The 72089-nt window shown below is 38.7% G+C and overlaps 1 protein-coding gene across 2 annotated transcripts; it reads left to right on the top strand.

Annotated features, from left to right (window-relative positions):
- Positions 1-25060: 25060 nt before the first annotated feature.
- LOC149153479 (fanconi anemia group D2 protein) lies at positions 25061-61323 on the top strand. Of its 2 annotated transcripts, XM_089439228.1 has the most exons (4): positions 25061-25275; positions 25404-25468; positions 25575-25623; positions 60992-61323. In XM_089439228.1, exons 1-3 carry the CDS (start codon positions 25162-25164, stop codon positions 25621-25623), a joined length of 228 nt encoding a protein of 75 aa, XP_089295354.1. In that variant the 5' UTR covers positions 25061-25161; the 3' UTR covers positions 60992-61323. The 2 variants fall into 2 exon arrangements, with proteins under 2 accessions (XP_089295354.1, XP_089295355.1); XM_089439229.1 differs by lacking the exon at positions 25575-25623 and having other exon boundaries at positions 25069-25275.
- Positions 61324-72089: the final 10766 nt, after the last annotated feature.

Below are 72089 nucleotides of genomic sequence, written 5' to 3'. Positions count from 1 at the left end.
ATCAACAATTGAGTATGCCTTGTAAAATGTTCAGTTGCATATACTATCAAGGTCCTTATACCAAAAGGGAAGAGAAAAGTGGGCTCTTTAAAGACAAGTAATAGTACTAATCTAGAAAAGGCACACAAGCATATACATATGAATGAATCATTGATCAACTAGTGAAATAGTTCACAAGGAAGCAACAATTGTTAAAGAAAATACAACACACCTTCAACAAGATAAGTACCAAAGCCATCGAAATAATTCAATTTCCTTAGTATAGATGAAAAAAACATACATCATAAACATTCAAAGAATAGTCTTACAATATTCATGACATATGCATGAAAGCGTGTTGGCTCAATGAGCTTCTAAATAAAGAAAAAGTTCCAAGGTACATCAAGACAATGGACACCTCTAGCCCCAAGAGTGGAGCATTAGAGCAGTCACTTGCTTCTCCAAAACAAATATCTTCCTCTCCAATGCCTGGTAGGAGGAGCCAAGGTAAAAAGTCCTTTACATGAGCAATGAGGGTGTATATATAACAAATGGGGTGACCATTCACCTCCCTTGTGACTCTTGGACTACCCTTGTGACTGTTTGACTTCTTAACGACCCTTCAAATTCCTACATGACTTTTCGTATTACATGGATGACTCTTGGACTTCCACTTTACATTACATTTCTCTGATATTGAATTTACATAATCCACAAATGATGTGGCAAATAATGACTCGTGACAGGACATGACATGACACTGATGACATGGACTGCATGATGATGTGGTAGTGCCAAACTATCCTTCTTGTTGCTTTGTCTTCAATAAAGATGTATCCAATACTTTGTCTTCATGAAAGATATGCTTTATTCTTCGTATTCACCCTCCAAAGGGTCGGAATCAGTATGGAGTCTTCATGCGGTCCTGACCTTTGATCTTCTGTTGTACTATGGTGTTCCTTCATCTTCTCACCTGATGATCATCTTATCTCTTTAGCTCCATAGTTATCTTCTATCATGGTCTCCTTCTCTTTTTCATCCATCATCATCCTGTCATGATAAAATAGAGTACTTGCAACTGAAACCACTCATGACAAGCTGACATCGACCATAAAACTTCTAATCTAACATGCTTGACTTGATGAAATCACTTGTTAGTACTAGAATTGGGTGGCTAATTAAGTGCTCGACCCAGGGATTGCATAGCTCCAGAGGCCAAGGTCTGGGACTGAGGCTTGAGACTACACAATGGACATTTTAGGATGGCCAGGGTCAAAGGATTGCGTATGTTAGCGCTTGAAATTTCACCTCAGGCTGAGAAAGGCAAACTCCAAGGCAACATCAAACCACTTAGCCTCGTAGCTAGCCCTACGAGGACAGGAGAGGGCTCTCTCCGGTATATCTCAGCAAAGATCTTCAAAGGGCGGAGATAACCAATAAAGAACACTGATTTTAGGCTAGTAAACTGATAAAAGGTTTGATTTGAGATTTTTAGGATTTTGGTGGAAAATCGGGGAAAGACAATTTTGGGTGCGGGGAATGGACACAGTTTTTGCAGGGGGTTCTTTGGGGCAAGGTAGGAGACTGTATTGATGCCTTTGAAAGATTCAGATGGGCAAGAATGACTGGTGAGGAGCTAAGGAGAGCAAGTAAACACCTTGAGTTCTCCTTAAACAGATGAAAACATTGATATTAAGCAAACTTAAAAGCAGAGCATGGCAATCATGAATTCTACTTTAACACTTCATTTGCCTAATTTGCAGAAGGAAAAGTAAGAAGATGAATCACATAACAAACTTACAAGTACAAAGAGAAACACACCATCAATACATGTAACCATAGGAATCCCAAAAAGGACTGCAAAACCCTGGTCTTCCTTTGCCAAAAATTGCAAAGATACAATGAGTAATACAATAGAAGCTTCTCCCTCAAGAGTCCAACCATGAAAATGACCAAGAAAGTACATAAAATAGACAATCTAACATCTTTCCTTGCCTCTAGGGGTCGAGCTCACTATCCTAGGAGCTGTTTCAACCAATTATAAACTGAGCACTGAAAACTAGGCAGTCAAAACAACTTGCCTCTATAAGCTAGGAAACCAATTCATTCATTAAATTTTTGCCTATTTCATGAATGAATCTTCTAGAAGAGATAAATGAGTGTCAAAATATCATAAAATTACATCATTTACAACAAGGAGGATCAAAATCCACTCCAAAAAGTCAAATCCAGTCAAAACTGCGTTTTGCTGAGCTGTAGGTGCATTTCTGTGAAAATTGCCCAACGCGTAGCGCCCTGATTCTGAACGCGTAGCGCGCCTTTGGAGCAACTTTTGAGGCACTTCCAGGTGTCCAAATGAGGCAAAAGTGGGCTTGTTGGAAATTTCTGGATGTCTACTTTCCAACCCAAGTGGAATTTCTGAATTTGGTGTCCATTTGCCCCTCCAAAATTGCAATCTCCCAAGACTGCTTCCTGTGTGTCAAAAAGGTGGCAGAAAGTCATTTTTTGCTTGTTTTTTGACCTTCTGGAGGCTCAAAACTCGGTGAAATTTCTTGGCAATTGCTGAGAAAGTGTATTTTTGCATGAAAAATCCCAAAATGCTGAGTTTTCATGAAATGGAGTTGCCCATCTCAAGGGTCGCGCGCGGCGCGCTACGCGTTGGTGAAGAAAACCTGTTTTTAGCCCAAAAAATTCACAAGTGACAAAATTTTCTCCAAATTTCTTGAAATTTGGGCTGGGAGTCCCCAATCAAGTACCATGCTCAGTCAAAGAGGCTTTGGCCAAAATTTGGAGTGGATCGGGTCTTTTCCGTCGTTTTAGTGCCTTGGCCAACCTCCTTGGATCTAGCGATTGTATTTTTAACATTTATTTAAAACCATGACACCTGTGCAAAAAGTGAAGGAGGTTTTTCTTCCTTGGCCTGTTGTGGACAAAAACCTCTCTCAGTTTTCCCAAATTCATCTTTTATTGCTCTGAAACATCTTTTGAGTGAAACTAATCCCGATGTGTGAAACAAGGAATTTCGTGGAAATGAAGCGAAATGAAGGGGATAGGGGGTTTCTAGATTCTTGGGGAAATTTTTGGGAGTGGGGAGGGATGTTAGGAAGCAGGGGAAAGTGGAATCTCAGAGATTGAGTGAGGGGAAGGGGTCCAAAAGGGCAAAACACAGGCCAAACCTAGAAAATTGCCAGGTTGTAGCTAGAAACTAGGGTTTGTGCAAAAATGAGGAATTTGGGGGATCTCAATGATGGAAAGTGTTTAATAAGGTACATGAAGGATGGGGGAAGGTGTATGAACATCTGAATACAAGTTTTGCTAATGATTTGACCATTTAAGAGAAATTAGCTTTCAAAACCCTAGGAGAGGGAAATGACCTTGCCTAGGTGCAACTGAAGCATGAACAAGGTGTAAAATGACTCATTAGCCACTGACATGATAATGAAAACCCTATGAATGATGATAAACTCAGCTGAATGGTGACATGGACCAACATTTGGACAACTTTAGAAGGAGCGAAAGCAAACCCTAGACCTAATGCCTAGTGACCAAATTTTGCTTGAAGACTCTTTGAAATGACAAAATTTGACCTTGACACTCTGAGACCACTTTGTAAGAGCATATTTGATCACTGGAGAAAGACTGAAAATACTGACACTAACAGCGTAATTGAGGGAATTAAGAGCTCAGGCTAGAGATCTGAGCCTTGAGACTACGCAATGCGCAGTTTTGGAGGCCTGGGCAGAGGGACTGCGTAGTTGAGGGACTCAAGGGCTCAAGTTCGAGGCTTGAGGGTTGAGACTGTGCAGTGCACAATTGTAAGGCTTGGGCTGAGTGATTACGTAGTTGAGGAACTCAAGAGGTCAAGCTTGAGGCTTGAAGTTCCCCAATGCGTAGTTCAGACACGAGAAAACCTAGGAGATTGCGCAGATGGGGGGTTCAAGGCCTTAAGATTGAGGCTTGAAGATTGAAGTTTCCCAATGCACAGTTGTGGATGAGAGAGGCCAATTGACTACACAATTGCGTAGTTCAAGAGCTCAACATTGAGGCTTGATGCTTGAGACTGCACAATGCACAAAGAAGGATGGTTGAAAGTAAGGATTGCATAGTTTTGGAGCTCAAGGATTGGGATTGAGCACTGAGACAGTGCATTGCACAATTCCAAGAAGCAATGTAAGGGATTGAGGGTTGAGACTGCATAATGTGTAGTTCAGGAACCCTGAGTGAAGTCAAGTTTCCTGGGAACATAATTTTTTGGATAAGGCTAAGTGTAGGATCAGTGAGGCTCAAGTGAGTAGAGACATAACTAGATCATGATCACAAACTCAAAATTTTTGATGACACAATGTTGATCACTCAAAAAATAATAACAACATGATGCCCTCATTGTGACATTAATGTAACATACGTCTCAAAGTGCGACACAAAAGATACACTTTGCGACGAAAGTGATGACACTTGTGCGACATTGCATGAAACTTGGGGAATGAGTGTAAAATATGTCTACATGACTAATAGGACTCATCAACACCAAAGTTACCCCTTGAAACAAACCAAAACACTACTTTATATGATAAGCAACACTTCCCATGCCAAAAGACGACATTTTCTATATAAAGATAGAAGTGCGAATGACACTTGCGATATGCGAACTACAATGAAAGCAACACATGTCAAAGCCAAGATAACATGAAAATGATGCTAATTAAGATGAAATCAAGCAATGGTGACAGTCGAAAACATGAAAGTGACACTCAGGAAATTGAAGGCGCACAAAAACGACAATTTGGGGAACTCACCGAAACAAAAGTACAATCACATCCAAAAGTGAGGGATTGTCAATGAAAGCACACATTGACTATCAACATGGGTTGATCATTGCACAGGCACAGTCTTGATGGACTGTGTTATGCCTATACAAATTTGAATAAAAGAATGCGCTCATGAACTTGTTGCGGACTGAGCATGTACAAGCAGGTGACTTCGACACTTATAATCCAAGACTTAACAAGGCATCAATCAACCAAGAAGTGACTACGAAATATCTTGAAAAATATCCAATTATGAAATTAGAGAGATGATAATATCAATTTTAAAATATTCAAATAAATCATTAATTTCAGCTCCTGCAACTCTTATTCTTGCAACAAATTAAAAAAATTGAGAAGAAGGCTCTCTAGAAATCTTACTAGCCTTGTAGATTCCTCTTGAATACCTTATGCATAATTCACAAATATCATCATATGATAGCTAAAAAACATCACCTTTTCCCATAAGATTTAAGAGTTTTGAAAATTCATCTTTGATTCCATCATGTAGGAATGTTTTCAATATCTCTTTTGTCAAATGCTTATGCTTTGATTTTTGAAGGTTGTATCGAAATCGCTCCAGATAGTCCTCCAAGCTTTCATCTTCCCCTTGTAACATACTGAAAATAACTTCACTATCCTTGCAATAGTCTTGGTACTTATTCAAGAATTCATTCCTCATGTCTATCCACATTTGGATGAAGTTCCCACCAAGGCTCATAAACCATTGAAGAGTTGCTCCTTTTAGAGTAAGAGGAAACATTTTCAACCTTTGATCATTAGTACAATCGTATCCTCTACAAAGAACTTCAAACTTCAATAAAAATATATCTGGGTCATTGTTTTCCAAACCATGAAAATTTGGTAGAGCAGATCGGTGAAAGATGTGCATTTGTGTCACTCCTCCTAGATCTCTAATAGGGAATTTAAAAGAAGCAGTTCATGCCATTTCTTCCAAAAATAGAATATGTTATTCATGTGCTACTTTGAGGCTCCTCCTTCAAATGTTCATGTTAATTTGTTAGTGGAATGGGTGGTGCTTACATCACCACATAAGTGAAATGAAAACAAATAAATCAATTTCCTACCTCTACCGTTCCTACTTTCAATCATGCATGCTATATGACCTAAGCCTGACTACTAAGGGTAGATCCGTCACTGGTTTCCTACGATGTGTGCATATGTTCTTACCTTCCGTCTTCAATATCCAATCCTCACGAAATCATGTACGCATCTACAACCAGTCATTAGTATGGTAGGACTCTTTTGACAACCTCCCCGACAACAACGCCAAAATGTTGGGGAAATTAATTGCTTAATAAAAACAACTAATCACCTAGACATTGATTATCAACCCAATGAGCATCTCTTTATTTCAAGGCAATCAACAAGATATATGCAAGCAACTACCAACATCTAATATTGGTTCTACATGATTGTGTTCTACACTATATAGCTCCTTCGACAAGAAATAAAATGTAAGACTTGAATAACAATAATACTAAATTTAAAAAGCAAAAAGTAAATGACATGAAAAAGAATCATGCTAATCACACGACTTAAATCATTACTAAATTAAACCACACCTTGCTAAATTGGAAATTTAACCTATTGTACCCAACATAATTCAAATACTAATCGATAGCAATTAATTAATAGAAATATAGAAATTACAGGAAACAACAAATCAGGAAAATGCAGCAACCAAAAAATTACTTGAAAAAAAAAGGAAATTTGCTAAGGGACAACACTTTAAATTCAAAGAAACAAGCACACAACTAAACTACTTTAGATGTTCAAGGAAACACCTCATCCAAGGGCAGAGTCAGTCAGTCAGGCAGAGGGATAGACTATACACTTGCAGGGTGTGTTAAAGTTTGAGCAAGCATATGTATTTCATCTCTATTCTCTGATTAATGCAATATAGATAGTTAGGGGTTTTGAACAGTTGCTTTCCCCTAGATAAATCTACGTGCATGTGTGAAGTTTCACTTTTCATGTTTATGATTTGTGCTCTAGATGATGAATTAACTTCCTTAGATCAATAGAGTAGCTTCATGTATTGTGATTTAGTAAATTTAATGAGCGATTTTGAATCTACACATTAATTTCTACATGGTATCAGAGCTAGAATCATTGTAGAGCAGAGATTTCGATGTTGTCATTGCAGGAGGCTCGAATTTGAATACCAGTGTTGCAGGTTTTCTTCAAGACTAAGAAGATGGCTTTTAGTGGAATCAAGCTAGAGTATGCCTTGGAAGGCGCATCAAACTTTGTTGCATGGAAGGACCACATGGAGGCAGTATTGGCCAGAGTCAGTTAGTTAGGTATAGGGATAGACTATACACTTGCAGGGTGTGCTCAAGCTTGAACAAGCATATGTATTTCATCTCTATTCTCTAATTAATGCAATATAGATCGTAAGGGGTTTTGAGCAATTGCTTTCCTCTAGATAAATCTATGTGCATGTGTGAAGCTTAGCTTTGCACGTCTATGATTTGTGCTCTAGATGGTGAATTAACTTCCTTAGATCAGTAGAGTAGCTTCGAGTCTTGTGATTTAGTAAATATCATGAGCGGTTTTGAATCTACACATTAATTTCTACATGGTATTAGTGCTAGAATCATTGTAGAGTAGAGATTTCGATGTTTTCAATGTAGGAGGCTCGAATTTGAATATCAGTGTTGCAGGTTTTCTTCATGACTAAGAAGATGGATTTAAGTGGACTCAAGCTAGAGTATGCCTTGGAAGGCACATCAAACTTTGTTGCATGAAAGGACTGCATGGAGGCAGTATTGGATGACAATGGGTTGCTAGAATACATCAAGACAGATGTAGCAAAACCCCAAGCATTTGATGCCCAAAATCTTGCTCAGTGGAAGAAAGATGTGGCCAAGGCGAGGAGAATAATATTGAAGGGAGTATGGGATCATATTATCTCGAACATCTATAGAAAGGAGACTCCGTTCATGATGTGGAGAGTACTGATAGAATTGTTTGAGAATAGTAGCGACCACAGGAAGCTGGCACTCAAGGACAAACTTTGAAGTATCAAGATGCAGAAGAATGACACAATTTCGTAATATCTGAGAAAGTTTACATAGTGCTGTGATGAACTTGGCAGGGTTGGTGTTAATTTCCTTGAAGAAGATTTGGTATCTCTAGCCCATATGGGCCTTCCCAAGAGTTGACACATCTATAGAGATTTGGTAAATGGTAGGAAGAAAATAGCAAGTTGGGAGCACTTATGGTCCGACCTGGTACAAGAGGAAATAAAGCAAAATCCCAGAGACGAGACTTCATCCAAGGGTGAGGATTAGGAGAAATGTGCCTTGGATGGAAAGGAAAAGAAAGGGAAAGGGGAGAAATCCCAATCCAAAGCAGAATCTAGTCAAGGGGGTAAGAAGAAAGGCTTGTCCAGAATAAAGTGATTTCATTGTCACTAATTCGGACACTATGCCACAAAGTTTCCACATAAGAATATAAGCAAGAATACATCAGGAGGAGCAGCAGGTGAAACCTTAGCTTCACATTTTGAGCTTGACTTCACTCTCAACGCATGCATGGCCATCACAGTGTTGGGAAGCGTGTGTTACTTAGACAATGGTGCCTCGTTCCATATGAGGGGGAATAGAGATTTTTTTAGTGATTTTGAGGAGAAGGATCTCTAGATGCACATCGAGATGGGAGATGATGGAAGGTGCAATGTGACCGGGATTTGTACAATCACCTTTTATAGGGAGTCAAGCTCCCCTCTCAAACTCAAGGATGTGATGTTTGTTACAGGTCTAAAGAAAAATCTTGTCTCCATTGCAGTTTTGGAAGACCATGGTTATGATGTGATATTCAGCAAAGGAAAGGAATTCTTGAGACACATAGCCATGGGACAGGTGAAGAAGATCAAGGTTCATGTGAAGAACCTCTACAAGCTAGATGTGAAGGATTGTGTTGCATTGAGCACAAAGGTGGAGAAGGTGCAAAACCGTGATGCCGGTGAAATTTGGCATAAAATACTTGACCATTCGCATCATGGCGCTTTGAAGGTCATGCAACATATTACCACAAGCCTCCCCAAAGGAGCAGTGCAACAACATGATACATGCAAAGGGTGTACCTTGGGGAAGTACACAAAAGCCACTTTCCATGATTGGGACACCATAGCACATGTAGTCCTTGAAATGATCCACTCTGATTTTTGTGGACCTTTCTCGACAGCCTCCATTGCCAGTAACAAATATTTTGTCATATTTATTTATGACTTCTCAAGGAAGTGCTGGAACTTCTTCATGCAAAAGAAGGATGAGACTTTCTCCAAGTTCTTAGAGTTAAAGGCACTGGTGGAGAAATAAATTGGCAAGAAGGTGAAGGATCACAAGAGTTATAATGGAGGTGAGTATGTATCAAATGAGTTTAAAAAATTATGTGCAAAAAAAAGTATTCGACGAGAGTTGACAACACCCCACAACCCATAGAAAAATGGGGTGGCTGAGAGTAAGAACCATAGCATTGTGGGAGCTGCACAGGTGATGTTGCATGACCAAAGCCTACCTCAACATTTGTGGGCTGAAGCATGCAACACATTGGTCTTTTTGTAGAATAGGAGTCCTTATTAGATTCTTGGTATGATCACATGGGGAGGAGGCTTTCTCAGAGAAGAAGTAAGATGTGTCGCACTTCAGGGTTTTTGGAGCCTTTGTTTACGGCCATGTCTCCAAAGAATCAAGGAAGAAGCTGGAGACGACAACATAATTGGGTGTATTTGTGGGTTACATAGAAACTCTCCACAGCTACCATGTGTACTTTCCTTCCCTCAGAATGACAGTTGTGTGAAGGGATGTAAAATTTGATGAAGATAAAGCCACAGAGTGCTCTCTTGAGAGGGAACTTCAAATCCCACCAGAGGAGGAGATTGTAGCTCCAAAGGAGGAGCCTCGGGATGTTGTGGAGAAGCCACAAGATGAGGAGTGAAGAGTGTAGACAACACTCAAGCAGAACCATCCAGAGAAGGCAGGAAAAGGACTAGAGAAGTTGGTATAATTGTGTAGGATGTGAGGGATAATGTGGGTGCTCCTTCAAATCAATGCAGGCGAAGAAGGTCACCAGATTGGTACACTAGATACAGCGCTCTGATGATTGAGCTAATAGAGACTGAGCCATCCTCTTTCGAGGAAGTAGTAGAGCAACTAGTATGGGTTGATGCAATGGTGGAGGAGTATGAATTCATTGTAAAGAATAATGTTTGGGAAGTTGTCACAAGACCACCAAACAAATCAATTGTGGGTTTGAGATGGATCTTCAAGGTGAAGCAGACAACAAATGGTAGCATAGAAAAGCACAAGGCTAGATTTGTGGCCAAGGGATACTCTCAGGTTGAGGGATTGACTATGAGGATACCTTTGCTCCTATAACAAGGTACTCATCCATCAGATCAATGCTTGCTTTGGCTACACAGATGGGGTGGAAGATCCACCAACTAGATGTGAAAATAACTTTCTTTAATGGAGTTATTGAGGAGGTGGTGTATATCGAGCAACTAGAAGGCTTTGAGACTTTTTATCAAGAGTCTCATGTGTGCAGACTTAAGCGAGCATTGTGTGGTCTCAAGCAAGCACCCTGTGCTTCGTACACCAATATCGATAGCTATCTCACCCGTTTGGGCTTCACCAAAAGTGAAGCGGATGCAAACCTCTATCATATTTTAGTAGAAGGTAAATTGTTGATTATCGTTTTATATGCTGATGACTTGATTTTTACTGGTGATGAGCAGTTGATCAAATCTCGCAAGAGAGTTTGAGATGAAGGACATGAGCGTCATGCAATACTTCCTCAGATTGGAAGTATGGCAAGGTGATGGAAAATTGTTTGTCTCTCAGGGAAAGTATGCCAACGAGATAATTCATAGTTTCCACAAGGACAGGTGCAAACCCATGGAGACTCATCTAGCTACAAAATGGAGGAAAGAAGATGCCCCTTCAGGTGAGGAAGTGGATGCAACTATTTACTGACAATTCGTGGGTTCACTCACATATCTTGTGAACACACGACCAAATATATTCTTTGCAATAAACCAACTAAGCCAAGCTATGGTTAGGCCAACCAAATTGTTTTAGACGGAAGCTAAGCATGTTCTATGGTACCTCAATGGGATTACCCAGTTTGGACTTTGGTACAAATGGACAGAGGGAGTGGACCTGTGTGGCTTTACTGATGCATATTAGGTAGGGATTCCATCAGACCGAAATAATACATCACGTGGAATTTTCTATGTTGGATCTGCAGTGGTTTCTTGGTACAACAAGAAGCAAAGATCTACAACACTCAGCTCGGTAGAAGTAGAATACATGGCTGCAAGTCAAGCAACATGTGAGGCGATTTGGATGAGAAAGATACTTGTTGGCTTGTTTGGTAAGATGATGAATCAAACTATAATTTATTGTGATAATAAGAGTTACATCAAATTCTCTGAAAATATTGTTTTTCGTGATCGATCCAAGCATATTGATATCCAGTATCACCATCTATGGGATTGTGTGAAGAGGTGGTTTATGTTGTTGCAGTACATTCTGATAGAGGAACAAGATGTTGATATTTTGACAAAAGCCTTGTCAAGAGGGAAGTTTGAGTTCCACAGGTGTAGGACAGGGGTGGTTGATAATCCCTTTCTTGTTAAGAGGGAGTGTTGAAAATGTAGCAAGAAAATCTCAGTTTGACTTTGCCTTGGTCAAACTAGAGAAAATTTGAATTTCTATTTCAACAAAAATCTTGGAGGTAGTTAACTGAGGTGACATGGCACTTGTCCACGCACTTGTCACTTAGGTAAATAAGTTAATTCGAGTTGGGGAAGCTTGAGTTCAATTTATTATGTTTAATTTCTAATTTGTAACAATCTATTCCAGCTAATTTGAGTTGTTGTCAGCTAAACTAGTTCTAATTGCTAGAAGAACTAGTGGAGGTCAAGTTGTGGAAGTGGAACTTCAACCACACTCAGTGGTAAACTATTTAACTGATCCATAACCCTTAAATATTTGTTACGTGCAGAGAATCTGAGTTACCCAGTTGAGATGGAGATTCCAAGGCAGTGTACTATCAACTGTAGCATATTCCCATGTGTACAGTTGGTGCATGTAGTCAGAGGAAGGACCTAGAAGAATTGCACAATTCAATAGTGGGAAATTCCTAAATAACAAGGGCCAATTTACCAGAGGAACAACGCAAGGAAATAGGAGCTTGGAGGGCTTGAAAATTGGCTAAATGTTGGCTAGAGTCAGTTAGTTAGGCAGAGGGATAAACTATACAGTTGTAGGGACCTATGCTCAAACTTTAGAAAGCATATGTATTTCATCTATATTCTCTAATTAATGCAATATAGATAATAAGGGGTTTTGAGCATTTGCTTTCCCCTAGATTAATCTCTGTGCATGTGTGATTTTTCCTTTTGCATGTTTATGATTAGTGCTGTAGATGGTGAATTAACTTCCGCAGATCAATATAATATCTTCAAGTCTTTTGATTTAGTAAATTTCACGAACAGTTTTGAACCTACACATTAATTTCTACACTATTGCTGGAGGAAGCACTTACACGACAAAGGAGTGAGATGATGGAAGCTTTTACAACATCTCGTTGGATGGTGATAATTTACAAAGATAAGTCCATTTTCTAGATCGCACACTGTTAGCATTACAGTTGGCCCACAAGCATTACAGGATATCTCTGTCCTTGGATATTCGTTCATCACGGTTATGGGCCAACCATACAAAATCCTTGTCATTGAAGTCCATTTGCTAGATCGCACACTATAGCATCACATTTGGCCCACAAGCATTATAGGGTATCCCTATCCTCAGATCTTCATTCATCATGGTGAAGGGTCATCCACAAACCCACAATTATGCGTCAACCATGCAAAACCCTTGTCTTCAATAACACTTGGTTTTGGGTCATCCACAAACCCAAGATTATGCTCCTATTCAACAAAGGCTTACCCAGAGGGAACTTTACGCAATGGGGACCATTACTTCTTAAGGAGGGAGGAATGATCCGAATGGAAAGTGGCATCCACCCATGGTATTCATCCACCCATGGCATTGTCAATGGCATCCACCCATGGTATTCATTCACCCATGGCATTTACCCACCCATCGAATTTACCCATTGTATTGTAAGTGGCATCCACCCATGGAATTTACCCATGGTATTGTAAGTGGTATCCACCGATGGTATTCATGCACCCGTGGTATTTATCCACCCATGGAATTTACCTATGGTGTTGTAACTAAAAAAGGTTATAAGTAACAAGTCACATTTTGTAAAAGGACAAATTGTCCACCACAATGCAACTTTACAATTAATCTCTATTTTAATAAAAAGTTTCTTGGTGGTTTTGTTTATTGTATTCTCATCTTTTTCTAGCATTTCAATTTTCCAGATCTTGGGGGTCTCCCCCCAAGATCTAGATCAATATGTTAAGGGAAAGAATTAGTTACAAGTTTGTTTAACAAGTAATAACTATAAGCAAGTTGGGTCCTACGAGAATCCTCTAATACTTATCAAGCATTCATATTTTCGTCTTGTAACTTCCATTGATATGCAACAAATGATTATAAGGCAACAATATAAATATATCATATGAAAGATCATAAAAATATCATCATATCAACATATATCCCTTGTACCTCCCAAATATTATGATGTATAATATCCACAAAATCATCAAGAATATATCACATATGTCCCAACATGTCAAAGTATAATGTGCCAAGTGTAAAATATAAGACAGTAAACAATATCTACATAATATTTGGATGCATATCACATAAATAAATCTCTCTTTTGCTCTCTTCCTCAACCTTGATTGAACTTAACTTGGATGGAGTAGAAGTAGAGTTAGAGGAGTCATAACTAGGATTATATAGGGGTCTTTTCCCATTTATCTTCCTCGAAGTCAGGAATGGTATGCTTGGGAAGAGATTGAGCAAATGACGTAGGAGATCAAATGGACGAGAACATATACACCCATAATGTTCACACGCATGATAGACCAATGCACAACACCAGAGGGAGGTTGTACATTTTATGGTTCCATCCATCATCGGTAGGTCATCCAAGAGACTCATGAATATCAATAATGTTAGGGTGAGGCTGTAGTAATTTCTTGGGTTGGGCTGGTGAAGGAGGCATGACAACTTGGCCACCAAGGTTAATATACCATGTTAGTAAAATTTGATTAAATTCATTGGAATTCACATCCAAGTGTATAAAAAATTGAATTCATTTGTTCCAATCTTCTTGCCAAACAACATTGGGCTTTCTGCCCCTTCCCCTTCTATTTCCTCTGTCATTCTTGCTTAAGAAGCTCATATAGAATCCAAATCAAAACATCAATAGCATATTTAAGTAACATATTAAAGCAATAAACACATTTTAAATCTTGTTAAATACATTAAACATGACCTAGATCAACATATAATTATTCAAGTATAAACATGGATATGATACAAGAATGAAATCATATTGGATCATCCAGTCAACATCATCAAATAATAGCATGTGTCTCTTTTCTAAGGTCATTACAAACAATTTTCAACTACTCCAAATATATTTTGTACTATGTCTTTGATCATCAATTTTAATTTTCATCATGTAAAATGAAAATACGGAAAGGAAATTGTGATTATTTAGGGAGGAACTATCAAATACATACTTAGGACAAGAATTATACATGGAAAACGATAGAGTGAGACTGAAATGAGTGCATATTAGCAACAATAATCCCCTTGAAGAATAGGCAAATGGAATGACGAAGGGAAAATTATGTACAAAAGCAATATGTTTAACAACCTGCAATATTGTAAGATCTTTTAACTTCATTTTATACAAGGATACCATAATATACTTCCTTGAAGCTATAATATGAGCTTATACTTGGGTACATTATAGTTTACAACCTTCTTTATAGTTATTTATTTTTATGGGTGATTTCTTAAATGTCGTGAATCTACCAATATATGCATATAATCCATTTAAGGCATGAGTCATAATCCCATTATTGTATGGAAATATTTAATGAGGAATTGGGGCTCCTAATTTTCTTTGCCAAGATCGAATAATAACCCAATATTATAACTAACAACATTGTTTTGTTTGCAATTGGGATTTCATCAATCTTTATCCCATATTAATAACACTAATCATTGAGGGTTAATGCATTCTCATGCATGCAAAACCAAGTCAAGTTTTAGTCCCATTTACATGATAACCCAAAATTACTATAGTTAACTTGTAATTTATCAAATAAATATATTGATCCATGATTTGGAGTGGCTACAACACTCATAATATTTCATTTTACCATTCATCAAAACATTAAACAAACAACACTTCAAAACATGACAACTTCAATGCTTCACATGGCATATAGGTATAATGCTTCTATTCTTGCTTCATATTGTAGCCATTTTAAACTAAGACTTTATCTATGCATTCAATGAGTTTGCATCTAGAACATTCTGTTGAGAAATCTAGGGCATTCAAAGATAACAATTTCTCTGCTTCATAATTACTTGTGATGCACTTTTACTTCTTAATCTTATAGTGTTTTCTTTGTTAGCTTATTAATGTGTTGAAATACTTCTCCTCGGCTCCTTCTAGAGAAACTCGGTCTCTATCTTTTCCACTGCTCCTTCACACCTTCCCTATAAAATCTCAGTCTCTACTTCGATTACCCATAAGAGTCCTCTTTTGCTGCCCTAGAAGATACCTTCCTTTACTATCCCAGAATAAACCCTACTTCACAAGTCCCAGAAGAGTTCTTCTTCATATACCCAAAAGAATCCTAATTACTACCCCGGAAGAATGCCTCTTTCGCTAATCCAGGAGATCCCTTCTTCACTATCCCAGAAGAATGACTTTCATGGCCCTAGAAGAAACCCTTTCACTATCCTTACTTCACACTTTATTCTGCACCTTTTCTTCACACTTCTCTTAAAATGAATTTAGATTGAATTACTTGCTTTGAATGGAGGCCGAGTTATTATATTTGTACACCTATTCACTGGGTCTTTAGGCCGACTTGATAGCTGGAGTTAGGCCGACTTTATCTAGCAGTTTCTTCATCGTTTGTAAGCTGACTTTAAGAGGTTAGGTGACAAGTTCTTGGAGGATACTTTACACAGACAAGATTGATCTTTTATAAAGTGTTACATGACTTCATTTACATCATAATGACTCTAACATTTTATGACTAGATGATAAATAAATCCTAAAGACTCTCAATGGGATTCTTGACTCAAAAACAAAACCCCTTGCTCATGAAACCCATAAAGCAAGTCAATAAAATAATTTTATTTTTCTTATTTACATCTCATTATATAAAATCATAATTGCATGTCAACATGAAGACCGAACCTAGTTACACTTTTCAACACTCCCTCTTAACTAGGGAGGTATTCATAATGGTACTTGGACTTTCCCGATCTGAAGAATCTCTCATAAGAAGAATTCACATGTGTAACTCATTTGTATAGCATCATATTAACCAACATTGTTATATAGCAAGGCCTTGACTAACAACTCTATCGCTCCACAAGATCAAAGAAAAATGCCGACGAGACCAATGATTTATAGACACACTCATCATTGTCTCTCTTGGAACATACCCCACCCGGGTTCTCTCAGGATATGCTCCATGAGGACTATTCTTTTCTTAGACTCCCCCATTCCCACAAAGAATATCGGTCCTCCATGACTACTATTTCATGGGTTGCCCTGTCTCATCCCCTAAGAGTATCTGATGCCAAATGATTACACAATCCTCCATTCTGTCTTCCCAGGTGAAGAACAGAATGACATGTCTATCTCTCCTTTTCAAACTAGGAGGACATATTCCATTAAAGGAATGTACTCATTCCTATCACAAATGAATATACCTAAGTTCCTTGCTTACGAATTTTCCAAGTTTCTTCCAAGTAAGAAACTTCTTTTCAAGCTCCCTCTTAACCAGGGACCCATCGCAAATCCTCGTGTGGAGATCCTGAAACAACTAGCTACTTGAAGAGCTCCTTCCTTCAATGTTATGAATTTCTTCTTTGTCAAGGAGTCTTCAACTTTTGGGAACTTCTACATAGGGCAGATATCATCCATCATTTTTGTCCATGAGTCAGTCATGTTCTCAACTCATCAGAAAGTGATCCATAAGATTTTCCATCTGGCTTTGCTTCATGTCATTCTGCTTTCATGCCATACTTTTTGGAGGGACATTACATCCTTATATGTAGTTCATTTGGAAGTCATCCATAGATTTCCCTTTGGTAATCCCACATAAGCCCATCCATATATTAGTTCAAAAATAATGAACACTTTTAAGTCAAGGTTACCTTTGTGATGATCTTTCACCATGACATCTTCCTGTAAGTATCAATATCCTGCATGCAGATTGACATATCTCCCACATATATCTATTATCAAGGGTCTCTATCTTTTTCCTACTTCTATCAGAGTCTTCACATCCTTATGAGAGATATTCTAGTCAAATTTTCTTGAACTTCAGATGTTGAATGTCTTCTATCTTTGTTGCATATTATCATGATATTTTCCTATCTTTTCACACTTCATTCCCAGGAGCTTCCAATCATAGTTCCTTGATTGTAGTCAGCTTCCTCATGATTCATATGAGAACATATTATGTTGATTTCATCTAGTGTGACTTATACTTTGCTGCAATTCTTCAGAGGAGGAGATCCTTTCTTCCCTTGATCATATTTCCCAGGATGGAAATAATGATCCATATTATATGAAACCATATGACATGACTTTCATAATTATCTATGTAAGCATACATACCTCATTTTTCTTTAGGTCATCCAGACTTCCTGTAGAAGCTTCATTCGAAAGGATTTTATCCTTCTTTCCTGTTATGTCATCATGCCATCACCCCTTGAATCCCACAAGTTGGAATTCCTGATGAAAACCTTGCTTTTCTTTCTACATCGGTGAGTCCTTTGATTAGGATTCCATCAGAGAAACTCGAGGATGTTTCATATCTTCACCCGATAAATGTTTTCTTTTTTTAATATGATGGTCCCATGCGATGATGACCTCTTCTACTTTCTATGAGGTTTCCTAAGAGCTTCCTATTCTTTGTAATCAGTAAGATTTGTACCAGACATACTTTCTACTTCCCATGTCACAAGCTCTTACTTCTAATGATTCTATAATGCTATTTTCTAATCTGATGCATCATATTTTATTTATAATGCACCCTATCTATAATTTACAAGTGAAAAGTACCTTTTAGAAGAAGATCATCTTAGTCATTTTAGAGATCTTTTACTTCTTCTTAAGCTTCTTTGACTCAGGTTCTTTCACTTCTTTAGTAATGTGGGCTTCTTCCCTATTCCTCTTGTCCTTACTACGATTAGGAAAATCTCTTCTATAGTGCCCAAGTTCATGACATCCATATCATCTTATCTTAACCATGTTATTCCTTTTCTTTGGAGGACCGAACTTTCCAAAATTTCCTTTTCTTCTTATGATCGCAACATTTGCTTGATTCTGCTCACTTGGTCCAACATCAATATTTGCCTTCAGTCTAGTTTCTTCGATCTTACAAAGTGACCATAGATCTTGAAATGGATTAGTCTCTTTATTCCCATAGAAAAATGAAGTGGAGTTACCCCATTCTTCCAGTAGTGCATTTAGTACCACTGTGGTCATCTCTCTATCAGGCATAACTTTTCCTAGTTCTTGTAGTTGATCTCGAATTTCTGATATCCTCATGAAGTATGAGGCTATTCCATCTTCCTTAGATGTCTTCAGTTTATAGAGTTCTTGCCTTAGAGAGATTACTTCTCCTACAATATTTATGGAAAACAACTCTACCAATTTGTCATATATAGCTTTTATAGTCTCCAATTTTGATACATATGGGATTAGAGAGTCGTTTATAGATTCTATAAGAATCCTTTGGGCTCTCACTTCTCCTTTCATGTATCTAGCATGTGCTTGAGTATTGTCTTTTGGAGGTTGGGTTATCGATCCCTTAATGTGATCCATGACCTCATTCTCAATAAGATTTAAGTCTGTCCTTTTCTTCCATGCAAGAAAATTTACAGCCCCAACCAATTTATTGCTTTCCTTGCAAAAAGACATTTTTATATTATCAGATATAGTCATAAACTTACTTGAGTGATTGTTGTTTTCTTCCTCCTTAATCTCAATGTTGATAGAGGATCTTCTTCTTGAGTGATTGATGAGAGAGAGCTTGATTCATGACCCTTCTTGAATGTTTTAGCCTTCATCCTTTCTTGAAGAGATTTCACTCCTTTGATGATGTCATGATATCTAAATTTCCCTTACAGTTTATGTCTTTCTTCCTGCTTCCTTCTTCGATCTAGGGTTTCTTTGATGTAGATCTTGATCTTTTTGCATTGATAACCTTTGACTTGCTTTGATGCCTTTCTTTTGAAGATCGATTCTCTTGTGTCTACTTGTTCTTGGCTGCTCATTCTTGTCTTCAACACCTAAGCTCTAATCCCATGTTGAGAAATCTAAGTCATTCAAAGATAACAATTTCTCTTCTTGATAATTGCTTGTGATGCACTTTTACTTCTTAATCTTATAGTGTTTTCTTTATTAGCTTATTAACGTGTTCTTTCATCAAGACAATTACCAATATGCATAAAAGACAAGTGACACAATATGTAGGCTTCTTCAGTCAGGGCCAAAACCTATCACCTCTTGAAAGGAAAACCCGATAAAAATTTCTTCTTCTAGATCTTCAATTTATAAGTACCAAGACCATGACACAGACCCTTGACTCTAGTATCCTCTCAAGAACCCTGTCACTAACCTTAATTCTCTACCTCTTCCTTCCTTCGCCTCTCTTCTTGATATTGAACTGCTTCTCCTCGGCTCCTTCTAGAGAAACTCGGTCTCTATCTTTTCCATTACTTCTAGAGAAACTCGGTCTCTACTTCGATTACCCAGAAGAGTCTTCTTTTGCTGCCCCATAAGATACTTTCCTTTGCTATCCTAGAAGAAACCCTACTTCGCAGGTCTCAGAAGAATTCTTCTTTGTATGCCTAGAAGAATTCTTCTTCGTATGCCCAGAAGAATCCTATTTACTACCCCATAAGAATGCCTCATTCGCTGATCCAAAAGATCCCTTCTTCGCTATACGAGAAGAATGACTTTTGCAGCCCTAGAAGAAACCCTCTCACTATCCTTACTTTGCACTTTCTTCTGCACCTTTTCTTTGCACGTCTCTTAGATCCAATTCAGGTTGAATGGCTTGCTTTGAATGGAGGCTGAGTTCTTCTATTTATACACCTCTTCACTGGGCCTTTAGGCCAACTTGAAAACTGGAGTTAGGCTGACTTTATCTAGCAGTTTCTTCATCATTTGTAGGTCGACTTAAAGAGGTTAGGTGACAAGTTCTTGGAGGATACTTTACATAGACAAGATTGATCTTTTACAAAGTGTAACATGACTTCATTTACATGACAATGACTCTAACATTTTATGACTAGATGATAAATAAATCCTAAAGACTCTCAATGGGAGTCTTGACTCAAAAAACAAAATCCCTTGCTCATGAAACCCATGAAGCAAGTCAATATAATAAATCTATTTTTCTTATTTACATCTCATTACATAAAATCATAATTGCATGTCATATGAAGACCGAACCTAGTTACACTTTTCAACACATTCATCAATCAATGCTCAGCTTCTTTGTACAACACTCAAAGGGTCAACTTCAAATTCCTATTATTTTTTGCCCATGGAAAGAAAGAAACCTTAAGCTGATTAAGATTCAAATGATGACAACTTTCTTAATGCAAAAAATGTCTACTACTGAAAACAAAGTATGCCTATAAGGAAATGAATTTTTATGGAAAGTGCAAGTATGAGGAATGAAAACAATATAGAAGTTATTGCAATAATAACCTTCAATCAAAATAACGAGAAGATCATTCTTTACCAATTTTCTTTTGAAAACAAAAGCTAAAGAGAGGGAAGAAAGAACTAAAAAACATACACTGTCTAATGCCATCTTCAATATTTAGTGACAAAATGAGCAACTACAGTCAACTATATTCAATACTAACTTCTTGAAACTATGTAGACCATGTTTTATACCTCCATAGCAAGTGGTTGAGCATCCAACACAAATAGTAGGTAAAATCAATTAAAGCAAAGATGAACACTAGCCAAGAATGCCAAAAAGAACTATGAATTTAGGCTTATTGGTGATAACTGCTTCTCAAAGGTAGCTAGTGGCAAAGATGACATAATAAAACAACCTTCTAATCCAAGTTAATGTGTGGGTGGAGCAGTGGCCACATCAGACTAGAATCATAGATCCAAGCCATTGATCAATGAACTATATCAAATGCTAACCATCATTGAAATTAAGGCGAGTCATTTCTAAATTCAACGTGATTAATGCGAGCAAAGTGACATGCAATAATCCTATATGTTTGCCAAGTTAAAAATAATATTACCATATCAATGTCAAGGAATTAAGCATAACCATCGATATAACCTTATATATATTAACCACAAATGCATGCCTCATATGTCATAGCTCGCTTATGCATCATCGATATTATAATTGCTAAGCAATAAACGTTTAAGCCATGCTTGTAATCCTTTATTCATACACATCCATTTCAAGTGTTGAAGTATAAGCCCCCCTTTATTTTTTCATATATGCCAATGATAGCAATGCATGGCAAATATATGGCACACACTATACATGCATATGAATTGTAGAAGAAGGTGCATTCCGATCAAATAACCATCCTTGTTTATCCATTTGATGCTTATTTGCAAGTGCATGTATAATACCAAAACTTCACCATGAATAGAGACACATATGTGACATGCAAAAGATCAACCATGCCATTACACAACATGACATAATAATTGAACTTTAGCTAATTTCTTTCCTAGGGGACCCCACACACTTATACTATTTATTATTTTTGCACAACACTGGGAAATTTTGCAATACTTTGTAAATAAAAAAAAAAAAAAACAGGGTTAGATGTGTCAACAACTCATTGAGGAAAAGATGTTGGAATGCATTATGTTCAGAAGCAACATAAGGGCTAGACAAACCAACTTAGTCCAAACACAAATTTAAATTTCTATAGCCTTGCTTCCAATCGAGAATACTAAAGAGTTAGTGTTACCTTGAAGCAAGAATGTTAATGTGTTGGTTATTATTTGATGGAACTATAAACATAATGCATTCATGCCATTGATTAAGGAGAGAAGTAGTGCTAGCTCATAGTGTATTCATAAGTAGCCTTGGTATCTTCAGGAGACTAGATTTAGATTAAGAAAAAATGAACATGCTTAGAACCATTTTGAGGAGTTTGAATTCTAAATCGCGATTAATATTACATTGTCAACAAGTTGTTTTGTGAGTGGGTTACACCAAGAAATGGCCTTGTAATAAATTTTGAGTAGAGTTTATAGAGAACACAATTTAATTCCATAAAACATCTAAGTTTGCAAAGTGAGTGGGCTATAAGCCCTTCGTTTATGCATCAAAATCAAGCCTATTTTCCAAGTCTTATGCAAGGAAGTTGACCTATGAACTAAATTCAAATAGCGTATCAATCTTGTTCTTCTTAATTTGAATCTTAATATGGAACAACTTTGTCATCTCCTCTCCTCTTTATGATGGACGCAACTTAGGTTCACTTTCTTTTGCATTGTTGTCTAGATAATTTTATCAGCCACATTCAAGCTTCTTTCTATTTTCTCCCCTATTTCCACTAAAAGATTTTTACTCTTGCATTGCCCCTTACTTATAGCTCTTGGGAATTAGCTCTACATGCAATTTAGAACATTTTTCCTCAGTGCGACCATCATTGGTGCGATGGTCACTATGGTTGCGAGGATCCTTTTGCACATGTACAATGTTGATGAAATTATTATTTTTCTATTTCCACTTCCTTTTCTTGCCTTTGTTAGACTACTTCTACCCATTTGGATGACTTCTTTTGTCATATCCAATGCACTATGCTTGCACATATGCCTCATATGGACTTGGGCTTGGATACCATACCTTGCTTTCTCATGTGATTATGAATATTGCCTAGTTACTTGATGACCATGTCAAGGTCCTTAGGATATATTCCTAATTGAAAGGATTGTTTGGAACTCTATAGTGTACTCTTATACAACTTATCCTTTCCATTGCTGGTAGTAGTGCCATAAATTCTTCGGTCCTCTTCATACTTGGTGGGGTAAAACTAGGACTTGAGAGGTAGTTGAATACTCCCACGTAATTCCTTTTAACCATAGGAATTGGTAATTTGTCAAAGTGACATGGGCTAGGCCTAGGCCTCCCACCTAGTTACTAGTGAGCCTACCTCTAGCATAATGACCTTTGTGTAGCTTCCTTCTATCGGAACCCTCAATTCTCATAAAAAACCATAATACCATAATTTTTCTTTTGAATATGTCTACTCCTATATTGATACAATTTTTTTTTTACATAGAGGCAACGGCCTCGAGAAGTCTAGCCCAGAGAGGCAACATACTCACATTACATAGCTGAAAATTGACCAAAAAGACTTGCTGTTGACTGACTAGAAGAGCTTCTAGGACCAGGACCATGACTAGTGCATAGAAACATAATACAACATTGTCAAAACTGTAGACTGACCAGAGGTAATTCAAGGACCAAAACGGATTGTCTGGGCTTATACATATAAACAGGGAAGCGCTGCCCAGGTCAAAACTGTAATCTGATCCATAAAGCAACTGTACCCGTAACTTTGAGCAACAGGGAAACAAAAACCAAAGAACGCAGACCTGTTTAAGCTTCATGAGTGGTGGAAGGCGACTCTTCAACGATACGACACCCATAATTGAAGGGGTCATCATCTTCAGAGGGATGGCCCTCTTTGCCTGAAGAACCGCCACCAGTTGGGACACTCGGACCAGCTTGAGTTTGCATTTCCTGGGTAGCAGTACCACCTGGAACCTTATTCTGCTTGCTGTAAAGCTGAGAAGTGCCAGGCGAATCTTCCGCCCTCGTCTCCATAGTCACTCCTGGAGTTGCGGCCACCAGACCAACAGTACCCTCGCGCAGCTCAATGGTGACAGAAGCAATGAAAGAGTGATTACTGAGAGTACAGGGGAATTGAAAATGAGCAGTGTGAGAGTGAGAGTTGTGAGAGCTCGACGCTAATTCATGTTGCCCTCGACCTCGTCCACGACCGCTCTTGGTAGCGGGATAGCGATCAGAGCCGAAGCCCGAGGAGTAAGACGAGGAGTCCGTGGTAGAGGAGGAGGGCTGGCGGATAACTCGCCCACGGGAGCTTCCCCTCTTGCAGCCCATTCTTTGGCACAATTTAGGCATGTTGAAAAGAGCAGGAGGAGCTGAACAGGCAGCAGAACTGTGCAGGCCGGGGGAGACTGAAAGGGGCAGAGCTTCAGCACGCAGAGGAGCGCTGAGAATGACAGAGGACGAGCGACACTTAAAATTGCAGGAAGGACTTTGGAAAGCATGAAATCCCGGCTGAGAATCAACACCGCAATCCTGAGCACAACGATTACCTGGTCTGGTCCGAGAGCAGGGCTCTGCGGCAACGAGGGAGCAATACATTCGCAGGGGAGGAGCATTGAGGAATTGGAGGAGCGCCATAACAAAAGAACAAGAAGGCTGGTATGGAGGGACGAGCTGCATTAACGCAGCATTGAAGGAGTTTGCAGAGAGTATAAAGGCTGGCAGCACGCGAGGCCAGATGGCGGTGGGAATGAGCCACGCGCCAACCCACCAAGCCGCCTTCGTACCGTAATCAATACTACACACCTGCATCCGGGAATAATACCATGTAAAATTGTGTAACTTTCATAATTACATTTATTGATGGCATTATTTAATATAATAATAAAAATCTCATTAACTTAACTTTAACTTTAAAAATTAAATTATTATTATCATCATTATCATCTCAAATACATTTTAAAAATATCAATACAAACCAAATTAAAAGTAAATAAATCAATTACATATATTACATCATCACATTCAGAAAATCAACTCAAATGCTTGTATTACATAATATTACTTTCACATATATTTGTGCAAAATACCATCTTGCACAATTAAAACCATTTTTAGCCCATAAACAATCTTTTACACCATATCGAAAAGAGAAAAACAAAAGTTTCAAGCAGAAGACAAAAAGTGGGACGGGACATTGCATTGTCAACCTCATTAAGTTTGTAATCTTAAAGATTATTGTATTAAGAAATCAATTAAGCGAACCCTTTTACGTTATATCTCGAGTCGCGCAAATGTGACAAATCGGATACAGAGAGCGCTGCCAAAGAAGAGGGAAGAACAAAGATGTTCCGAACGCGTTTATTTTCCTTTGCATTTGGATTTTCAGTTACAGGCGCTGCCATTGCGCACTTCGTATGGAGGGATTTGTGGTCTAGCCATGCGGCCGTTTCATTGCAGGTTCCAAAAATCTTCTTCCCCCAGTCCATAATTTTGTGTTAAAAAATACTGCGAAACATTTCAACTCATCATTGATACCCAAATCGTTATTGCCATGGCTTCCTTAAGCGTGCGTTGTTTTTCCACAGACACGAGAGTATTACGATGCCCTAGAAAGACGAATAGCACGGTTGGAATCTGAAGCATTACAGGGGTATTACCTTTATATTCCAATTCGTTTTACTTTAAACATTTCAATGAATGAATCAATGAACATACTATGACGGCTTGCTACATATATATTCGATGCATTGTTCCAGGAAATTAGCTAGGCGCATGGACTGTGCAAAAATGAGCTCAATCCTTTAGGCGCGTTCAAAACTTTGAATTACTTATTCGTTTATTCAGAAGTGGCTTATGGAAGGAAAATGAATTTCGTTTCCTAACCCTAAACATAAATCATAGGTTAACTTTTTGGGCCAAAAATGCTCCTTTCCTGCTATTAAATGTACTGCATCACATCTTACAGCCTACGTTCCTTCTGGCTTGGTAGCCAAATTTGAGGGGTATAGTTTCTGCCAGTGTCTTCTGGGATTTGCACACAGCCTCACACCTTTCTACTTTTATTCAAGTGCAACAGAGGTCTGTTAATGATGGCCTTACTAATTGATGAAGAAATATGACGGGGCATTTATTTCTTTCATAGGCAGCTCCCTCCCAGTGGGTTTCGTTGCGGTGTGCTCTGACTGGAGGGCTAGACTACAATTGGCATGGAATCCTGGTGGGCAACTTGAAATTCCATGGACCTTACTACTGAACCACCGCCTTACTGGCAGCAGGGATCAAGTTCCCAAATAGCTTTCCCTTTTTATGTACGGTCCTTGGGAATGCGACTTGTAGTTTGCAAGATTGTGAGCAAGGCTCCCATTTCACAAGTTGAGTTATTGTAGAGGCAGTGAAAACTTAAAACCCCTCTGGACTGTTGGAATTTAATCCATAGAATATTTGATCAAATTGAACTTTCGAAGGGTGAAAGTTGAAACCGAGGGAGTATTGGGAAATGATTCCTTGTAACTCAGACAATTTTCCTTCCCACTCCACTTATTTTCCCTTTCCTGAACATTCAACTTCAGCCAGCGTTCCATTAAAGATATTATTGTTTGTGGTTCCTTTCTGCTTCATCTACCGTTCGTTTTGTGGATACACATTTTTTCTATATTTCTTTTCCGAGTTTTCAGGACTATCCTATATATAATATTCATATAATAAAATTACTGCCTTGTAGAATCAGTTTTTGAGATTTTAATCCTTCATTTCTCATGATAAGTCTCCTCTCCATGATATTTTTCAAATTTATTCCTCAAAATTTGAGGAGTATTGAATCAAGGCTATTGCTCCGCTTACCCAACTATTTACTGAACCATTCCATATCAGTTTATATCTTTGAGCATTCTAAACTTTCCCTATGTCTATCAGTAAATGGTGACTCTTGAGTTTTCTTTTTTTCAGAAATGCTACTTATATTAACCACCGATATGGTACAACAAATATTCAGTGATATAAACGGGCATACTTATCTAGAGGTTAAAAGAAAGACCTTTAGATTGGATTGCGTCTCAATAGAACATCCACGTGCACATCTTAGGAGGAGACACTTTTAATTCTGAAATGCAGTGACAGAACTTTCAACAACCGATCCTCAAATCAGATCATACAGATTACTCCAAAGCACAATACGGATTCACACATAATTTTCCAAATAACATACATAGTAACCACTCAAATAGTGCCAAACTTCTCTAAGATGGAAAGGACACAGGGATTCAACATCACCTAAGAGAGCCCTCTCTCTAATGGATCTTATTGATGAAAATATTGTTAGTTTTTGTAACATTGGATGTGTTCTAGCCAGGAAATTTGGTGGAGAAGCTAGAATACATGAGATCTCCAAAACCCATATATTGTTTTTGGAAATTCTGCCTAGAAATGACTTAATTAGATTATTAGCTAGTTTTTAAATATTTCTTAAGTCTAAACCTAGTGAATATGGTTAATTAATTAAATCAAGGTGTAAATAGTCTAGAAACACACACGGATGGACTTCAAGATGATCTTAGTCACCAATTAAGATTTAATCTTGGTTGTTGGAGTCCCAACAGAAGATTATAAGAAGAAGTCAATGGGCACTTGGAGAAGACACTTGAGAGTTCGATTTCATTCGTAGATCGATTTCCAAAGTAGCAGTAGTCAGTTGCCGGATAGAGAATCATAGAGATCGAAACATTGTGAGGGGCAGGAATAGTGATCCGAAGGAAAGATTTTCCAGATCCGGAGAGGCAATAGCAAGAGGGCCAAGTTATCCTAGAGAGGCAGCGCTGAGGGACAGTGCGGTTGCTTTAGCCAGACAGTTCGATTTGGAGGAAGGAAAAATCATTCTCAGTTCCAGAGGTCGGGAAGAAGTCCCAAAAGGTTGGAGAGATGATTTCCTCAACATCCAAAGGCAGACAACTTCATCAGAGGCCAGTTAAAGGCAAGCCGTCTAGCCAACTACGCAAACCAGCATAGAGGCTGACGCAGAGCTCCATGAGGCTGAGTTTTGGTAGACAAAGCAGTGCCAAAAATTGCTTGTGGGAGAAGGGTAATGCCCTTCAGTATTTTGCCCATATTTTCTTGCTGTTTGGATTTCCAATTGGGCATCCATAGATGTACTCAGATTTCACTGCTGCCTAATAAAATAAAATCCTTATTGTTGCACCAATTTTTCCAAGTTGGGTTTTTCTGGGGACATTTGTCCAAAAATAACTGTGTTATTTTATGTGTGTGTGTTAGCAATGCTTCCAGCGTTTATTCTTCCACAATTTTATTTGTGTATATTGTAGTGTGAGCTATTCAGTATTTGTTGTAGTAAACAGTAAATAAATTGTTAATTAAAATAACAATTAGGAGAATAATTTCCAGTTTTGTAATAAGATTCCGGGTTTCAGAATTCTCACATGGTATCGAAGCGCAGTTGATCAGCCATAGAGCTCAAAGGCGAAGAGAGAAGGAATTTCGTTGCTCATTGTGGGCAGCAGGCCAAAATTCTCAAGGGAAACAAAGTCATTCTGCTGGGAGGCCGAATTACTTGAGGAGGTTCGATTTTTTTTAGTGGGGCAAAAAAATTTGATCTTTCCAGATCGAGTGATTCCAAAGGTAGAGGGAGCAACGCAGATTGTTGGACACCTAATCCTCTAAGGGTTATGGTGTGGAAGATAAATAGTCAAAGTGAGTCCAAGAGACCTTGGAATATGGAATCCAATGTTCATTCCCATGTATTATAAATGTGTATCATTTGTTAATAGAAAGTGCATTCACACTTTACCTTATTTCGTTGTCCACATTCCATGTGCATCTGACATGATATCAGTGCTGCAGGAGAATTCTGGCCCTGCTCCAACTTGAGCCTTTGGTTTTTGTGGCCCTTGTCAGTCCTACACGTATGTCCTTTGTAAAAAACTGGTGTTTTTTTCCTCAAACCCAGGTCCCAGGTCTCAATTTGGAATATTTTATATCCCATGTAACTCCTTTATCTAATGACTGTCTCTCTGCCCATCTGCTATGCTGATTATTTGCCTCTGAAGTTTATTTTGGGTGCATTGTAACCAATATGTTGGTTGGGAGCATCACTACTATTCTCTGTGTTGTGAGCCATTTTGTTCGAACTCTTGGTGCGTTAGTTCATTTACATTCAAGTCACCTACTCTGGAAATTGAAGTGACTGTGTTGAACTTTGATACGACGGTTCCATGTCAGGAGGAAATCATTGTTGCATGTAGTGCGTTAAATCTTTGTCTGTGAGTTGTTTAATATTTGAATAGAGCACTCAGTCCATGGGTTGGAATACTACATGCACATTTAATATCTCAATATCTCTAGCCAGTCCTTAATGTATTGAAAGTCGGTCGGTTCTCTTTGTGGTGAAGTTTTTTACATGCGGTCATTGCTAGTCTACGTTGAACATAGAATTGTGTTGAATCTGGTTGAACGTTGAGAGTGTTGGTTGAGTTCTTATGGTGCATTGGCTTATATATATATACTGGTGAATTGTTGAAGCATTCAAACTCTTGTATTTCTCTATGCACTAGTTTGAAGTCTACATGTGCTTTGGAATGGAGACACCATGGACTGTGAAGGACTCCGTTACATTAGTTTGAGAGTTGTATGACTTCTTTGTGCTGTATTGGAAGAGTGTGATGTTGAATCAATTTTTTGCATTTGGATTTTAGAATTTTTTAATATATCTTGAAACTCTTATATATGCATTTTGTGGTTGTGAGTTATCCAAGGTTCAGATATAATGCTGGTATTTGATGTATATGGTTGCACCTACATTGAATTTGCGTTTAACCTCCATTGAATCATCGATTGGAATTTGGAGTTGTATGAAGCAGTGAGTTATATTCATAAGGAATCAGTGTTTTGAGTTACATGTGCCGAGTATTGACTGGCAGAATAGGTAGTGTACTATAAGGAAGGCGGTCTTGGAGCCACGCTATTTCCCTACCTCTTTCCAGCAGTGATTTTACCCACACCCATTTACTTTTGCCGGACTAATGAATTGTGTGCGGCTTGGATGCTTATTAATATGTGTGAATCCATCATTGTCTTGTAATTATGTAGCTCATATCGCTCAACTTCTTCTGGATTCATAGTTCCATAGTTTCAGTTACAGCTGGTAAGAAAGATTCGCATTTCTTGGGCAAGGATTGTGCCAAGGATTTTTTTTAAAGATTTTCAGTATCTGTGTTACGACTATGGGCAAGTCTTGATGTCAAATGAACGAAAAAAAGGGACTGTGTAGTGTCTTTCATGTAGTTTCTTGTAAACCCCAAGAGCTGGAAAATCAATTGTGACTCGCAGAGCTGAAATACAATTGTTGTGCTTATGACTGCAAGGTGAGACGAAATTGTTGGTTGTGCCTGCAAATTCGACATTGTGGAGGCCCGAAGGGGAATTAGATTGACAGGTTAGCACATTGTCATTAGAAGTTCAAACTGCCTTTATTTTTTGCTCTGTTCAAAATCAAGTTTGTACTGGTGACTGCATGCAATAGCTCGGTAAAAATCATTTTCCATTTTATAAAATACTTGAGGAATTTCGGTGGTCAAGACTATTATATGCTGAAAGAGTGATATATGGATTCCATGGGAGATGATGAAAATGTGTTGAGCTATGGTGATGTTGTGTGTTTTGGTTATCTGCTATGAGCTATTGATGAGCATTAATTCATCATATTGTCTTGTTTGGCATGGGTTTCGCTAAGCTCTAACAATACTATTTTGTTTAAGGGGAATTTAGCGATAGTGTTAACACTATCTTGCTAAATACATCTAGCAACAAGTCCAAGGGTTGCAACATCCTCCACGACCATAACATTTATGGACCTGTTGTGATTTGTTAGTGGTTGGTGTGTACGCTGATTATGCAACATTAAATAATTTACATTGTTGTCTTCTGCCTTGGTTATTGTACGTTGGTCCAACCTATATGATGAGAAGCGTTGAAGCTAGTACATTGAAGTCTTGCTTTGTGGAGCACCCTTTATTTGATTTTGGGATTGCATTCAACAATATAAATTGTTGGAAAATGACTGATGGAGTGTTGGAATTACTAAACAATTTAATACATTCTATTGTCGACAGTACAATCATGATTGATAAAGCCATTCTCAGAGACATTCAAACATGTCTGCAAAATGCACATGACAAGATTGAATTTTTGTAGCTTGAATCTCAGCTTCAACAAGATGAGTTACAACAACATAAGCATCATGACACCCATCAACAACCAACAAGTGGTCAAATCAGTAACATTGAGACAAACTCCCATCAACAACAAATCAATAATGTTGATCTAGTACCCAATGAAGGAGCAGATTTGCATGCAGATGCAGAAATTCGGCATACACTTCCCAAGACCATCATCAGACCTTGGGAAGAGCTTGTCCATAACAAGCACATAACTGGACTTGGATATGACAAGGATGTGTCCTTTCATATTCTAGATTACTCAAAACCCATCAAATTTCAGAGTGCTAGGTTTCTTCATGGCGGTTCACCTTCACCTGTTCTAGATTCTGCTCCTCTTCCACAACAACAACAACATATTGTGAAATGCCAACATTGTGAAAGAGTTGGCCATATGAAAGATCACTGTTTTGATCTTCATCCATGTGAGCATTGTCATAAAACCACTCATTCTTCAAACAGATGCTTCAAAAACAAGCCTCCTGCAAGAACAAAGATTCATCTTGGATGGATCGCTTCTTAGCAATGGGTTTCAACAGCCAAGAAGATATTTCAGTCATATGTTAGAACCTAAGTCACCTGACACGGGGATTCGGGACACGTAGGATTCGGGATTCGTGGTGTCGGATTCGGGACACGCTGACCCCCGGAACAGGACACGTTATATATTATTTTATTAAAATATATATATATATATATATATATATATATATATATATATTAAAAATTAGTTATTACTAATTAGCATATTTCTTACACAAATTTTAATTAATGATACAAATTTATTGATTTCAAACATAGATCTTCATCTATAGCTATTAGCATGCATAGTACATACAAAATTCAAATAAATGTCAGTGGTACTGGTCACATAAATAATAAATCTATTAAAAATTTAAATCATGATTCATAATTCATAACTGAAAGACAACTTACAACTACAAGATAGTAAAATAAACTGCTGTAAAAATGAACAAACTGCTGTATTACGAAACTATTTACCTAAATTTATATACATATATATAACTTGTTATATTTGAGTGGACTGGGATTTGACTGAGTTATGGGCATGCTTAGCTTAGTTCATTGATGACAGCCTACAGCCACAGGTTATTTACTTATCTATATATGGACTAATACGTTCTTTTCCTAATGTGCAGACATAATACTCATCACTACCTACAATTTTTTGAAGCTGTAAGACATGCCAATGATGCCATTAATGTAAACAACTTCAATATGTTCAGTTCATGGTTTTTCAAACAGTGCGGCAGCACCTTATGACTTGACCTTATGTTCAGTTGTGCAAGGCTTGACCTTGGAATCACTATTGTATTGAAATTTAAACTGTTTAAATTTGTTCATGGTGGGCACCGTTGTAGAAGTTTTTGATCCAAGGAGCAATTGTGGGCTTCTTTTATACAAGAAAAGGCCCGTGACAGTTCACCGATAATCGCGTAGGTTACACAAGTGCCACTTTTAAAGGACCAGTGGAACCAACTTGAAAAGCAGATACCCATTTGGTATACCACAATCAAGCATTAACAGTTATGTTTTTACCCAGACTGCACATGTGCTATTATTACCTAGCAGGCACCCCCGACCGAGCACAGGAATCTCGAAACAGTTATGTGGGAGGTGCATACAGTTGGAACAAAGACCGATCAGAGCTTTTCCTCATGTCTCAGCACGCAATGCTAGTGGCAACGCCACAGTGCTCATACAATCAGAATATGGTTTACAACCACACGCCCCTTTTTAACGTTGCAGCCTGTAGGTGTTCCGAACCCGTCAAAACGAATCGCAAACCCTCAAAACAAATCTAAAAACCGGGACTCGCTATTCGGAATCGAGACACGATTCATAAATTCGGGCACGTCACTAGACACGACGTGCCACAATAGGACACGACGTGCCCTGCAATTCTGACACGAATCGGCATAGAATCGTGTCCGATTCGACCGATTCGGGATTTGTCTATGGTTTTGAACGAATCCGGTTTCGTAGGTTAGAACTTGTTCTAGAGTATTGAACAGTCTTGTAGTTGAGTTTTCTCCATCATCTCACCTTGTATCTAACAGGGGGGAAGTGATGGTCATCTACAAGCTTCAAAGCCACATCAAGCGAGCCTGAGCCACAACTTGCCATACTAGATTCAGAGTTGTAGCCAAAGACAAAGATGCCCCTGAGCATGCCTTCGGTTGATGATCAACCTTAAACCATCTATGCGGGGTTGAGACATCTCTTCAAAGAATTGGGGACACTTCCTCTAGCAGAAGACTTCAGCTTCTTGCCAGTTTTGGAAGAGTTCCAGGAATTGCATTAAGCATTCCAGAGTTGGTGGTCATCCTTAAACCATCACAGGTTGAGACCTCCATTTTCAGGTTGAGATTCTCCCTTTTTATGCGGGGTGAGACCTCCCTTTCAAGGTTGAAGGTTTCCCTCTTCAAAACATTAGGAGCACTTCCTCTAGCAGAAGACCTCAGCTTCATGCCAGACTTGGAAGAGTTTCGGGAACTGCACTAAGCATTCCAGTGTTGGTGGTCACATAGTTTTTAAAACCGGAACCGGTGATTGGACTGGTCGACCTAATGAACTGGTTTACTGACCGGAACCGGTCTAACCAGGACTGGTTTGGTCTAAACGAATCGGTTTTAGAAAAATACGTTAAATATTTAATTTTTAATGAAACAAAACTATTTTTAAGATTTGAAACCATGATTCCAAGTCAATAGAGACAAAACATGCAAAGTTTGCTCATTTATATACCATGTAAAGGTGAATATATCAAAATGGCATTGAGTGCAATACATATCATCGACAAAATAGCAAAATACATAAGCAATGAGGCTCTAAATGGCCTATAAAGTCCAAAAACAATGCTGCAAGCTATGAGGCCATTGGCCTACTACAAGTCTACAGTGTACACATGATCAATCATCAAGTTCATCACCACTACTAGCCACAAGATCATCATCAGGAGCTACATAGACATCATCTGGTTCAGACTCTGAGGATGCCTCAGCCTGATTTGCAACCTCAGTATCAATGCCACCAATAACAATAGAAGTGGACCTAATGGAAGCACGAGTTTGTCGACCTACATGACTAGTGCCTTCCATTGGTTCTTTGCCTTTCCTTGATGCTGCTACTGATCCTGGTTCGGATGCCACCACATAATCTGCTTCATCCGCCGCTAAAGCCATGTCGATATCAAAATCAGCGTCAAACACAAGTTCTTCAGTCTCCTCCACCCATTCTGATGTTGGATCAATATCGTCCAACACAATGGGATCTAGATCAGGAGTTTTACTCATCATTTGGAGCTCCGATTGCATTTATTGTTTACCCCCAAACCATGAAACCCTGAAAACCATTAAGTCTACTGAATTTTGAGTGAAATCTAAAATTCTAGTTTCTTCATATGTAATCCAATGAGGTCGAAACCACTCTAAAACATCCTGGGTCATTTCATGGTAATGTTAAAAATTTAAGTAAAAGGATGAAAATGAAAATTAAAGGAAATGTCACTTTTACTTTAAGAATTTAACATTACCATTAATTGCCAACATTGTTAGGGTTGAAATGTGTCAGGAGAATGAGAGGGTAGGCATGTGTTTCTTGGAGGGACTATTTTTGGAGGAAAACAACCCCAAATTTCCCTTAAAACAGCTTTAAAATTCACAAAAATGCATTTTGTGGGTGTTATACTTGCCCTGGCAATAAACTGGGCGGTTCCGTCCTAAACCGGCCAGTTACGACCCGTTAGCTCCAATTTTTGGCCAAACAGGGTGTTTGACCGGGTTTTTTGACCGGTTCCAACCGGTGGGCCTGCTAAGTGGCCGGTTAGACCGGTAATCGGTTAGCTGGGCTAGTTTTGAATACTATGGGTGGTAAATCACCCCCCTTATACCAACATTTCAGAGAGCACATTCAACCTAGTGCTACTATGCATTTTTTTAGATTTTATATTAGAGCTCTCTTTTTGGACTCATACATATCTCTTCGGATTGGGGGGGGGGATGTTGGACACCTAATCCTCTAAGGGTTATGGTGTGGAAGATAAATAGTCGAAGGGAGTCCAAGAGACCTTGGAATATGGAATCCAATGGTCACTCTCATGTATTATAAATGTGTATCATTTGTTAATAGAAAACGCATTCACGCTTTACCTTATTTGGCTATCCACATTCCATGTGCATTTGACATAGATCTCTAGCTGGATGCAGTGGTTTTTGCAGCAGTTTATTAGAGCAGGGCCAACGTTGGGTGGAAGAGAGAAGAGCATACACAGAGGGAAAATTTTTCCTAAGGGAACTTCTAGTTTCAAGAAGTTTGATTTTCCCTTGCAGAGCAATAGTCGTTGTGAGCAGATAATCTCACTCCAGAAGGGAGTGTGAATAGCAGATCAACAATTGAGTAGAAGGAAAGAGGAGGTTTTCGACATTTGTTGAGATAGCCATTGCTGGGCTTCGTGATCATGACAGGTTGGATGGAGCTTCCAACTATGTCATTTGGAAGGCAAGGATGTCTTTCCTTCTGGATGAGTTTGGCCTGAAGATGTATATTGGTGCAGTGGTAGCAGTTCCCCAAGATGTAGACTAGCTGAAATAGTACAAAAAGGAGATGGCACGGGCGAAGAGGCTGATCCTAGACAGAGTTCGGGATCATATTGTCTCACATATAGTTAGCAAAGATACTGTCAAAGAGATGTGGGAGACTCTCTCCACGCTATACCAGGGTACTTCCGAACAACGAAAGATGTACTTGGAGGAGAAGCTAAGATGCATTAGGATGCAGAAGGGGGAAGATATAAACCCCTTCCTCACCAGGATTCAAGAGGTTCAGGACCAATTGTCAGCTTTTGGGACAGCGCCTCAACCCACGGAGCTAGTGTGATTGGCACTCAACAGTGTCTCAGAGGAGTGGCAGGTATTCGTCCAAATTATCTTGGGCAGAGATACCTTGCCAAGGTGGGACAAGATGTGGGCAGATTTGCAGCAGGAGTTGAGACGAGCTTTATTGAAGAGCTCCATCAGTGGCAGTAGCGACGGATCGAAGGTGGTAAAGGAGGAGGAGAATGTGGTCCTCGATCAAAGGGTCCCAATCAGGGATAAGGGGAACAACCGAAGAAAAAGGACCTGTCAAAGCTCAAGTGCTTTAGGTGTGGTGAGATCGGTCACTACAGTACTAGTGTCCTCTTAGGAAGAAGGACAAGGAGGAGAAGCAGAACCAGTAGGAAACATCAACAGAGATTGATAGGCTTTCCTCCAGGCTAGAGGAAGACTTCGCCATGTTTGTTGATATACCTCTAGGAGTGAGGTGGGGAGATTTGGTACTGTAGCCCCTAAGAGCTATAGAGATTGGGCAGGATCCTTGAGGAGTCCACCTCATGGATCAATACTTTGCTACGGGAGCCCACAATGTTTAGTAGCAGGATGGATCAGTGACAGTTGATGCAGTAAGATGCCAGAGTGACAATTGCAGAGACTAGTAGCAGTCCGATTTTGGGGAGCACATTGCAGAGTTGGCAACAGTGCAGATTCAACAACAACGAAGATTCCTTAGTGACAATGCAAATACTAGTAGCAGTCAGAGACTTAGGTGACAAATGCATTATACTGATCATAGTTGGTTCAATATTTAGGATGCTTCTCAGTTGCAGTTGTTACAGTTGCAACAACAACAGATGAGAGGGAGTTGCAGTGTAGATGCAATGTTGGCAGCAGTATGGCAGTGTCAACAGCAACACAGATGCAACATATATTAGAGTTGTGCAGTGTTTGGTGGGTAGTATGGCCAGACATCAACAACGTGACAGGAGATGATGCAGAGACAATGTGTTGTAACTTGTGACAGGGAGTGCAGCACTAGAACACATTCCTCATGAAGAGGGAGTGTTACTTTTTGTAGCATCGAGTGTGTTCTAGCCATGAAATTTTGTGGGGAGGCTAGAATACATGATATCTCCAAAACCCATAAACTTTTCTTGGAAATTCCGCCTAGAAATGACTTAATTAGATTATTAACTAGTTTTTAAATATTTCCTAAGTCTAAACTTAGGGAATATGGCTAATTAATCAGAATTAATTAAGTCAAGGCGTGAATAGTCTAGAAATTCACACGGATCGACTTCAAGATGATCCTAGCCATTGATTAAGATTTAATCTTGGCCGTTGGAGTCCCAACAGAGGATTATAAGAAGAAGTTGATGGGCACTTGGAGAAGACACTTGAGAGTTCGATTTCATTGGTAGATCGATTTCCAGAGTAGCAGCAGTCAGTTGCTGGAGAGAGAGTCAGAGAGATCAAAGCAGTGTGAGGGGCAGGGACAGTGATTCAGAGCAAAGATTTTCCATATCCAAAGAGGCAACAGTAAGAGGGCCAAGTTATCCCAGAGAGGCAACGCTGAGGGACAGCGCAGTTGCTTCAACTAGATGTTTGATTTGGAGGAAGGAAAAGTCGTTCTCAGTTCCAGAGGCTAGGAAGAAGTCCCAAAAGGCCAGAGAGCGATTTCCTCAGCATCCAAAGGCAGAACGACTTCATAAGAGCCTAGTCTGAGGCAAGTCGTCTAGCCAGCTACGCAGAGTAGCGCAGAGGCTGACACAGAGCTCTAGGGGGCTAAGTTTTGGTAGACAAAGCCGTGCCAGAAATTGATTATGGAAGAAGGGTAATTCCTTTCAGGATTTTGCCCAGATTTTCTTGTTGTTTGGATTGGCAGTTGGGCATCCATAGATGTACTCAGATTTCACTGATGCATAATAAAATAAAACCCTCATTGCTGCACTGGTTTTCCCAAGTTGGGTTTTTTCCGAGGACATTTGTCCAAAAATAACTGTGTTATTTTGTGTGAGTGCTAGCATTTCTTCCATCATTTATTCTTCCGCAGTTTTATTTGTGTAGATTGCAGTGTTAATTAAAATAACAATTAGGATAATAATTTCCAGCTGCTGCAATAAGATTCCGGGTTTCAAAATTTTCACAAATATGAGCATACAAAACTCTTGACACTCACAAGCAATGGTCGTAAAGAGTTTCAGTCTGACCACAATGTGGACAAAAATCATTGGTTCTCGATTGAGAGAGACTCCTTGAAGGGCAAGAAGAAGCCATGCAAAAACCTGCAATTTGTAGGAGATCCAGAAGGACCATACTATGCAGAGTTGATTTACCCACTTAGTTGCTTCATTATAAAGTTCCCATTTTCTAGTCAACAACCCTTTGAGATGGATGTGATTATTGAGATACAACATAAATCCTCTTAGGTTTTTAGATCCAAATAAGTTTATCATACCTCCACTTTCAAACTCGCTAAATAAGACTTGGAGTAAACATGTTAAGTTTGTAAATATTATCAACTAAAATCATCTGTTGAATACCTTGAATAACTGGATAATCAGATTATATCAAGTCGTATTTATTTGAAAGAAAGTGTTGTGTTTTCCCTGAACTGGTATTGTTATCCCAAATATCTCTCCATCTTTGTTAGAAAGTCTCTTGGGGGTTATATATGTGAATTAACTAAAGTGGAATGCTGGCCTGGTAAGTTATAAACCTTTAAAGTAAAGCAACACACACAAATTCTTTATAATAACATAAAGGAAAACAATAGCATTCACATCCAATAGTCAAAGATTTACCCTATTTTTTTTTACTAGGAAACCAACAAACCTTAGAGACACATTTCTAATTCTCATCGTATTATTTTCACCATTTAGAACACAATATATCCATATACTGACACTAGAATACAACCTTAATTCCTTTATCGGAGTTAGATTGGCAAAAAAGCTGAGTGTGGAAATAGCCATGCAAACACATGCAAGAACATGCATAGTGTAGAGATAGCCATGCAGAGTTACAAACACATGCATAGTGAATAGATATCTATGCAAACACATGGAAGAACATGCACAACATGGAGATAGGCATGCGAGCTCATGCAAGGAAATTCATGGTATGGAGATAGCAATGCGTCAAGCAAAGACATGTAACACATTCCCAACATTCTTTCGCTTGTTGTTTTCTTTGCATACAAAGGGGTTGGGATTTATAAGGTCTACAATTTAGGGCAACAATGAACATTGCTTCTCTACACTAAGAGATCTTCTCAGTACTAATAGACTTTGTTAATGAGTTAACAACATTTTTCAAATTGTCAACCTTCACCAACATCTTCTTGTCTTCAACCATGTCTCTAACAAAGTGGTACTAAACATCATTATGCTTCAATTTAGAATGATAAGCAAGCTTTCTTGCCATAAAGATTACACTTGGATTGTCATAATGTAACCTTACAACTTGCTTTACAAGCCTAGTACTTGAACACAATCTTTGTAACCATTTTTCCTTACTTGCATGAGTGGTTGGCATGTATTCAACTCCTGCAATTTGTCTCTTGTTCATCCAATTGATTGCTCCTCCAAATAGGTTAAACATATAACCACTTGCAGATAGTGTGTGATCCAAATCTCTAGTCTAGTGTGCATCAACAAGGCCATGTACATCTAATACTCAATCTTGTCCGAGTCTTCCTTAGTAGCAAATTCTATAATTTGTTATGCTATGCAAATATTGAAGACCCTCTTTACAACTATCCAATGCTCCTTCCTTAGTTTTGGCATTTACCTACTCAAAGCTCCCATTGCATGGGCAATGTTTGGTCTAGTACAAACCATTGCATATATCAAACTACCAACAACACTAGCATAGGGAACATATGACTTGTTTTCTTCCTCTTTCTGTGTCTTGGGACACTGATTTGCATATAATTTTACACCTATAAGAATTGAGATTGTTACAACAAAATCTAACACCTTGTGCAAAGCCTCACTAAGTGACCTAGACAACGTGCAACACATGGGCATGTCACCACTATCACCTTAATAACTACTAGTATTCTCTTAGTGATGAACATAATCCAACACAAGGCAGGTTTCCATAGTAAGATTTAAGGATCAAGTAACCCAATGAACTTAAGATAAGTGCCCCCTAGGGATCCTACAATGAAAATCCACTGGGTATAAGTATAACAAATTAGGGTTTGAGGTGGATGAAAGAGTAATTTCCAGATTTGGGTTCAAGGTAGCTATGGCTCAATTTAAAGGATATGGTTGATCTATAGAGACTCAAATAGGGTTCTCGACACAACAAACGAGGAAATACTTAAAAATATAATAAACTAGGGTTTTAAATGAGCAAGTTGGAGCAATCCAATAGGTTATGACAACAACAAATCTAGCCCACAAAATTATAAATAAGCAAAGCAAATGAAGGCCAAATTAAGGATAAACTAGGAACTAAGTTACGACAAACTTTGATAATTAGTAAGGCATATAACAACAAATAAAACTTTGATGACAACCCTAGAAAATGGCTGAAAAATGCATGTAAAACAACAAATTCACTTATCCAGTACACTTTTCAACAATGTTTAAACCTAGGACATGGATCAATAAGTCATTAAATGCTAAAAGTATTCGACTTTGCTATAAATTAACCCTAGTCTACCACAAAACTAAAAGAAAAATGAATTAATATAGGTGAATGCCAGAAAAGATGGACTAGTTCCTTTTCTATCTAGGGCATATGGAGTCTAGGAATTAGACAATTTTAGGGTTGCCTCCGAGTGATAACAAGATCCAAACAAGCTAGGACAAATAAACTAACCTACCATAGGGTTTGAGATCAAGGTGCTCAAATTCTCAGGACGATTAAGGGAAAGACAAAACTATCTCTATTCCTCGAATACATGGAAGAAGGGTTTAGTTTAACAAGAACAATGAAGCAAATACCAAATAAACTAACTTGAACATTTATCCAATAAAACATAACACCAAAATGAAGCAAACAAACTAACTTACTCCACCATGCATCATGCAAGATTTACCATAAGCGTCCATGAAAAGAGATCACATCACATCAAAATTCTACCCAAGAAAAGTCGCTCAACTAGGCCTCCATAGCGCATAAGGTAGAAGAAGACTAATCAACTTTCAAGATGCAAATGATCTCATTCATCTAATATAACATAATACCAAGATGGAGCAAATAAACTAACTTACTCCACCATGCATCATCCAAGATCCAGCATAAGCATCCATGAAAAGAGATTACATCACATCACAATTTCATTCAAGAAAAGTCGCTCAAATAACGTGAAAAATAGTCTCAATTAGCCTACGTGTGAGCAAAATCCCCTCCATTGGGTGACACCATCCCCATAAGTCACGTCTCTCCATGGAAAAGAGAAATGGATGACTCAAGGGGTTTGTCTCATCCCACAAGTCAAGTCTTCTCATCGCCAAGAACAACACTCTCAAGCCGACTAACGTCATCCTCCAAAAGTCCACTTGTTAGAAAATTAGAAAGGCATAAAGATTCTCTTATATTAATAATTACTTGTGATATTCTTGTGGACTTATTATCTACTCTTTATGTTCTTCTTTTATCTTTGTTTCATCAAGCAATCATCAAAACCAAACATGAAGATCAACGACACTAGATGTAGGCACTCAATCAGGGCTAAAACCCCTCTCTAAACCCAGTCAAAGTCTTCCACTAATCAAATTGAGATAGACCAAGACCTTAGACCAGACCAAAAGACCTTCTTCCTTATCCAAGCCAACCTTCCAATATGATTCAGCAAACTTCAGTGGTCACTTCCTGTCCAGCAGCTACAACCCAACAACAACCCAGAATTTCGACCCCCAACAACTTTAGAGTTTCAACCCAGCTACAATACTGCAATTTCGGCCCTTCCAACAACCCAACAACTTCGCACGTGTGAGACAAGGAGAGAGAAAATTTGACTTCTTATGCTTGACAAAGACTTCCTTCTCCTTTGCTAAGGTTTCCTACCTTTTCCTTGAATTTCACACCTTTTTTTGTCTCCAACAACTGCAGATTGAACTTGTTGATGATGTCTTCCAAATGAGTTGAGTTGTTGCCCTTTTATAGTGGTTTTTGCCTCTCTAATTAGGCCGACTTGTCTAGGTTGAGGCCGACTTGGTGGAGGAGGCCTAAATGACCTATTTTACATAAAAATAAATTTCTTTCTTGATTGAAAAATCCCAAGAAGGGTCTTTTACATTATGACATGGACAAGGACACTTGACATAAACCCTAGAAGCCTACAATGGAGGCTTTAACCTAAAAACCATTGACCTAAGCATGAAACCCATGCTTTAATAAGTCAATTGCTTTTTCTTTCTTTTGACAAATACATCATGACTCAAATACAATTATGAAGATCGACACTTGTTACAGTTTTCAACACTCCCTCTTAACTAGGGAGGTATTCATAATTACATATATACAAAGGTGCATGGAAGATCTCAAAGTGATATACTTTATGAAGAGTTCACAACACACACAATGCTACAGATTAGATAGCTGACTAGGGTAGTCTAATCGGGTGGGACTAAGGTGTACTCAAGCTTTAGCCACTCTAGGTACCATTAGGCTTTTAAGCTCTAACACCAACCTAAGGATCTAGGTGTGTAGCCAAGGTCGGAGCTCCAAGACCAACGCCACCCCCTACTTCGGGATCTAGACATCAAAACATAGGCCGACCAAATGTCCTCCCAAGCGTCTTGTTGCCACAAGATGCTTCATCTCTCCTAATCAGAGAATTATATCCACCAATCTAAGCATGCTTCAAACGTTCAACCTTTTTACGGAGAGATCTGACACAATCACAACTTCAATCAGTAATAAACCTTCAAATATATATACAAGTAAACACAAACCTTTGGGGTCCTTAATCATTCTGATGCTACTTATATCATCGTCAAGTTATCCAAATACAACTTGTCGGAAGCTTTCTTCTTTCACTTCTTCAATAGCACCAAATACAATGTTAGTATTTCTCAAGTCTTTTTAAACTTCATAAATTTGTGAACATCTATTTGTAGTACTTTCATTCTTTCTTCAAGGTACTCATTATGACTATCATAATATGCCCTCCTTCTCAGCGGGGGAGATATACCTTTTCTTCTATCCAAGCTCCCTCTCAACTTAGGGAGATCAACAACTACCTACCTTCATCATGCTCATCATTATCTTTAACATCTTGAAGATTATATACCTGCGAGAATTTAATAAATACTACAACCAAGTACAAATATACAAAAGCATGAAGTCAACTACATCAAAATGATGTCATTACAATGGAAGCATCAAAACATTCAAGCTTTAGACATCAAATACCTAAACCTAGTTATGTTCATGATCAACAAGGGTCAAATCTTTTATATATATTAGACTTCAACATCTTGCTAGGGTTTTTCCATAAACCTTAGACTTCATCTTTGAGACATAAAGCCTTGGATATCAACAACTTAATCAACATATCAATTCAATCATAACAATATGCCTTTAAAATTACATGTCAAACTCTACTAGGGTTTGTTGCAAACCCTAGATTTCATCATCAAAACTAAATCATATCAATAATCAAAAACAATATACTTCTAGGGTTTCATTATCATGCCCTAGAATATCAATCTCTACTAGGGTTTTGTTACAAACCCTAGATTTCTAAAACATGAATATCAACAATTAATTTGGCATACCAACATTTCATCTCCAGGGTTTCATTTCTTTCTATGTTGTAAACCCTAGATGCAAACATCAAATTCCAAAATTAGATAACAATTTTGACCAAGCTAGGTTTCGATCATACAGAAGAATATACACCTAGGTTTTCATTCCTAGGATCTTACTATAACTATTACAAGGGTTTTGTTCATAAACCCTAATTCACCAAACCTTAAAAATATAGGGTTTCATTATATAATTTGGACATTAACAGTAAACCCAAAAGGATTAGGGTTTTTACCATAACAATACCAAAACCTTAAACTTCAAAAGAATAGGATTTCATCATATGTTCTAGACTTTATCAACAAATCCTAAGAGAACTAGGGTTTCATAATTAACATTGACATACCCTTATCATCAAGAGGTTATGGTTTTACAGTGAACCCTAAAGGTTAGTGTTTCACAAAAATGATCAAATGACAAGAGACAAAATAACAAGAGTAGTTTCAATCTAATGATTAATCACCCTAACAAGAATATTTATGATTCAAAACCTTAGACATAAAGATGTTATTAATTTCAAAAGAAGAATGATCGTACCTTCTGTGTGAAGAAAACCTTGCAACAAAACTTGTAGTCTAAGACATAGCTTGAGTAGTTCTTTAACAAACCTTGTAGGGCATCAAATCTTGAAGGGCTTCCTTTGAAACAGAGCTTCTTTCATGATTCAAGTATTTCTTTTGAAGTCTCCGCCACAACCTTTGTGTACTCTGCAAGCTTTCCTACCAAGGAAAATATAAAGAAAAAGGTTATTAGTAAAAAATGCAAACAAATCTTGATGTGAGGAGGAAACCAAACATAAAAGAAAAAAAAAGGAACAAGATACTTATCTTTTGGTAAAATGGTGAAGGCTTCCCTCTTAATGCAATCTTTCTGAGGGATACCTACAACTTATCAAAACAACTTCAAGAATTTCTAACAAAATATATTGAATCTATGAACTATGAAAATCAAAACATAAAAGAAAACATTGCAAAACTTAAAGTAGGATATGCAAGGGATAGTATCCCTAAGAGTCTCTAGCAAATAAGTCTTTGACTTCAGATTCTTTTGTCTTGTTCTTCTTTGGTGGAGCTTCATCAACAACATTCGCATGTTCTCTTTCTCTCTTCTTATTCCTTGGATTTTTAGGACAATGACTTTTGTAATGACCCATCTTATGACAATTGTAGCATTCAATCTTGGATAGGTCAACTTTCTTCCTAGGTCCTTTAAACTTCTTGAATACACCCTTCTTCTTGTGTTGAGCAGTGTAGGCATTTGAAATGTTGTCTTCTTCATCCTCCTTTTTGTCACTTACTAACGAGATATGAGCTTCTTCTTGACTGCATGCATTCCACATTTGTTCAAAGGTTGGAGTATCTTTCCAACTGCTGATCCCTGATGCAAAGGAGCTCCAAGATTTGGTAGACCTAGTAGTGCAGCAATCACGAGTTCTTTCTCTGGTACAATTTCATCTATAGCTTGGAGTTCATCTCTTATCCTAGAGATCCTTACAAAATATGATGAAACAATATCATCTTTCATCATCTTAATTGTTCTTAGTTCATTCTTGAGACTAGCTATCTGACCAATATTCTTGATGGTGAACAACTTGGAGAGGGCTTCATACATTTCTTGAGCGAAATCTATATTGGATATGTATGGGATTAGATTGTCATTTACTCCATCTACTATTAAATTCATGGCCAAGATGTCGGTTTCCTTGAACTTCTTCTTTTTTGCATCATATGTAGGTTTCTTAACTTTTCCTTGAACAAGATCCAAAACTTTATGCTCGGCGAGAATAAGATCTAGCCTCTTCTTCCATGCCCTATAGTTAGAGGCTCCTTTTAGCTTGTTTTCACACTTTATTTTCATGTCTTCTTTTCTTGATATAGTAGACCTTCCTCTTCTTATATGATCCTTATCTTTTGACCCTTGCAGTAGATCTTCAAGGTGCCTTTTTCTTCCTTCTTCACCTTAGCTCTGATACCATGTTAGAAAATCAGAAAGGTAGAAAGATTCTCTTATATTGATATTTACATGTGATATTCTTGTAGAATTATTATCTTCTTTTTATGTTCTTCTTTTATCATTGTTTCATCAAGCAATCATCAAAACAAAACATGAAGATCAACAACACGAGATGTTAGCACTCAGCCAGGGCTAAAACTCCTCTTTAGGGGAAAATCCAGTCAAACTCTTCCACTAATCAAATTGAGATAGACCAAGACCTTAGACAAGCCCAAAAGACCATCCTCCTCCACCAAGTCAGGCTTCCAATATGATTCAATGAACTTCAGTAGTCTCTTCTTGTCCAACAACTACAACCCAGAATTTCAACCCCCAACAACTTCAGAATTTTGACCCAGCAACAATATTGCAATTTTGGCCCTTCCAGCGACCCAACAACTTCGCACGTGTGAGACAAGGAGAGAGAAAATTCGACCTCTTATGCTTGACAAAGACTTTCTTCTCCTTCCTCCTCTTCCTAGGGTTTCCTTCCTCTTCGTTGAATTTCATACCTTTTTTTGTCTCCAACAACTGCAGATCGAACTTGTTGATGATGTGTTCCAAATTAGTCGAGTTGCTGCCCTTTTAGTGGTTTCTACCTCTCTAATTAGGCTAACTTGTCTAGGTTGAGGCCGACTTGGTGGAGGAGGCCGAAATTACTTATTTTACATAAAAATAAATTTCTTTTCTTGATTGACAAAGCCCAAGAAGGGTCTTTTACATTATGACACAGACAAGGACACTTGACATAAACCCTAGAAGCCTACAATGGAGGCTTTGACCTAAAAACCATTGACCCAAGCATGAAACCCATGCTTTAATTAGTCAATTTCTTTTATAATAAAACTTCTTTATCTTTCTTTTAACAAATACATTACATCATGATTCAAATGCAATTATGAAGACCGACACTAGTTACATTTTTCAACACACATCATCATTAAGTGTAGTATATGGGTGAAGTCATGAAGCCATGGCATGAGTCATCACGTAAAAGGTGCAAATTTCCCTCCAAAGAGGCTTGAAGTAATTATCATCATCAATCATCATCAAGAGAAGAGCAATGTTCATTAAGAAGGCACAATGCTAGCATGGGGGTGTCCTCTCATCTCAAGGTGTACACTCGCTCTCCAAGCAACGTCGAAGCCCAGAAAGTTAGCATTCAAGGTCCTAAAAGGTGGAGGTTTGTTTGTGCCAAATCATCCTCAAGGTCAATGCTCCTCAAAGGGTGTCCCAACGTCCTTGACTAAGTGTTTTGTTTCATCATGGAATGTGGTTGGATGTCCTCTCTGAAGAGTTGGAGAAACATCATATCATCCCTTAAGGGATCTTGGATGCACCTAGAAAAGCAATCTAGTACATACTCAAGGAATCAAGTGAGAATCGAGATGAACATCATGGGTACAAGAATTGTAAGAACATCAAGATGGACCATATTTAATGTGAAATTATCAAAGTAATTCATACATGCATCGTCTTCAAATGTCTCAATAGCTTATGACTGTATGCAAGTTGCTAGATTTAGGTATGGGAAGGTTATCATAGGTCCCTATTAGGTGACTTCAACCTTAAGGGGGGGAACACTTTTTGGGCCAACCCTTCCAAATGATAGGTGTAATGCGATAGGTGTTATGGTCTAGGGTTTACTTCATGAAAGGTGTCATGGTCCTATACTAGGTTATGTAAAACCATCATCCATGAGCGCCTTTGTAGAGGAAGCAGTTAGTTGTTTGAGTTTCCTTCCCTCATTTTTGTTTTTCCAAGTCCTTGATTTTCCTTTTTCTTTGCTTTAATTGGCTTGTTTAATAAGACTCCTTGATTATCATGTAAAGATGATATAATCCCCCTTTAATGACAGGCAGTTCATTGCTCCTTCGGGGCTGTGATATTATTTCAGAGTTCATTTTACTTCGGTAAGCATGAAGGATTCATGGAACTCTAGGGGTGAGTGGCTATATAAGAGAGGGTGGAGCACAGTGTTCCACGGGGACTCGCCCCCCCCAGGGGTCTAGTTTCCTCGCTCCCCCGCGCTCCGGGGACTTGGGGACGAGTAGGGGACGTTTCCCCACGCTCCCAAAATGGAGGAAACTCAGGGGGACATGCCAGGGAAACGTTTCCCTTCCCTGAGGGGGTGTTTCCGAAAAGGGGGACGTGGGGGGGCGTGGGGGGACGAGAGGGGACGGGGGGGGGGGGGGGCGAGAGGGGACGTGGCACACCTTTAATGAATTAAAAACCATTTTAATTAACTAAACGCTGAACTCAATCTTTAATTAAGAGTTAATTAACGTTTAGGGTTTTGTAAAATCGTTGTTTCATGTTATAAAAACGGCACCCTGAACCATGAACAACACACTCACAGCCTTTGCAAGTTCGCTGAGCGCTCCACTCACAGCGTTGGATTTCATTGTTCGGATTTTAATAAACAGTGCCTGTATCATTATTGATTGTATTAGGAATTGTATACAAAAGGTAAATTACCTAAAAAAAGTCAGTGAATTAATACAATTTGTTGAAAGTGCAAGCTAGGAAAACCAAGACCTTGAATCGGTTCAATATGGGCTCTCCCCGTTCATGGTGATAGTAGGTTTAGGAAAAGAGCCTACTGTCACATGTTTTGAAAAGTGGATCTGACTATTTTAGTATTTTGTTTCCAGGAACCAATTAACCACAAGTATGGGTGAAAAATCCGACTTGTAAAAACTTAAAAGACTGCCTCCTTGACTACCATGCGTTGTGTTGATGAGACCTGACTGAAATATAATATTGTTGATATAATAAGACCTAATTAAAATACAGAATGTTAATATTCCACTAGCCACCCAACTACTTTCCTATATGATTTCTCAAAATTCTGCCCTGACATCTAATTTTGATCCCATGAGAACTTAAAGGGTTCAAAATATACATTCGCTCAAAGAAAGAAACCAGCAGGATCTGTAAAATGGAAACTAACTAAGCAGTCTAACAACATGAAAAGAAGAAAGTAACTTCCACTTACGTGTCTATCATTTTTTGCATGAGATTGCCGATGGAAAAATCTATGGCACAAGGTTATGGCTGTCGCAATGGTTACCTGGGAACTGAATAAACAATAGACAGTCAGCCTATTACTATATTAGGCCTATGGTCTTTACCTGTGGAAAAAGCATCCAGGTTCCGTTTAGTCCAAGTTCCAAAAATGATTTCTTTTAGACTTTTTCTCTAGGTTAGCAGTATCTAAAACAGAATTGTGAAGGTATATCAGACCTATGGGCTAGTCCTATGGAAGCATTGCCAAATAGGCTATTCATATATTAATATTATCAGTTGAAAATCTATGGCCTGCCTAACTAATATGTCAAGAACTTAGAAGTTCAGTTTCTTAAAATCATTATACATAATCCACTATAGTTCTGAGTTCTCTCTATGTTTAAGTTTTCTTCTAAGAAGGACAGTTCTCTCTTTGTTTAAGTATTCTTCTAAGAAGGATTGTGTAAATTTTCAAATTCATTGCTTTCTTGTTCCAGGAATTCATATCAATGATCGTGCTTGGAAGCTTTTCAATTCAAACCAAATTGTCATAGTGGACTCAATTAATAAATTATATTTTATATTTATAAATTTTTAAGACCTTGATGCTCCCCCACGTTTCCTAAAAAATGGTAGGGAGCTTTTGCATAGGCCGCTCCCGCGCCCCCTCGCTCCCTCGCCCCCTCATCCCGGAACCTTGGTGGAACATTGGGTCACTGGAGCACAACTTAAATTGGCTTTTCATTTGCTTTACATCTCTTGCATTCTTTTGCATTTTAACATTTGGCTTATGCTTTTTTCTATTTTATAGCTGCATCAACCTTGGGCACTTCAACTCCTTCTTCTCATAGGATGAGGTATATAGGGAACCAATATGAGTGACAAACAACAACCAACCAAAAGATGGGATAATGAAACAAGGGAAAAATAGCAAGTGTTAAGTATGAATATCATGGACACGCTACCACAATCAAATCCTCCTATTTGTAATCCTCTTAGATAGTGAAAGAAGGACCCTAAGGCAGGTCACATTGGACTAGGAGCAAATGATAACCACCGAGGTGCAATAACGAAACACGTATACACTTCAAGTAACATGGTCTATAATCCAATTTTCAATGCATGATCCAGAGTCCGTACTATAATGCCAAAAACATTAAATGAAAGCACTTGCATGCAATAATAGTTAGTGTACCTCACAATAAACGATCCCACCTTCATCAGATGAATATGCTAGACAAATGATTGTATTGATTGAAGAATAACTAAGAGGCAACTGACACTGGCTATTTGTGGACCATGGTAGGAGTTGCTGGCTAGACAACTACACCTTAGGAGAAAAAGGTTCTCCTAAGGATCTTTACTGGTTGATATTATTTCATATTAAGACTTTGCAATACTGTCTCAACATATTTCTTGTGGTTCCAACTAGAGTTTACTATTTACCTGAGCTCTTTTAATTTTCATGTCCAAAATAAAATTTGTAGCACCAAGATCCTCGATATGAAATTTAGAAGACAACTAAGTTTTGCCATTCTTGATGATTTCCTAGTTGTTTCCAATCAACAACATATCATCAACACACAAGATCACATAAATAAAATGAGCACCAACTAGTTTGAAATACACACAACTATAGACTTTACTTCTTGAAAAACCTAGCCCCAACATGTAAGTATCAAACTTTTGATACCGCATCCTTCAAGATTGTTTTAACCCAGATTGGGACTTTTTCAGCTTTTCCCCTTCGTTGAAAAAACGTTTGGCTATTTCATGTATATTTCTTCTTCAAGATTCCCATGTAGAAATTTCCTTTTCACATCCATATGCCCCAAAGCAGTAGCAATATGCAAGAGAAATCTAATGGAAGTTAATATAGCGACAAGAGAAAATTTCACCAAAAATGATTCCCTCTCCCTGGGAATATCCTTTTGCTACTAAGTGAAGTTTATACTTCTCCACTTCACCTTCTGCATTCAACTTCTTCTTGAACACGCATTTGCTACCAATAGGCTTTCTTCTATCCAACAACTCAAGTAGATTCCAAGCCTCATTCTTATCCAAGGCAACCATTTCTTCAACCATGGCCTTCTTCCATAGCTTACCATCCTCTGAATCCATTGCCTCCTAATAGTTTTGGGATCACTATTAGTGATAATGAGGAAAAACTACATTGAAACTTAAGTGAAGAATACCTTTTTGGTCACCTTTTCTCGAACCGATCCCCAAAATATTGGGGCATGAGGTTCTTCTTCGCTTGATTCATGTTCTTCTATTGAATCAACTTCTTCATTCTTCAACTTAAAGTCTATTATCTTTGGTTCTTTTTCCCTTGGTAGGAATTCCTGTTTGAGAACATCTTTAACTATTGATTTTTGTGTAGCATTAGGAGGTATTCTTGCATGCCAAGATGCCTCCTAAGTCAGCCTAGAAGATTTATGAAAATAAAAATAAAAATTCAATTTTTTATTAGGCTTCATGTAGGTTGAGAAAGGACAAGTCGACCCAGCTCATGAAGGGACGTGTCCCTTGGGGTAAATGCACCCATTCGACTTGTATATATATACATGATGTGACACTTCATTTGATCACTCACTCATTATCATCTCTCTTCTATAACAACCACACGTGGGAGCAAATAGAGGACGAATTTGATTGAAGTTTGGATTTGGATTTTTGGCATAGATTTCTAGACAATTAGAAATTGTAAACCTTGCCGAAGAATAATTTCTCCTATATGAAGAGTTGCTGGGTTTTCTCCCAAGTTTGGGTTTCCCAAGGAAAATTTGTTGTCTCTATTGTGCATGGCTATCTCTTTATGCTCTTTATTGTTGCTGTTGTATTTACTGTTGAAATCTTTTATGTATAATTGCTTAATGATATTAGTAGCACTAGATAAACTGTTTGAAGCTTAGTAGGTCGTAATTATTAGGTCAGAAGATTGGTTTCTACTATGCATCTTGTCGAAAATTCAACATGGTATGAGAGCTTTGTGGAGAGAGCAACCACTAAATACAATGTGAAGGACTACATGTGTGGAGGAGAAGAGCCCTAGAGGAGGCCACAGTCTACTAGAGAAGGCTAAGTTGGAAGATCTGTCCAAGGAAGGAAGCCAAGTTTAGGATCTGCTCCAAGAGAGGGACCCAAAAACTAGGAAGCACGTTTTAGGGTTGGTGGGATAGTCAAGGGTAGGGTTGCAACTACCAGGAGGAGGGCCAAGCTCTAACAGAGGGTTTGCCAACCATTTGAGGATAATTGCAGCCCTAGTTAGGGTTGATTGCAGGGTTGGAAGACATTACCAAGGGTGCTGGTACCACAAATGAGGAGTTGGATTGAGGGAGAGACCTAGCCACAGTTAAGGAAGGGCGGATCAAAGGCCTGGTTAGGGTCATCTGCAGGCAGAAGGGGATGGAAAGTGTGTCCTAAAGGATTGTATAGGAAGGCCGAAGGCCTGAGAGGGTTTATGAGTGCTGGCTGAGGGGTCAAAGAATGTTCTTGAAGTGACCCACAATCAATCAAGAGAGGCCGAGTGTGTTTTAAAGTTGCAATAGTAGCTTGTTGATGCAAACAAGGAGGCTGTGAAGAGGACAGTAAGGCCGCAAGCCTAGGATAGGCTGTACAAAGGGTTGGAATGGTGAAACTAATGTGCAACAAGGAGTATGTGGGATGAATAGACAAGCCCAGACTCACAAAGCTATTTGCTGTTTATGTGCTTACGAAGACTTAGGGTTTGTAAACCCTAGAGAAGACTTGAAGTGTTGGATGCATACTTGGTTTATCTCCTTGATAGCATGTGGAATGACTTTGTGTTGATGCTAGCTTGTTGTTAAGCCTTTGGTGTGGCTAGATAGCTCGATGAATGGCTTGCTAAGCCTAATTTGCAGAATGGAGAAACAAAGGAATCTAAGCCTAATGAGATTGCATATGGACTTCATTGAGGAAAGGATCAAGAGGGAGTTGACAAATCCCTACAACACAACAATTTCTTCCTTACTTAAGAGATTAGTACTTCACATCTTTGTCCCTTGATTATTGTTATTTTTTTCCTTGGTGAGCTTCTTGTCTTTGTATTTTTTGCTTGATTATAATTGTTTCTTCCATGGCCTCTTGAATGAGGTTTGCAGGCACATCGTGAAGTCTGCCAAGGCAATAATTCTGGAGGCAAATGGCCACATCGAAAGAATAGAGCAAAGTTTGTGGCAAGAGGGTTCTCCCTGTAAGAGGGAGTACAAGGATATTTTTTGCTCTTGTCTCTGATGGATAGGTTCTTGTATAACCTAAGGGCCCGAGCACAGACTCAATAGAGTGATTGGTGTTCAAAAGGAAGAAATTGTACAAATTGTTAAGGACATCCAGGATCGTGCCAAATGGCAAGAAGAGGTTCCAGTTCCGAGGAGCAAACCGTCAGGCAGAGTGGAGGGAGCAACAATAACAAAAGGACTTGCTTACGTGATAGAGGGAAAAACAATAACAGAAGGACTTGCTTACGTGACAAAGGGAGCAACAGTGGCAAAAGGACTTACGTGACAGAGGGAGTAAGTGGCAGGAGAATTTGGTTCCGTGATAGAGGGAGCGACCAAGACTACCATAGGAAGACTTGCTTTAGTGTCTGAAGGAGTTGCCCTCGAAGATTGAAATGAAGGATTTATTGAAAAGTAACTAGGTTCGTAATGACGTGTAATTGTGTTTTTATGTAATTGATGAAAAGAAGAAAAATAAAACTATTATTGTAATGCTTGTCTCATGGGTTTCATGAGCAAGGAATTTTATTTTTAGTTTGACTCCCATTGTGAGTCCTTAGGATTGGTCATAAAGTCAAATTGAGTCAATGTCATGTATGAAGGACCCTTCTTGGGCATGTTACATTTTGTATGAGTCATTAGATAAGGTTGAAAGCCCTCCAAGACAAGCACAAGGCATCCCTCTTCAAGTTGGCTTCAAATGGAATTAATCATCTCTCCAACTGACATGTCGGCTCATCTTGATGTCATGTCGGCTTATATACATGGCCAAACAACTATAAATAGCCCAGTTCAGATCCCATTTCAGAGTGAAATTGCAGAACAGTAATTCGGTCAAGTCTGAAGTAAAACAGTGCGAAGGGAGCTTAATTATCAGCGAGGGGAGAAGGAAGAAAAGCGAAGCTCTTAGCTTCATTTTCTTGGATCTGTTTTAGGGTAATTCTGCTGTCACATATGCGTAGAAGGAGGTCATCTGTTGCAGTAAGGTCAAGAGGAATTACAGTCCTCTTAGATAGTTGAATTGGAAGAAGAACAAGTCTAAGAGGAATCCAAGGCAAGCTAGAAACAATCCCTATGCAAAGAAGGACTAATTCTAGGAGTCTGAAACTAAGGAAGGACTAGGAAGCCGAAGTTGAAGGGTAGCCGAAAAAAAGGAAGGAGTAGAAGCTTGACTAGTGTTGACTTGGGCTCGAAAGAGAAGCAGTGAAAGAGGACTTGTGTCTTGGTCTTGGAGAGGCAAATAGGTCAAGGGTCTTGGTCTTGGTATTTGTCAATTGGAATCTCTATAAGAAGAAGAATTTGTTCAGGTTTTCCTCTCAAGAGTGAGAGGTTTTGGCCCTGGCTGATAGCCTATATTTTGTGTGTCTTATCTCTTTATGATTTATGCATTGGTAGCTTTTTGATGAAGAAGAAAATTAATAACCGAAGTAAAAGAAGATCCTAATCTAAAGAAGTAAAAATCACTCACAAGCAGTTACTAATAGAAGAGAAATCACTTAATTTCTATGCCCTAGATTTCTCAACAGGATTCTGGCTAGATACGCTATTTCTTGGGATTGGAGATTCAAATTTGGTGGATCTCATAATGTACAAACAATTGATTGGATCCTTGATGTACTTGGCTAACACCAAGCCAGATATTTGATTTGTAGTGAGCACCTTGAGCTAGTTTATGGTTGGGCCGAGGCACGTACTTTGGGTTGTAGCAAAGCATGTGTTGAGGTACCTACATGGTATAGTTGGATATGGTTTGAGATATGTCTCAAGTTGTGAAGTAAGGATGCAGGAATATATAGATTTAGATTGAGCAGGGAGTGCAAAGGACATAAAGAGCACCTCGGGGGTGTTGCTTCAACTTGGGATCGACTATGATATCTAACATGAAGCAAATTTCTGTCGAACTCAGGACAATAGAAGCAGAGTATATCGTAGTGAGTGTTGCAAAACGTGAAACAATGTGGCTTCAAAAGCTTCTTGCAGGATTATTTGATTAGGTCACTTCATTTGAGACATGGTGCAGAAAGGAGCAGTGAAGCTCCAATACATATCCACAGATGAGTAGATTGTTGACATTCTCACCAAACCTCTGTCTAGATTGAGGTTTGTATACTTGAGAGACAAGCTTGGCGTGACATAGAATGTCTCCCTCATTGAGAGGGAGTGTTGATGTCTTTACAATATTAGGTAGACCATCTCCTGAAGCCATAAAGGACTTTGACCAGGGGAGATGGATACATTCACCTGAGAAGCTAGAAGGAATTTGGTTGGGTCATAAAGGACTTTGACTAGAAAGGTGAATGGCCCAAGGAAATTACAAGGGCAAAATACAAGATTGGACAGATCTTCTCTTGAGAAGCCAGAAGGACTTGGGTAGGTCATAAAGGACTTTGACCAAAAGAGATAGATGTAATTCACTTGAGAAGCCATAAATGATTTTCGCTGAGGGTGAATGGTCCAAGGGCATATTTTCTCTTGAGAAGCTAGAAGACTTGGCTACCAAAAGGACTTGGCTAGGTCATAAAGATCTTTGACTAGAGGAGATTGATACATTTGCCTAAGGAGCCATAAAGGATTATGGCCAGAGGTAAAAGGCCTTGGATACTCACATTGCCCACTCTAGGATTGAGTTATCTATAGACATACATCAACATACCAAGCTCATGAACTTTTTTTGTGGATGAGAAATCTCAGCCAAGGGAAAATTTGCTATAGCCAAGGAGAATACCTCCCTCACTAAGAGGGACTATTGATTTTTGTGTAGCATCAGGAGGTATTCTCACATGCCAAGAGGCCTCCTAAGTCAACCTAGAAGATTTATGAAAAAAAATAAAAATTCAAATTTTTATTGGGCTTCATGTAGGCTGAAAAAGGACAAGTCGGCCTAGCTCATGAAGGGATGTGTCCCTTGGGGTAAATGCACCCATTCAATTTGTACATATATACATGATGTGACACTTCATTTGATCAGTTATTCATCATCATCTCTCTTCTATAACAACCACACGTGGGAGCATATAGAGGATAAATTTCACTGAAGTTTGGACTTGGATTTCCGGTACAAATTTCTAGACCAATTTGGAATTGTAAACCTTGCTAGAGAATAATTTCACTTAGAAGAAGAGTTGCTGGGTTTTCTCCCAAGTTTGGGTTTCCCAGGTAAAATTTGTTGTCTCTATTGTGCATGGCTGTCTCTTTATGATCTTTATTGTTTTTGTTGATTTACTGTTGAAATCTTTTGTGTATAATTATCAGATTAGAAGATTGGTATCTACTATGCATCTTGTAGAAAATTCAACATTAACCTCTCCAAAAACAATATCTTGATTGCAAATAGTCTTCTTAGTTATTTGCTTTCAAAGTTATAACCTTTTATATCATCTTCATAATGAGTAAAGATACATTTTTTAGCCTTATTATCCAGTTTACTTCCATTTTCCTTTGGAACATGTACATAAGCATTGCAATTAAAAACTCTAAGGTGTTTAAGAGAGGGTTTCTTAACAATCCATGCTTCATGTGGATCTTTGTTAGCCAACATTGATGAGAGTGATTGATTTACAAAGTAACAAGCAATATTCACTGTGTTTACCTAGAATTCTTGTCCTAACTGAGCACCACTAAGCATGCTCCTTGTTTTTTCCATCAACGTCTTATTCATTCTTTCCACAACTCCATTTTGTCGAGGTGTGTATAGACTAGTCTTTTGCCTTACTATTCTTCATTTCTCGAATTCCTTTCCATAGAACTCTCCATCTTTTTTGTCCTCAACACCTTTCTTTTCTTCTTTGTTTGAATCTCTACAAAAGCCTTAAACTCTTTAAATTTATCAAAGGTGTTAGATTTCTTTCGGAGAAAATAAATCCATGTGAACCTTTTAGAAATCATCCATGAATGAAACATAATACATAGATTTACCTAATGATGAAACAAACATAGGTCCAAACACATCATTGTGATTCCCTTTGCTTTTGTAGCACCTAGATGATAATCTTACTTGATTCTGATTACCATATATGCAGTGCTCATAGAAATTGAAATCTAGAGTGCAATCAAACCTACCTTTAACCATACCTTTACCATGTAATTATTGAAGACCCTTCTCTCCAGTATATCCAAGTCTTTGATGCCATACCATTGTCTTTTCGCCAAAGGCAGTAAGGATTCTATCTTCTTCATTTCTACCCTTCGGAACAATAGAAGAACAATAGAACTTTTACACCTATTAATGATAGTGCTTTCCAACAGCTTGTGCAGAGTTCTATTCCAAACTTCCCCCATCAACATCACTGCTTCTCGAACCATTTGGTAGGTATCTTTTTCAAACACAATATGTACACTTGCATCACTCATCTTACTTATAGATACCAAATTTCTAGATAGATTTGGAATGTGCAAAACCCCAAGGAGGGTTCTAATCCTTTCATCCTTGAGCAACAACTTGACTTTTCCATGTCTTGTGATTCTGGTTATCAAGTCATCTCCTAGGAAAACATCATCTCCATTATACTTTTCATATTCACAAAACCACTCCTTGTGGGGAATCATAAGAAAAGAAGCACTTGAGTCGATCAACCATACATCATGATATGCATGTGTGCTTGAAGAAGCCAAGTATTGTTGGAATTTCCACACACCCAAGGTTTGGTCTATGACTTAGCTAAGCACATAAACACACTTGAGATGCCCAACCAAAAACAACTTTGCACAGTAGAATATAATAATAATGAGATCAACAATAGTAGACACGATTTTATGGCCCAAATTATGTTCCTTATTAGTCCATCAATAAGAAAACCTTAGGGTTCCTGTACTAGGGATCATGGCCCTTTACAAACCCTGATACAAAGCTATAGTACACGGTATACAAGTCTGTCCTTCGGCTACATACAACTAGGGTTGAGGCCTAGTCGATCGGGGACTCATTTGCCCACCAAATAAATACAATCAACTGTCTACAAAAACACAACCAGCATGATCCTAAACTCACCTGGACTTGCTCCTTTAGCCCATGGTACACTACAGCTGACCAATTGTCCTTTGCAGTCAACTGTTAACCTCTAGTACCATTTTACCAGTCCTTTACCAGCCTCTGCCAACTCCTTTGGCCCACTGTTTCAGTTTTTCCCTTCCATAGGCTTGCAACTTTACCCTTGACTTTCGGCTCCTTCCTTTCCTCAACGCTCTTGGCCCAGCCTTTTCCTTGAGCTCTAAGGCTCTCGACTTCCCTATCCAACCTCTACCTTGCAACCTTGAAGCTCTAGGCCTCCCTATCCAGCCCACGACCCCCAAATCTAGTTCTCCGCCAGACTTTTCTGCCTGCAGAAGCCCTCTACAGGCTCCTCTGTTGTCCACTCCTGCGGCTGCCAGCAGACCCTTGTGGCTACGAGCTCCTGTGGCTACCACCCTACTTACTGCGACTAGACTTCCACTCATCCAAATCACCAAAAAGACATCAAACAAATCACAAAACATACCTTACACTGTCACAGGTAGGCCTTGTGGCCCCTATGGATGCGGGCTCCTGCAACTTCTGCCCTCCTTACTGTGGCCAGACTTCTGTTCCTCCAAATCACCAAAAGACATCAAATAGATCACAAACAGACCCTACATTGTCACAAAACTTGGCCTCCAAACATCTGCTCTTGGCTGTGGCCAGATTCCTTGTGGCTCTCCTTCTAGGGCTAATCTACACAAATGAAGTCACATCTCACTTGTGTCTAAGCCGCTCCTTTGGCCCTCTATTTATACTTTTCCAAGGGGTGTGAAACCCCAAGGGTCATGTCCCTTGGCCTTGCTAGCCGACTTGAGCCTACGTGACTCTTTATCAAATTAAATTCTTTTTCTTGGGTTTCAAGTCCATTCCTTTGGGTCCAAAACCCCAACACTTGTATCTTGCCCACAAGCCTCCTTTTTGTGGGTTTTCTCCAATTGGAAATACCTTCCGAGGTACCCAAATCTCAACAAATATGCATTCCCTCCTCCCTCTGAGGAGGTCTTCCGCTTTGTGGAAGGAACATCATCAGATCCCTTTCCCTTTCCTTTGTCAACACTTCTAAATCTACAATCCTTTTTGTAATGCCTAGTTTTTACTACATTTCTTGCATTTTCTTAAGAATTTTCTTGGAGATCTCGACCTTCCTCTAGATTTAGATCCCCCCCTGAGGACATATTTTTATTTCGTTCTTGGGGACAACCTCCTACAGATAAGGCATTTGTGCTTTGACTATACATGGTTTTAAACCTTGTTTTTTCCGATAGCAAGGATGCAACTATATCATCAAAGGTTAATGTGGTTGTATTACTCCCAATAGCTACAACCAGACTATCCCATGAGTTAAATAAAGAACACAAAAAACCGACGCACTTATCATGATCAGAAATTTTAATATCAATAGACAACAATTTACTTACCACAGTGTTAAAAGGCATTTAGGTGTTCCGTAATGGAGTCTTTATCATTAATCCTTAGGAGACACAACTTCTTTCGAAGGAAATGTTTGTTTACTAGGGATTTAGACTAATACAAAGTCCCTAACTTATCTCATAATTCTTTGGCTGTAGCTTTCTCCTGAGACATTCAGTAGTGTTGAATTTGAAAGACCCAACTGGATTGTACTCTTTTCCTTCCTATCTAACTTTGTCCAGTCCTTTGTCGACATACTTATAGATGCAGTAACAGGATCCATAATGACCTATTGTTATTTGTCTACAAGTGTACAGATAGACATGCAAACACATGTAAGGACATGCATGGCATGGAGATAGCCATGTGTCATCCAAAGAATATGGCCATGCATCATGCAAAGACATGCAACAAATTACTAACAGGCCTTTCCATGTCTAGACTGAATGACAAGCCAGATCCAACCCTCTTCTAACTTCTAAGACCATTCCCATGCCAAGAAAGGATTGGGGCTGCTTTCTTCCAAGCTTCCCAAATACTCTGTATGACTTTTTGTTTTAATTAAAGGGATGTCTACATGTCTATAGGTCTACCAGACTTTATTGTTATGTGTGGCAATAAGTAGTTCAATTTGATCTTATAAATAATTAATGAATGATAATTTTGGAGTGCATATTCATGTATGAAATGAAGGGAATCAGTGGAATGATCAGGCTATTCAAGGTGATTTATTCACTCCTTTTCAATACATAGAATCATTTATGTTCTAGGTTGTCTGATTTTCAGCACAAATTCAACCTGTTGTCACTTGGAATCAGCTACCCCTGCAAGGCTGACCTTTTAGTTTAGCCCTTGCATTAACATGCCATTGATCCAATCAATTTGTTCCCTCAAGGTGGAATCATCCAATCATATTCTCAAAATACCAGTTGCAATCAAGTCAGATTAATACGAGTCCCCATCTCTCAGCTTTGTAGCTTAGTGGACTAACGATGCCAACCAAAATGATTGCTTTTCCCTAATAAACACAGGAATTGCTTCAAGATGTGTATCTCAGAACAGATCAGTTAGTATTTACTATTTTGATATACATAATTTTCATTGTTTTCAGTCAATTGTTCTTAATATAACTGATCTTTTGCTTGCTGTTTACAAGTCTTCTTTTTCCTTGAAAATCTTGCACCTCATATTACTGTCGCAAACAATTCGACTACATTACAGATCATTGTTTGCCTGTGCATAATCTAGTGGGCTTCCTTTCCCAACTTACGTCAGCCAAGCCGACATGCCTACGTTCGTACGACAATCAAAATCAAGGGAGCCTATACGTACCTATTCTAGCTCAAATATGCATGGCCAACTTAGCTATCAAATCTGTCAACTCCAGGGAATTTACAGCTGTCTTATTTCATATTTTTTAAATGACTGCTCTCACACTGACTTCTTTTGGATATTGTGAAACACTTTAAATCTAACTGATGAACACCTGTTTTTTAAATATTTTTTTATACTTCCATTCCTCAATCTTGGTAGTTTTATTTTTCTCTGTATGGACAGGTCTGTGACCACAATGTAAAGGGAATCCGTTTTTTGAAACTGCAGTGCAAGTTATTGGGTTGAGAAATGGATTGTTTGTCTTTTCCTTTTCTGAATCTGCACTTGAAATGCGGAAAGGATTGACCTGCATGTCTTTTCTTACAGGAATGAGGAGTTTCGACTTGCAGTTGAGGCGGAACAGAGCTAACCGAACACATAACCTAAGATATCGCACAATTCATGTCACTGCTTGAGTATTGTTGCAAGGATAGTGTGAAATAAAATTCCAATAGAATACCTATATTATTCAATGCAATTCTTAATGCTTTATATTCGGGTTTTGGATATGTTAATTTAAACATAAAGATTGTAAAATTTTGTTTGAAATTTTCATACGGGCAAGCTTGCTGCATGCAAAGCATTGGTTATGTTCCATTTTATGCCTTTTGCCTCCCATTTGTTTATACATGAATCGTATTTTAAGGAGCCTTCTTACACTCGTATTATCCCGGTATAGTATTAGGACTAAAAACGAACGCAACATCCTTTAAGGTCGTGCAAAGGTTACTCATATATAAGGCCCACTCTGTAGATGTGGCAAGGGTAGCTTTTGGCTTCTCCATATGAAAGTAAAGGAGGTCCCTGGTCTCTTTTCTAAGGCTGTCATTTTCTAAATTTTTTATTTTATTCATTTGATTTGATAGCGTAAAGGCGTTTTAAAAAACAACATACTTTCATTTATTGATGGTATGGACTAACCACTGGCCATATTTTTTTTTTTTTGGATTAAAACAATCAAATAGATTTGCCGTAGTTTAACAATTATGCTTTTTTGCCTTGAAAGTTATGGAAATTCTGGTCATATTTTGAAAAAATCTGGCAGGGATTTTTGTAAATCCAAGTAAAAGCTGTCAAAATTCATAATTTTAGCTGCCCTAGAAGTTTTAGATGGAGCTGAATCCATTTCCACCATCAAAAACAATTCAAACATTGCCTCTACCAATAGATTTTTTTCATGGTTATAGATTCCGATATTAAATTTTTTGGATTAAAAGATGTTACTCATGGTTATAGTTTCTGATGTCATATACTGGACATGTGTACTTTTGAGCACGTTAACAAAATTATGTTTTGGAGATAAATTATAATCCCTTCACACGGTTTCACCTTTCAAAAGAGCAAAGATATCTTTGGACCCTACCGTGCAACATAGGTTGAATAGCATATTATTATAAGAGGCAACTTTCCGCAACTCCAAAGAAGACGTAACCCTCTCCCTTCTTGCATGTATGAACAATTACAACGAATAATCCTCAAACTGTGGACGTTTGAAAAGAAAAAATAATGGACAAATGTATTATTGAGTGTAGTATAGCATGTTAATTTTTTTTTTTATGTTTGGAAATGTATTTTAATCCCTTCACATGATTTTACTTTTCAAAAGAGCAAATATATATTTGAACTTAAGCTCCAAGATAAGTTGGTTACCATATTGTTAGAACAGGTAACATTTTAAACTTCCAAATATTAGGTTACTAGAAGTGGTATTTATAACCATTCAAATCTAATAATATTTGATGAAAATAAAAGTGGAAATTCAATTTATTCACTAATATACATTTTTCTTATATATTTTCTTTGAACCTAGGTTACAAGATAAGTTGATTACCATATCATTAAAAGAGAACATTTGAAACCCCTAAATATTATGTTATTTTGAGTGACATCTATAAACTATTTAAATCTAATAATCTTTAATGAAAATAAAAGCAAAAAATGGATAGGTCTATAAGTTGATTACCATATCATTAAAAGAGAACATTTTAAACCCCCAAATATTATGTTATTTTGGGTGGCATCTATAAACTATTTAAATCTTCAAATCTAATAATTTTTAATGAAAATAAAAGAATAAAAGAAAAAAATGGGTAGGCCTTAATCTGGTTAACAACGTAAACATTTTATGGAAAATTTCCATAGTTTTTGTTATTATTATGTTTACATTAATTTGAAGGTTAATTAATATTAGCATAGTTATATAAATTAAATAGATGATAAATGCTGATAGCAATCAAATTGCTTATGTGCCATTTGTTAGTTCGTCCTTTGGGTAGGCTGATTTGTCTTCTAAAGCGCTGGCTTGGTCAACTTGGAGACACTAAAATATGTTAAAAAAAAATATTTTTTCTTTATTTTAAATGTCCAAATGGGACATGATACAAATAATTTTTTTTTTTGATTTTGACATAAAGAACATGCTTGACAAAATATAATAAATACATCAATGATAAAATATATCTATGAACACTGAACCCTAGTTACAACTTTAACATTCCCTCTTAGCTAGAGGTATTTTTAATGACTCATCGAAATATTCTCATGTATAAGAGCTCTATAAGAAAGGATTCAGATTGATAAGCATCGATATAAATATCATCATGACCAACATTGTCAAATTACCAAGGCTTTGATAAGTAAGCTCTATCTCTCCACTAGATCAGAGCACAATGTTGGGAGACATTCAATAGGACACCATACAGCCGCCTCTCCAAGGTACATACTACACCTAGGTTCACCAAAGTATGTCCTCCACAAGACCATTTCCTAGTTTGATGTCGCAATACTTGACGCAAGGAAATGTCGGTCCTCTGGACTATTCTGATACTAGATCAATGTACTTGACTTATGGCTATTAGTCTTGGTCACAATACATGTCTCAAGAATGTCGGTCCATGATGCTTATCCAATATACTATTTTCCCTATTCGTGTTCATGTACTTGATTTACAGTTGTTAGTTCTGGCCATAGTACATGACACATGGAGAATAAGGTGTCTATCCTCACTCCCTCTCAACCTGGGAAAAGTAATCCACAAGGCCAAGCTTGTCTAATAAGTACTTGTACTTCCTTACATCAACTATCTGTTCATATGTGGAGATCCATTGTAGCTTATTTGCTTCTATCTACACCATACTCTCAAACCATAAAGCGCTTCAACTTTCCATGAAAAACTAGGTTCTCTGAGTATCACGATCGAATCCAGTATGTCGTCAAATAGTCCATCAAACATTTTATAGAGCTAAACTACTTCATAGTTAATTGTACAAGCTGCTATAACTTCTGCCTCTGCAATGCAACATAATCTTGCTTCATGCTCTTCTAAGAAACCATACCAAATCTCGACCATCAGTGGTATCTCTACTCATTATCAACACTGCCAACCAAATCGATGTATCCTTAAGTCCTAAGTTGTAGTGTAAGACCTTTTATGTCAAATTATGCTTCCAATTCCCTTTGAAGTCTATTTTTTACCGCCAAAGCCTAGGCAACCCTTGCCATTGACCCGCAATCCTCACTAGGAGGCCATGAAAGAACAAATACAAAAGATATATATAGACAAGAGACTATTCAAAGGTAAAGACAACAAAAACAATAGTAACAAAGAGGAGGGTTTATAGAATACTTATCTCTTGAGAAAAGTCAGCTCCCTCTTAATCTTATGGACTTCTTGCATACATCTACAACTTTGTTAGCTCCATCTGGCATCCAACTTATAAGACAACTTCATCCACATCATCAAGCATAGACTAGGATTTCTTCTTTTAGCAGAAGCAACCATTTCTAGGGTACAATTCCTAGACCTTTCTTGTTTAAACCCTTGCTAGGGTTTATAGACTAGCACATTGATTGTAGCTTGATAAAATTTTTCTCTTCAACCTTTTCTCTACTTGCTAGGGTTTTCTAAACCCTAGATTCTCAATATGCAGGCGCCCAAATGCCAAGACCCCAAGAGACTTTGGGATCAATACTTTAGAAGTTCATATCCCCTTAGCAAATCAACATTTTTTAATCCAATATCCTTGGATTGTAATACTATAGCTTTGATATTTGACCTTGATGATGTGCTCAACCTCTTAACTGAACAAATGGTGTTAATGCATTTCAGTTCTTATGACCTCAATCTTAAACAACATCTTCAGGTGTTCAACTTTGATCAACAAACTGATTTTGCATATCAACACCCCATCTCAATCTTGACTTCGTAATCCAATATCTGCCAAACATTATTGGTACAAATATGGTTCATAGTTACCCAATACTTAATCTGATAGAGAATATATAAAATTAGCATTTGTGTCTTGAGTAACGTATGTAAACTTGCATCTCCAAAGTTTTACTGAATTTATTCTTGGATTGTGGTTATACTTAGTTTGGCCACCTGAGACTTAGTCCATACGTTCTTCAAAGGGATTTCTTTCATGCCTTCATCTGAGATGAGTATCAAGGATAGATTTCTTCATTTCAAGCACTTCATCCCCGAGGAACTATTATAGAGACGAGACTTCGATTTCATCATTACGTGACTCCTTTGCAAAACTTACAACAAACCTTATATTTTAAACGACAATATTTAGATTTGTACCCTTGTTGGTATGAATATGAGACTTCATTTTCCTGTCTCAATTTTGTTTGAGCAACTGTAACATGTTTTGCAAACCTTGTCAGAACAATGACCTTGTTGGCTTAGTAAGTTGATGCAAAATATTTCGCCTTGTAAATGAGATTAGTATGTATCATAAAGACAAATCAAAGGGATAGGAAACCTTGCTCTTCCTTTGAAGTAGACAAATTTCCTGAGATATGAGACTTCTTTGGTCTTCACAGATTCAACTCTTCTTACTGTAGAAAAGTTTGAGAATTTTGGATCAACTTGTCTTCTAGTGTATACTGGATCTATGACCTAGAATAGTGCACTTTTTTGAGATGTTAATTGCATCAAGACAGAACATATTTTATGAGGGATCACTTGTCCTTTTGATACAAGTGACTTAACTAATATGTTTTGGACCTTTAATTGAGGCAAGAAATAAAACTTAGATCTTGAATTGAGCGATTCGGTCCCTCCTTATAATGGAGGTTTCTCCTTACCAGAAATTTTACACAAAAGTCTTGGTTTACTAATCAAGTTACAAGATCATGTTAAGATTTATAGTTTGGTAGGTACTCCAAGCCTCAGGGTTCAAGGTTTTGGAGGAAGGAGCATTGCAAAAGTGGTTTGTGGGCTTAGAACCCAAGGTGTGGGCTTTGCACCCAAGCTTGTGGGTGTGAAAGCACAAGGAGTTTCATTGATTTGACACTTGGAGGATGTAGGGGACCCTTAGAGGAGCAAGGGGACACTTAGAACAACAAGAGATGTAAAGTAGTTTTGGAGTTATTAATTTATTTGTATGTTGGTGGGTTTGCACAAAGAAAGAGTCAAGTCGGCTAGGGTAAATGTAGCCTCTTGAAAAGTTCATTGGAGCCCAAAGGATAACATATAAATATAAGGACTTGTTGAGGAAGAGAGATACATTCAAGTGCATCAATTCACGAGCAAATACATCTCTGTTGAGCTACAGATTAGGGCCTTCTCCAAGTGAAGGAGAAGGAGGCTAGTGAAGGCATCTTTTGTCATTGTTTTTGAGGTCGAGTGGATTTGAGTGTAGGCTGAGTTGTATGGTAAAGTTTTGGGCCATTTTGGGACACATTTTGGGGTAGGTTCATGTGTGGACAAACCTCCTAAATAGAGACGTAGATCCCTGAGCCATTGTAGACCTAGGTTGAATCTGTAGCATCTTGAAGAGAGGGCCGAAATGCCTAGAAATCAAGTGCAAACCAGCGATTAGAGTAGCGAAGGGAAGAGGAGCCTAAGGGAGGAAGACCAAAATTGTAGGTAGGCTTATTGGAGCTTGTTGTTAGGGTTGACGTAGATTGTAGTACACCCTAACCAGACCACAAACTTGACAACAGTGAACAACGACTCAGGAAGAGGTATGTGTTGATGTATTTGAGGTTGAATTGTTGTTAGAGGATAGGTCTAGGTTGGATAGATTGCATTGGGAATCTTTAGGTTGTTGGAGGGCAACAAGTAGATGCTCAAAGTATCCCTAGATCAATTGCCAAGAAGGACATTAACAACTAGAAAGAAGGGTGAAGACTTGTAAGCTCAGGATTGATTCTTGAAGGACAAAGGAAGGAGGTCATGGGAGTAGATTACATCAACCCAAGTTCATTGTTGGAGAGGGCATATTGCACTGATAGGTGGCAACCCTTCGACCCAAAGTTTGTCTTCATTGGAGCAACACAGGAAGACATTAGAGGGAAGAAGCCCCAAAGGAGCTAAGGAGCAACAATGGACACACAAACAGAGTTGTGAACAATTCAACAAGAGTCTCGATGTGTTGATGCATTGATGGACTAATGATCAACTAGAGAGCAGATTGGAGCCATGTTTAGTGACCTAAAGTAGTTGGTACGCTGATAAAGGCGGGCACTGCAGATTGGGAGCAAAAGGACCAACAATTGTGTTTAGGGTACGACAAGAGTAGTTGTGATCGTCAACTACATCATCTAGATCGCCAAAGTATCTTGTTCTTGTATTCTTGTATTAGTGGATGTATGACAACCATTATCCTTGGTACAGGAGCCCTATACAATTGTATTATCAGTTTGTTAATATAAAGAAGTTGAGTTTTGTAAAAAGTTGTTTATATTTGTTCACTAGTAGATTTAATGTTGTATATTTTTCCATTGTGCAAAGTATTTTGTTGTGATACTTGGATTGGTATTGTCAATGATTGTAAGATTCTAACCTAGACTCTAGTGTTGTGGAAAAACAACATGGTATTAGAGCTACTTTGAAGGCCTAGTGAATTAGAGTGTGTACAACAAAGTAAAACTTGTTGAAATTTGGTACCGGAGGACAGGTGGTTCCCTTAGGCTTTGATCTTTGGCCTAAGGAAAAGTGTCCAAAAGAATTTAATTTTCCTCCTAAAGTGACTTTATAATTTTATAAAGTTAAATCTAATTTAAAAGTGACTTTAAGTGATAAAGTTACTAAGTCTAATTTTAAAGTAACTTTTATAAAGTCAATGAAAAATTAGAAAGGAAAAGTGACTTTGGAAATAAATGACTAAGTGGGTCTTTATTAAAGTGGGGTGAATTAAAAAATAGAAAGTGAGATTTAAATGAGCATTTAATCTCAACCATTGATCTAAATCTATTTCAGCCATTGGATTTAGAGATCACCCAAAAGTCACTTGGATCACCCAAAAGTCACTTGGAGTTATATTAAAGGAGGAAAATGAGGAAAATGTCATTCATTCTTTCATGAGCAGATTGGGAGAAGGAGAGCAAGAGAGCAAGAGAGATTTCTGAGCAGGGAGGAGAAGGAGACAACAGCTTGGCACACATTCCAAGGCAGCAGTTGAGCAGATTTGTACAGCTGATTCAGCACATAGTGAAAGGCAGATTTTTGCACAAAAATCGAGGAGCAGTTTGCTGATTTTTCTGCACACAAAACGGAGGCCGTACAACATTTATTGCTGTCATGTTTGCTGTAATTTCCAGATTGCTGTGAGGCACGGGAAAGGAGATAAGTTGTAAATTTGCTTGCTGATTTTTGCTGAATAATTCACTGTAAAAAGACAATTTTCAGAAATAAAGAAGAGCTCTCAAACTGGTTTTCCCCAAGAGTTGTAGGGGGTTTTTCCAGGGTCAAGTTGACAAAAAATATCAGTGTTTTAATGTGTTTTAATGGCTGTTTTTGATTACTGATTTTTAATTCTGCAATTTCCAGCATTCTGAAAAATTTCCAGAATATGTGTTTTCAGCAATATTTTTTTTTTTTTCAGTCTGTTAAATGTATGGTTATGGGAATGGGCATTTAACTACATGGGAGAAATAAGGAGAAACTGAAAACCGGGGTGGGAAAACATAAATTTCTACATGGTATCGGAGCTTGAGTGCTGAAGGGCAGTTTGGGACAGCAAAAGGAAAAATTACAGTTGCTGATTTTTCACTCAGAAAATTCCAGCAAGCTGATTTTTTCATAAACAACAGTTTTATCTTTACTACAACAGTGCTATTTTTCAGTTTTAGGACAACAGGATGTCATTGGGATTGAGGGTGGAGGATAGGCTGGATGGGCATATAAATTACAGCGTTTGGAAGGAGAGAATGCAGAGTATCTTTGAGGAGGCAGAAGTCTGGGATATCATGGTGCATACCGCACAGAACCCTGTTGTTGTGCCCACTGATGTTACTCAGTTGGCTGAGTATAAAAAGAAGAACAATAAGGGTAAGAGGCTGATTCTAGACAGAATCAAAGACCATTGCATTCCTCATGTGAGAGGAAAGAGCAATGCCCATGAGATGTGGACAGCTTTGTCCAATCTCTACCAAAGTACCAATGAGAACCGGAAGATGGTCCTGAAGGAGAAGCTTAAAAACATTAAGATGGGTAATGATAGTGCAGCTGGATATCTCACAAAGATTACTAATGTGAGAGATGAGTTGGCAGCGATTGGAGAGGCCATTCAACCCACTGAGTTGGTGCGGATTGCAGTGAATGGCCTCCCCCGTTCATGGTTGAACTTTGCTGATGGGGTTTGTGCACGTGAGACCCTTCCCACATGGGAGAGGTTTTGGGATGATTGCATTCTGACAGAGATCAGGAAAGGTCAGCTTGGGGCAGCTAAGCCAGTTAAGCAGGATGAGGATGTAGCACTGGTGGCAGGAGGCAAGAAAGGCAAAGGGAAGAAGCAGGCTTCCACAAGCAGTGGTGGGGGCAAAGACAAAGGTAAAGGTAAACAGAGGAACACACAGAAGGACTATTCCAAGGTGAAGTGTTGGAATTGTCAAAAGATGGGACACTATGCAGTTGTGTGTCCGGAGAAGAAGAAGAAGAAGGGGAAGAACCAGGACGTGGCAGCTTCAACAGAGATTGAGGACTTTGCTGGTCGTTTTGACCGAGAGTTTGCGTTCACTACGTGTGAGTCCTCTAGTGCAGGATCACCTGCTACACAGGTTTAGAGGGAGCATTCTTTTCCCTCGATTAGCGGAGCATCTTCAGGTATTTGGTATGTGGACAGTGGGGCTTCACGTCATATGACAGGAGTCCGTGAGTACTTCTCAGAGCTTTCAGAGAGTGGCACTGATATTGAGGTAGTACTCGGTGATGACAGAGTTGTTAGAGCAGTCGAGGTGGGGACAGTGACATTTCAGAGGGAGTCCAAACCTCCCTTGAAGGTGTCAGAGGTTCTTTATGTGCCAGGGATGAGGAAGAACCTCATATCCGTCTCAGCTTTGGAGGACAGAGGATATGAGGTACTGTTCAGGGGAGGACAGGTGTTGATGTATCCCAGGGGCACTCCAGCTGATTCAGCTAGAGTGATAGGTGTACGCCATGCAAAGGTGTACAAGTTTGCATTCCAACCCCTTTTGGCATTGAGCAGTAGTAACGACAACAGAGCTAGCAGTTCTGAGCTGTGTGAGATTTGGCACTGCAGGATGGGACATATGTATCATGGAGCCTTGAGGACATTGCGGGAGATCACTACAGGTGTGCCAGATTTCAGTACTGATCACTTTGATACTTGCAGAGGTTGTGCGATGGGCAAGTTTGCCAAATCCCCTTTTCCCAGCAGTGACAACAGAGCGACGGGGATACTTGATTTGATTCATTCCGATGTGAGCGGTCGGATGTCTCATGTTTCCTTGAGTGGATATGAGTACTATGTGTTATTCATTGATTATCACTCTAGGAGGACCTGGATTTATTTTTTGAAGACCAAGAGTGAGGTCTTCAAGCGGTTTCAAGAGTTCAGAGCTCTTGTGGAGACTCAGACAGGTCGAAAGATCAAGTCCTTGAGGTCGGACAATGGAGGAGAGTACACCCTTGGAGAGTTTGTTGACTATTGTGCGGAGGCAGGCATTAGGAGGGAGTTCACTGTTCCTTACAACCCCCAGCAGAACGGGGTTGCAGAGAGGAAGAACAGATCCATCATAGGGGCTGCCAAAGCCATGTTACATGATCAGGGGTTGCCATTGTTCTTGTGGGCAGAGGCCTGCAACACAGCTGTTTACTTGCAGAACAGGAGTCCGCATCGTGCCTTGGGGCACATGACTCCGGAGGAGGCTTTCTCTGGGAAGAAGCCTGATATTGGTCATCTTCATATCTTTGGATGCATTACATACTCCTATATACCCAATGAGAAGAGGACCAAACTAGAGCCCACCGCAGAGAAGGGTATCTTTGTGGGCTACAGTGAGACCTCAAAGGCCTTTCGGATTTACATTCCTGCACAGAGGAGAGTTGTTGTCAGACGGGATGTGAAGTTCGAGGAGGACAGGGCCTTTAGGAGGTCACGGGAGTTAGAGTATCTAGATCAGCCAGGCCCTCAGCAGCAGTTGAGTCAGTCGCAGGGATCCAGTGGGCAGGGATCAGAAGGATCAGGAGGTATATCTACGAGGATGTCAGGTCCGTCAGTGAGCAGTGGCTCATTGAGCGAGAGGGGTGGTGCTCCGGGCAGCATGCAGAGCAGTTCACTAGGGAGTCCACTGATGGACAGTTCACACGGTAGCTCAGCTTCTACAGGTTCAGGTGCAGGCAGGAGGACAGCAGACAGACAGTCAGGAGTTCAGGCTACTGATGATGATGAGGAGGAGGAGTTTCATTCTCCGGTGGGAGAAGTGCGCTCAGGGAAGAGGAAGCCCAAGTGGCTTCAGGACACCTTGAGAGATGCCACATCTGTTGCTGAGCCGAAGAGGCCGGTCAGAGAGTAGACCACCTGAGAGGTTTTGTAGCTATATGGCGATGGTTACCAGCATCCTTGACTCTGAGCCTTCTAGCTATGAGGAGGCAGCTAGCCAGCAGGTCTGGAGAGAGGCCATGCAGGAGGAGTATTCTTCTATCATGAAGAATGATGTTTGGGAGGTGGTGCCGAGGCCTGAGGGCAAATCCGTGGTTACTTCCAGATGGCTTTACAAGGTAAAGCATGCTGCAGATGGTAGCATTGAGAAATTCAAAGCGAGGTTTGTGGCTAGAGGGTTCTCCCAGGTAGAGGGAGTTGATTATGAGGAGACCTTCGCTCCCGTGGCTCGATATACTTCGATCCGCTCCATTATAACGATAGCAGCAGAGATGGGTTGGAAGATCCACCAGATGGATGTGAAGACCGCATTTCTCAATGGCTTCATATAGGAGGAGGTGTACATTGAGCAGCCACAGGGCTTTGAGGTGCATGGGAAGGAGTCTCATGTGTGCAGATTGAAGAAGGCCCTTTATGGCCTTAAGCAAGCTCCCAGAGCTTGGTACTCCAGGATAGATGCATACTTGCAGGGGATGGGTTTCACAAAGAGTGAGGCAGATCCGAACCTTTACTTTATTGTGATTGGTGAGGAGCCTCTCATTCTGGTGCTGTATGTGGATGACTTGATCATT

Source organism: Pinus tabuliformis, chromosome 9 (assembly GCF_031772625.1).
Source record: "Pinus tabuliformis cultivar Carrire ecotype Pingquan chromosome 9, CPIR1, whole genome shotgun sequence".
Taxonomy (NCBI): domain Eukaryota; kingdom Viridiplantae; phylum Streptophyta; class Pinopsida; order Pinales; family Pinaceae; genus Pinus; species Pinus tabuliformis.
This window is presented reverse-complemented; position numbering and strand designations above follow the sequence as displayed.

Bases quoted from the DNA above. Each gene is read 5' to 3' on its own strand.
- LOC149153479 (XM_089439228.1), top strand. From the start codon at position 25,162: ATGTTCCGAACGCGTTTATTTTCCTTTGCATTTGGATTTTCAGTTACA. The intron at 25,276-25,403 runs GTTCCAAAAATC...GTTTTTCCACAG, and splicing joins ATGCGGCCGTTTCATTGCAG to ACACGAGAGTATTACGATGC. The intron at 25,469-25,574 runs GTATTACCTTTA...GCATTGTTCCAG, and splicing joins GAATCTGAAGCATTACAGGG to GAAATTAGCTAGGCGCATGG.